This window comes from Cinclus cinclus, chromosome 1 (assembly GCF_963662255.1).
Source record: "Cinclus cinclus chromosome 1, bCinCin1.1, whole genome shotgun sequence".
In the NCBI taxonomy this organism is placed as follows: Eukaryota; Metazoa; Chordata; class Aves; order Passeriformes; family Cinclidae; genus Cinclus; species Cinclus cinclus.
The window spans coordinates 99,074,108-99,141,920 of NC_085046.1; the positions used below are offsets into that span (position 1 = coordinate 99,074,108).

General features: G+C 40.7%; 2 protein-coding genes across 10 annotated transcripts; one reads left to right on the forward strand and one right to left on the reverse strand.

Moving 5' to 3' along the window:
* Positions 1-13,791: 13,791 nt before the first annotated feature.
* Positions 13,792-30,636, reverse strand: RNMT (RNA guanine-7 methyltransferase). Of its 7 annotated transcripts, XM_062487688.1 has the most exons (11): positions 30,603-30,636; positions 28,980-29,243; positions 26,640-26,772; positions 25,018-25,140; positions 23,873-23,988; positions 22,092-22,273; positions 21,365-21,529; positions 20,119-20,236; positions 18,356-18,457; positions 16,871-16,904; positions 15,445-15,610 (listed from the first exon to the last, which is right to left on the reverse strand). In XM_062487688.1, exons 2-11 carry the CDS (start codon positions 29,211-29,213, stop codon positions 15,573-15,575), a joined length of 1,245 nt encoding a protein of 414 aa, XP_062343672.1. In that variant the 5' UTR covers positions 29,214-29,243; positions 30,603-30,636; the 3' UTR covers positions 15,445-15,572. The 7 variants fall into 7 exon arrangements, 4 of the variants coding, with proteins under 4 accessions (XP_062343644.1, XP_062343663.1, XP_062343653.1 ...); XM_062487660.1 differs by lacking the exons at positions 16,871-16,904; positions 30,603-30,636 and adding an exon at positions 30,202-30,345 and having other exon boundaries at positions 13,792-15,610; XM_062487679.1 differs by lacking the exons at positions 16,871-16,904; positions 30,603-30,636 and adding an exon at positions 30,019-30,038 and having other exon boundaries at positions 13,792-15,610.
* Positions 30,637-30,692: 56 nt separating this feature from the next.
* On the forward strand, positions 30,693-50,430 carry FAM210A (family with sequence similarity 210 member A). 3 transcript variants are annotated; one of them, XM_062487722.1, is made up of 5 exons: positions 30,693-30,717; positions 43,549-43,656; positions 44,863-45,335; positions 47,435-47,546; positions 48,588-50,430. In XM_062487722.1, the coding sequence occupies exons 3-5, from the start codon at positions 44,887-44,889 to the stop codon at positions 48,885-48,887; spliced, it is 861 nt and encodes a 286-aa protein (XP_062343706.1). In that variant the 5' UTR covers positions 30,693-30,717; positions 43,549-43,656; positions 44,863-44,886; the 3' UTR covers positions 48,888-50,430. The 3 variants fall into 3 exon arrangements, with proteins under 3 accessions (XP_062343706.1, XP_062343716.1, XP_062343697.1); XM_062487732.1 differs by lacking the exon at positions 30,693-30,717 and adding an exon at positions 31,307-31,363; XM_062487713.1 differs by lacking the exon at positions 30,693-30,717 and adding an exon at positions 41,802-43,041.
* The last annotated feature ends 17,383 nt before the right edge of the window (positions 50,431-67,813 follow it).

Consider the following 67,813-nt stretch of genomic DNA (forward strand, 5'->3'; position numbering starts at 1 on the left):
CTGATTATATCCCATCTGGGCAAAATCAACACCAAGGAACAAGTTGAACTGTGAACTAGCTTGGCAGAATAATTGTGCAGGCTGATAAAAAACCCACAGTTACAAACCACTTCCTTAGATTGCAAACCTCCCTCCTGAAGGAAGGTATAATGGCTCCACTAACAAGCTAAACACACTGAGAGTAGCAAAAATAGGCCACCTCCAGCACAAGAAGTCTTGATTGCATCAGTATTTCAAGAGTGTTTCTTTGGTAGCATCAGAAACTGGAAAGGGCAGTGACTCCTCCAAACATAGCATACAATGAGTCCAAATTGCCATCTATTCCTGCTTCCCAGAGGTCTGCAACAAAACTTTACTCTTTTTATAGTATTTTCCACCCCGGACCCTACTGAAAACAGTCAGAAGTTAAAATCCTAAAAGGAGTCTAGAAAGGCTAGGGATGAAAAAAATCACTATTTCTTTTGAACAAAGGGCAAACCCTAGCTCTCTGTAGTGTCCTTGGAAATTCCAGCCCCTGCTATTTTGGGAGCTGAAGAGAGGTGTTAAAGAAGACTGAGGGTTCTCCCATTAAAGAGTCTTTACACTATTACATTTAAAATTACTGTATTCACAATACAATAGAACAGGCATACACAGCCTAAATACTGGGTACTCACAGTGTTTCTGTTGCTATGAGAGGGAAAGGGAAAACTCCAAATGTGAGGCCCTGAAACCTTTTGAGTTAAATATCCTCCAGAACAGAGGCTATATGATACGTGGACCACCCTGGTGACTTATCCCCAAATAATTGTATCACCAAATTCAAATGGTTAATGCAAGAAACAGAATTGAAAGATATATTGAGCATGATTTTAAGGGCTGCAACAGCCACGTACACTAATAAAACCTACAACATGTTGTTATTGTCTCCTTCCAGTTACATCAGCGTTCTGATGTGATTAAGGAAATATCTGTTATTTTATGCTTGACTTATTTTCCTCTGTCAGACTGTAATTTGTCTGTGTCACTGATGGGTTTGTCTGTGAATTAGAGCTCCTGGCAAATTCTGCTTCTGAATTTGCCTGAAATTCCCACGTGATTTATGGAAACGCTTTTCCAGTGTTGAGGTATCATCTGGTTTCTCGCAATGGCAAAGAAAGTTTGTGCTGAAATCAACAAGGCAAGGAATCAATTGACTTCTAAAAGAAGACAGCTAACAATATAAAACAAACTTTCCAAAGTATATGTCTACAGTTTGGAATCGGGTACAACGCACCCAATGTGGATATATCCAGGTTCTCCCGCACAGCAAAACAGGAGCAAATTATAGAACATCACTGGAAAACTTCCTCTGACAGTGTAGGACAGACTGAAGCTAGGTCTTCATTTCATGTGGCTTTTCATCCCAATAGCATGTGCTAAACAAGGTCTTCATCAAGTGTGAAAGGACTCAAGCCTAAATGGGATCACAGACTTTGGAAAAAGTAAGTTGTTGACAGATGTAATACTTTCAGAATTGAAAACAAATGGACTTCTATATTGGCACAGATCTACTACCTACAGGCTTACACTCTGTAAAACTGTAGCCTGACCACAATTTTCCACTGTTCTGAGTACCAGGCACAACCGTGACACTGAGCACATTTATTTTGGCTTCACACAACTCTCATGGTTGTCACTACTTGGCATAGGAAGTGCTGCCTTCAAGCCCGAGACTCCAGGAAAAGTCACACACTAAATATCAAGGAAACACCATCTCCCCTCATTTCCATATGATCTTGCTACCTTCACTTCTGCCATTTGAAGATGTCTTGCCTAAATAAGGGATTTTCTTTCCAAGCACCAGAGAGCCTGCAGCCAGAGAAAATTGCCCTGCTGCAGTTACTTCACTTTTCAGTAACAAGCTGGAGATCTGCATATACGATTCAGCAGCAGACAAAATAGCTTGTGCTCCATGAAGCAGGTCTCCTGGATTTATTTTTTCCCAAGCAGAGTAAAAATTATAAATATCTTATGTTCTTCATTTAATAAAATGTTCATCAACTGAATAGATTAATCAATCATAATTCAAACCAAAATACCATTTAAAGTTTCTGATCATTTCCTCTTCTCAGGCCTCTGGGAACAAATGAAAAGAGGTAGAGGAGGATTGGAAATAAAATTTTGTGAAACTATGAAATCAATTTTTTGTAATTTCATTTTTCCCTTTCCCACTCTGCTCCTATTTCTGTCAACAGAGAACATGGTTTGCCAGCACTTTTTAATGCAAGGAAGACTCTGGTCAAAAGCTACATTTGGGCTGAAGAATGTCTCTCTTGGCCTGAATCTGTACAGGCACTGTCCAAAGAACTAAGTCAGAAACTGATGGCCTTAGGATAATGACAGCAAAGGCAGGCTGCAATTATATTCCATGGGGAACTGGATCTGAGAGAAACTCATTGTGTCAAAGAAGAGGAAATTTTAGAGAGATGCTATCAGATCAGCTCTGTATACAAATGCAATTGATACGTAGGAATAGGACAGCAAGACAAGAACCAATCTGGCCTTACCAATGAAATAATAACAGCTACAGGCAGAATAAAATGTTATGTTACAAAAATGTTTCCCACTTTTTGGTACAAGCAGAAAGAAATGAGATGTTATAGACATAAAAGCCAACAACCAGCAGTTACAGCTGAATCAAATGGTTTTTAAGGGATTCTCTGACAGTGCTAAAACACTACAGCATAGCCCTGCTGCTCCCTACAAATTCTTTTCTGGCTAAATCAGTCATTTTGACAGGAGAGCAGAAATATTTTTGTGTGCAACACCACACAAAGCCTTTGTTGAGTCACTTTTCTCTGTCTCTAGCAGCATACCAATTGATATCAGAATTCAATTACTTATTCATGTATTTGTACTAGCCCAGGATTTCCCAGACTCCTGAGCTCTTGCTGGTGGTCTGAATGTCCACCCTGCATTCATTCTGCTGCCTGCCACACATCATTTTACGAATTGGTATAATTGCCCATCAGAGCACTGCCTGGCACGTCTCATTAGCATTCTTTAATTACAGCTGGACTGAATGGCATGTCATTTACTTGTAAAAACTATTCAGCGTACAATACAAAAGTGATTATAAACTAACCTCTAAGCTCTGGCTTCAACTTGGACCTGACATTTTTCTAGATATCTATACCTCATTCTGATAGTTCATGACAACACATCCCCTGACAAAGCTGTTGCCTGTTAATAAGCAATTTGTTCTAATTCATTATCTCACACTTTATTAAGCGTAAGGTAAACAAGGGTCTGGGAAATTCTTTTATTGCTTATTTGACTAGTAAGTAAATGTTCATGCTAATTTGAACTAATCTCTTAGTTCCTACTTTCTGATTCCAGCGTCTAAAAGGAATTTTGTATTTCAGCTAGAGTTATGTAAGTTTTCTAGTACAAATATGAACATGAGTTCTGCCTGAGTGTTGGCCCCTTTATTCAAGCTCTCAAGCTGTCCCTTCTCCTTGCCAAAAATGATGGCAACAAAATAAGTCTGGGAAAATTTTTTTAAAAAGGTCTTTTCAACTATACTTACTCTGCTCAACGTAGTCTGAGTAAACCCCCTAGATCAGGGTTCTCAAGAAGTCAGACACAGAAGAGGCAAAATGTGGGGAAAACAAGAAATATGGAAGAGTTAAAAAAGAAGAAGGGTTTCTGTAAGAATTTGGAGTCTGTTGAGCAGCTGTGTGGGAATCAGAACTTCAAATCCAAATACTTAAAACTCCTCCACTGTCCAGTTTCAGAAGTCTAAAATGCCTGTATTACCAGGCATTTGTAGAATCCTGTGCCAAGCCAGCCCAATAACAGAACAGAGTTTCGCCTCAAAGCACAAGGCTAAGTTGCAAAAACTCTTATTGGTCTACAAGCGACCCTGTCATTGGTGTCTACATAAATGTTATCACCTTAGTTGATCAAAGAAAATTATTATTTTAGATTTAACATGCCTAAGTCTAAAAATAGTTTCAAGATGACAAAAGTTAAACAAGTATTTACTGTGTAAGTGCAAAGTCAAGATTAGCCAGGTTGTTTTGTTAATGAAAGAAAGAAAAATAACTACATCCTCTAGGGAATAAATGCTATTTTCCATCTAGGCTAAGGAGAAATGTGGTTAGCCCCACTAGCTGAGTACAGAAATCCAGACTGTTAGTTTTTTTTCACTACACTGAGCGCAGCCATCTTTATACTGGACGAAGTGGGCAATGTTAACACCCTCAATCAAACAGGATTTGGTTTCATCCCCACATAGGAAGTTCAGCACACCAAATGGCTCAAAGGTGACCTTGTGAAAGATTCATTTTTCTTTTTGTAAGCCATACTTTAGTGTATAACTGAGAGATTGCTTCTAGAAAGGGCAGCTGTTAGAACAAATAACATGATAAGCAAAACCTAATCCTGTCTGGAGAGAAATGCATCTTCAAGAAGGGAAGAAAGATAATATTCACCTTATTTAAGAGATTAAGTTTTAGAGGAAATTGCTACTCAAAGCTCAATGAGGTAATGTTCTCTGTGCCATTAACTGCCTCTGGCCTTGAATCTGAAAGCAGAATGTCATATTTTTCCCACTGTGGACAATTTATGGAAGATTCCTTGCCTGCTAGACCCAGAATGTTTACATTGCTTTGTCATGCATATTCCCAACAAAATTTTATTTGTACTGCAGGATCCATGGTATTTTCCCACATGAAATTGATTTGTTTCATACAACAGAAGTTGATTATTTAAGGCAATGACCAGCAAAGGCTGAAATTCATTTTGAGTAAAACAGAGAAATGGGCACTGGTTATTCTGCATTAAAATTTGAAGGAACTACTGCAAAGCTGGAAAATTCATTTTATTAATAAATGTTTTTCTCCCCAAAATATTCTCACAATTTCAAACTCACAATTTCACCAGGACAAAAGGAAACTTTAAAAAATTATTTCAGCATAGAATCTTATAGAAAAATAAGGAACAATGACTCAAAAGGAAACACAAAAAATAATTTTTTTTTTCTTCTCTTCTGTTTATTGTAAAGTGCATTGCCCCATCCTGCACAAACCATTTCTAAGGCAAAACCTAATGAAATTAGTTGTTGAGACTGAAAAATTCTACGGGAGGCTCCAGCTGTGACTCATGCACAGGTGCACAGACACTGCACATGTTCTTTATCAGTGCACCTACAGCATCTTTGAAGTTAGAACAAATTAACATCAGAAATGATGGCAAAAATTTAAAATTGCACTACAAATTAATGTTAGAATAGAAGAAAGTCGTTTAAGACACTGACTCTTCTGTCAGGCTGGCTGTAGGTGAAAGTCAGCTAAGAAACCAACATTTTGGACAGTCTTTTAAAAATGACATCACTATAAAGCTCCATTGTTTTGTCTTGAGATTCCTGAATAATGCCACAAGAATGACAAGTTACAATGCTGTAGAATTAAAGGACTTCTACCAGCAGGACATTCTTCCCTCTCTTCCCTTCCCTCCTTGGAAAAGAGGGGCACAACTTTGCTTGGTGTATGAAAATACTGAAGACAGTGGCCAAATTACACACTTCATTCCCTTTTATCTCAGGAGCTGACAGAGACCTTTGAGAAGAAAAAACATAAAACTTGCTGGTTTTGCCTTTCTTTTTCCTAATATGTTGCTAGTGATTAGTAAAGCAGCAACCAAATCTTCATCATGAGAATAATTTCATAAAGCAATAGTAATTTTATAATATGTATTTCCATATATCCCTATTCCCCTTCCCCCTGTACTGCTGGATGGGAGGAGATAGAGAATTCAGAAGTGAAGCTGAACCCAGGAAGAAGAAAGGGGGGGAAGTTATTTAAAGATTTAGTTTTTCTCATTATCTGACTCTGATTTTTCATTGATAATAAGTCCAATTAACTTCTTTAAGTCAAGTCTGGTTTGCTCATGACAGTAACTGGTGACTGATCTCTCCCTGCTCTTATCTTGACCACAAGCCTTTCACTGTATTTTCTCTCCCTGCCCAGCTGCTTGGTGGGCATCTGGCATCCACTCAGGATCAACTCACCACAAATATATAATAAAATATTGCTGCTTTGCTTGAAATCTTTTAGCCTGGAGAAGAGAAGGCTCCAGGTCTTCCAATATTTAAAGAGGGCTTATAAAATAGGTGAAATTAGGGGTTTTTTAATCAGGGCCTGTAGCAAAAGGACAAAGTGTAACAGCTTTTAACTAAAAGACAGTAGATTTGAGCTAGGTATAAGGAAGAAATTTTTCACTGTGGCAGTGGTGAGGCACTGAAAAAAGTTGTCCAGAGAATTTGTGGATTTCACATCTCTGGGAGTATTCAAAATCTGTGTGGATGGAGTTTTAAGCAACCTGGTCAAGTGAAGTTGTCCCTGCCCACAGCAGGGGGGCTGGACTAGGTGGTTTTTATTGGTCCCTTCTAACATGAACCAATCTATGTATCTATGAAATAGCCAAAATTTTCTCACAGAATTAAAATAAAACATAAGTTCATCTTTATTGGGGTACAAAATCATAGTACCAGTGAAGGCAACGTCCATCCATGGAGGGCAATATAGAAAACCATTGCCTTCTGATTTAAGGACTGGTCTTCAGGGAATAATCTGTTCTTGCACCTGTCTGAGCAGCATCAAACATGCAAGTGTTATCTCATCACAAGCTAGTGATACAACCCACAAGCAAAAAAAAAACAAACCAAACAAACAATTTAATCGTTGAGGCATATCTCTGGGGCACCTTAGGGAATGCCTGATCAATTTGTGCTACATTTTATATAAAATTTACCTTAAATGGGAAAAATCAGCCTCTCGATCCCCACAGTTGGGATGCCATGGTTTTGCCTAAAAGCCTCCTGTGGGCTTAGACTCTCGCTAGCCAGCCCAGATCCCCCAGTTTCTGAGGGAGATACAGCAGTACACCATTATAATGCAGGTGCAAGGTGCCCTGCACACTCCACAGAAGCCCATTTCTTCCTTGACGCTGTTGTTAAGAGGAAGCAGTGGTTTGCTTCTAACTGAAGAAATACTTAATTAAGTCTTTTATAAATTATACAAAGAAGACAAAACTTTCCAACCCTGTAATTATTGTTATTTGTTCAGCTCACAGCTCTTTTATAAAGAAGCAGTCTTCAGTTCCAGCTGTCTGTTGCAGAGATGTACGCTGCAGGTGTCAAAGTGAACTAAAGGAAGAAAAGGACTACTTGAACCAAAGAATTCAGAATAATTCTGCTACCAGAAAATTACTGCTCCACGGAGAAGTGTCCTTGGACTATAAAATTTCGAGACTTAAAAGCTGCATTTTATATATAAACCAAGGCTTTCTTTGTGCTTATTATTTCATGTAGTTTTTTGTCATTTAAAACCCACAGAGACTAGCCATTAAGTCAGAATAATTCCATCACTGTCCAGTTGGAAGTGAGTGCAAACTGAGAAAGAAGCTATTACTAGTTGGGAGCTAGGAAGTCACCAGCTGAGTAGTCTTATTCCAAGACTGTGAGCAAGTCATAAAAGTTAAGAACCAAGTGAGACAGTATGACACCAGCAATGTCAACATTGTTACTCTAAATCCCATGGTTTATGCCACTGCTAAGAGCAGTAAATTTCTAGTTTAATCACAATTAGTGATTAAATCAGACTTTCAGAAACAGTTTCATTGAATTCATACAGTACTGTGAGATGCAGAGGGACAGAGCTGCTCCTTGAAACAACATGGCCTATGAACTAAAAGGAGTACTTTCCTCGGTCTTAAATTAATAACAGCAACAGCTTAGTCAGACTTTAAATGTTCCAACACCTTATCCTGCAAATGGACCTCAGTTGCTGGGAGACACATTAATCCAAATAAAAAGACAGCAATGTTGAGAAGCAGCTTTAATAAAATGAAGAAAGGATGACAGTTTCCACTAAAATGGCATTTGAAAACCTTTGATTTAGCAAAACCTAATTGATCAAGTTAGGTTTATTTCCCCCCTTACATCTGTTCTCTAAGTAACAGAAACATTCAAGGCAGTACACAAATCTACAATGGGGTACGCTGTAAGAGAGGTTAAGGGAAAGCCGTTTCACCAGGACTAGTACATCCATGTAAAATGAAGCTGCAAAAAACTTAACTATAGCGACAGTTGTTAGTTCAGTACGCAGCATTCATCAGTACAAGGATTTCAGACATTTTCTTTAAATCTCAGATGAGGTTTATTTTTCAAAAACCACTCAAATGTTTGTCTCCATGCCTTTTGGCACTCCATTTCCTCACTTCCATACAAACAGAGGTTCTAGTTTATGGCATACAAGGAACACCAGGAACTGAGATTACAAGATTACTGTTAATCCTGCTTGATATTAGACTCTGCTTCCTCCAGAAGCATTATTACTCTGGCAGTAAGTGGATTGCAAAAGTGGATTTATTATTAGCCCCTTGATTATCCTGCAGATGTTCTAAACTTGTTGCTCTTCAGCCAAATGTTCCTCAAATTAACGTTTTTAATGTCTTTAAAAACAGTTTAGCAATTAGGATACAGCATATAATTACTCTTTTTCATAAAAATAGATATTATACAAGAGAGTGCCTTATTAAATAGACTATGACTCAGAAGGAAAACATTCATAGTCAAAGGACTGAGATGTTCATTATGTCAATTAAACCATTCAAGTGTTGTAACAGGAGAATGTGTAAGATTAGCAGCACACCTGAAGGATCAGATGCTATTGAGAGGAATCTGGACAAGTCTGAGAAGTGGGCTCATGAGAATCTCTTGAGGGTCAAGTCCCAGGGCAAAGTCCTGCCTCTGGGTCAGAATAACCCCCAATATCAATACAGACTGGGAGATGAACAAATTGAGAGCAGCCATGCCAAGAACTTGGAGATTCTGCTGGATGAGAGGCTGGGCATGAGCCAGCAATGTGTGTTAAGAGCCCAAAAGCCAGTAGAATCCTGGGCTGCATCCAAGCCAGTGTGGCCAGCAGGGAGGGGATTCTGCCCCTCTGCTCAGCTCTGGTGAGACCCCACCTGCAGTGCTGCATCCAGTTCTGGGGTCCCCAGCACAGGAAGGACATGGACCATGGATTTATTGGTGTGAGTGCAGGGGAGGGCCACCAAGTTGACCACAGGGATGGAGCACCTCTCCTGTGAGGAAAGGCTGAGAGAATTGGGATTGTTCAGTCTAGAAAAGAGCCTTTGGTGTGACCTTCCAGTACCCAAAAGGAGCCTACAAGAAAGATGGAAAGGGACTTTTTGCAAGGGCATGTAGTGACAGAGAAAGGGGAAATGCCTTCAAACTGAGAGTAGATTTGAACTAGGTATTAGGAAGATATTCTTCACTTTGAGGGTGATCTGACACTGAAAAGGCTGCCCAAAGCATTTGTGGGTGCCTCATCCCTGGAAGTGCTCAAGGCCAGGTTGAATGGAGATCTGCACAACCTGTTGTAGTGAAAGGTGCTCCTGGCCACAGCAGGGAGGGTAGAACTAGATGATTTTTAAGGTCACTTCCAACCAAAACCATTCTCAAAGTCTGTCTCCTTAAGTCAATCAAATACATTCCACCAGGCAACACAGTTGCTTAAGCATTTGCTTGAAACTTAAGCATGAAACACAGCACGTGCTCAAGTGTTTTGCAGCAATTTCTACCACTCTAGTGTGTAAGCCACAAAAGCAAACTTCTACAATATAGTACTGATATCACACATTTCCTCCACAAATGCAGTATCTAATTTAATTGGTTTTGCTATAAGGTTTCAGAGCATCTAAACAAGGAACAATTGCCTCTTCTTTACTACAGGGGTTTTCATACATACACTTTCATGGAAAACTGAGGTGTTTCCTGCAGCAGGGAATGTACTTAACCTAAGCACAAAACAGCTTCTCAGCTCTGCTGGCCCTCCCCAGCAACTACATGCTGAACCACTGGGTTCCAGCACAGTTCTTAACTGTTTGCCATTAGAAAAGAAACTAGAGGAAAAGATTACATGTTTTCTAGCTCCTGTTCCCAGCTCATACATTTCACCACCTAGTTGAGGGAAGACAAAATGACCTACTATGCTGGTTTTACCTTGGAAGCATCTGAGGGGAGGGTACACTAGGAAGTTTTTCTCCATGAGCACTTCTTCTGTGGATTGATGGGACCAATTGGAGGTTGGTTTAGTTGTTGACAGCCTGAGAAACCAATTGGAGAAGTCGGTTCGCTCCGTGAATCACATTTGAAGCAAGTAAACCGCGGGAAAGCTCTCTTGAATTTCCAGCCTCTCACAAGGTAACACAGACCTGGCCCGGGCCAGGCAGAGGGCCAAACTCCAGAGGCTGCCGGGCCCCATTTCCAACCAGGGGCCCCAGTGGCCAAGGGGAGGAGAGCCCATTGCTGGGATTCTCCCTTTTCCCGGTGTGTCCGTGGCTCGGGGGGCCCTGCCCTGCCCTGCCCCGGCTCGGAGCAGCCCTGGGGTGGCCGAGCCCGCCCGGCCGCCCTCACGGGCTGGGGGGAGGCAGCCGGGCCCGGTTCGGGAGAGCCCCCAGGGCTTTGTGTGCTGGGCAGGGCAGAGGGAGAACCCCCGGGCTGCGGCTGGAGCTGGGGGCGGGCAGCGCCGGGGGAAAGCCATGGACACACGGCCTTGGCACCCATTTCTCCTCTGCGTGGACTCTGCGGTTCTCGTCCTGCCCCTCCAGCGTGGCCTGGGCACCCTGAGATCCTGACACAGCTCCGGCATGGCCTGGCACAGCCCCTGCAACTTCTGGGGGAGATTTTAACTTTTCCAATGCTCAGATAAAACTTACAGACTTTCCATCCTTCCTTGGGTGAGAGGGAGAAGAACAGAAAGGATACACCAAAGTCAGTGAAGTAAAAGCTAAGTTTCTAAAGGGAAGGGGAATGAGGAGACGCCGTGAAGGTTGGCTGAAATATATTTTTGTAAGTTATAGGGGTGGACTGTACTACATGAAAAAAAAATCCTTTAAACCATGAAAAAGAAGAGACATGGGGGCGATGGAGTAAGGTGTAAAGTGTTTGAAGCATCCTTTGCCCCAAGGGAAAAAGGGGAATCTCTGTTCCTGGGAATTAAGTATGAACAGAGAGAAGTTAGCTGAAGAGAACTTTTGCCTTGAAGTAGCTCATCCTTAAAAGTAACACCCCATGACTTTTTGACATGGCCCACAACTCAGTTCTGAAAAGATTGTGAAGTAGGAGGAGATTCATGATAGCAGATCCCGGGCAGCTGTTAATCATGAAAAAGTGGAGTCAGGAGAGAACTGGTTATCTCCTTTCTTAATAAAAAATCCTTATAGCTAAGCAAAAAGAAACTCCTCTCACTAAAGTGAACTGAAACAGATTATTTAAGCAAGGAAATTGACTGAAGTGTTTCTATATGTTGTTAAAGTGTGAAGAAAGGAAAGAGGGAGTAGTCTGAAAATCTATTCTGAAATTATTATTATTTTCCTTTGTGTTGTTAACAAAGTTTTTCTTTATCCCCTGTGAAGCTTTGAACCTGCTTTGCTTTTAGTCCTAATTCTATTTCACAACAAAAAGTAAATATATTTAAAATTGGCAAACCCAAATTACGACACCTTCAAAGTTCAGTTACCATTTCTGATTTCCTTTATTGTATAAAGTCAATTTGAAAATGAAACCATTTAATTGGTGCAGCAGCAGGTATCACTCCTCCAACTTCTTCATTCAGGAGATTACCAGAATTCTGTCCGTTGCAAAAATTCATCCAGCTCAGATAACTTTAGCACTTCCCCATCTTCAATGTCTCATCAGCAGTCCCGAGTACCTAAATGCTCTGCTCACCTTTAATTGCTTCTCTAAAGTCATACGGTACCCCTGGGAAGACACATACTTATCAGGAAATGTTGCAGGGCTATGACCTTGCTGGAATCATGGGGAAAGTGTGAGATGACCTGTATGACTGGATCCCTGCAATGAAGAGATTTTTTTCACAGGGTGAGGACTAAAGAGATGACAAATAGAGGTGATGCTACAAGACATCTGTACAGAGAGAAGTGGATGAGGTTATCTATGGCTGGAAGCAACTTCACATCTACAACCCTGGTCTTCAACAGCTACAGGAGGGATAACACAGCAAGACTAAAGCAATTAAGAAGGTTCCTGAAGAGCATCAATGACTTCCTGACCCAAGTGATAGATGAACCAGAGATGCTCTGTGGGACCTCATACCACCAACAGGGAGCTTGTTGAGGATATGAAGGTCAAAGGCAACCTTGGCTGCAGTCAGCATGAGATACTGGACTTCAGGATCCTGAGATGCATTAGCAGAGCAAAAACCAAGCACAACATCAGTCCTCAGAAGAGCAAATGTTTGCCTCTTCAAAGGTCTGCATTGTAGAATCTGATGGGATAATGTCCTGGAGGAAAGGGGTTTAATAAAGCTGATTATTGTTCAAAGATCACCTCCTCCAAGATCAAGAGAGGTCTATCCCCATGAATTGGAAGTCAGGCAAAAATGCCAGGAGACCTGTGTGAATAAACAAGGAGCCCCTGATTAAATTCAGACACAAGAGGAAAGCATACAGGGGTTGGAAAGACAGACAGGTAACCTACTAGGAATATGCAGTTAGGAGAGCCAAAAGCTCACCTGGAATTAAATCAGGCCAGACATTTCCAAGGCAACAGGGGTTCTATAAGTGTATGGACAAAAAAAAAGGAAGACTGGGAAAAATGTGAAGAATGGGGCTTGGGCACTTGCCCCACAAAGCATGGAAAAGGCAGAGGTCCCAAATGCTTTCATCACCTCTGTCTTTAGAAGGAAAAATGGCCTTTCAGGAATCTCAGTCCCAGAGACCAGAACCAAAGGCTGGAACAAGGAAGATGTGTCCTCAGCTGAAAAGGATCAGATCAGGAAACACTCAAGCAAGTTAGACATGTATAAGTTCATGGATCCTGAGGGGATACACCCACAAGAATGGAGGGAGACAATAGGTATCAATATGAGGCCACTCTGGAGGATCTTTGAATACTCATAGGAGAAGTGCGCACAGACTGGAAAAAAGCAAATGCTGCTCTTATCGTCAAGAAAGTCAAGGAAAATCATCCAGGGAACTACAGTAAACCATTCTCACCTCAGTGAGGTGATTAACAACAGATACTGGAAATAATTTCTAGGCACATGAAAGACAAGAAAATCATCAGGAATAGTCAGCATGGATTCACCAAAGGGAAGTCATGCTTAACCGACAGTACAAACCTCTATGAGAAAAGAAATGTCTGGCTTGATGATGGATGGACAGTGAGGGGGGATTGCAAGCTGTCTGAGTAGCCAGTTCCAGAAAGTGGTGATCAGTGAAACAAAGTTCAGTTGGAGATCACCAACAGTGTATGCCAGGAGTTGATACTGGGTCTAATCACATTTAAAATCCTGGAACATCTCTCATACAAGGAAAGGCTGGGAGATCTGGAGCCAGGAGAAGGCTCAGGGCAGTAATCTTATCAATGCATTCAAATACTCAAAGAGAGCTTGCAAAGATGGGTCCAGGGCCTTTTCCATGCCCAGTGAAGGGGCAGGAGGCAGTGGGCACAAACTGAAACACAGGAAGTTCCCTCTGAACACCAGGAAACTTTTACTGTGAGAGTGACCTGAGCACTGGTGCAGGCTGCCCAATGAGGTTGTGGAGTCCTCACCATTGGAGCTGTTCAAAAGCTGTTCGGACAAGGTCCTGGATGATCAGCTCTGGGTGAACATGCTTGGGCAAGGGTGGGGGTTCGACCAAATGACCTTCAGAGGTCCCTCCATACTCAATCATTATGTGATTATGTGACTAATGTGTTAAGAATCACCTAAAAGAGGAAAGACACACCACCATATTCCCTCTGTTTTTATTATTCTTATTTCTTCCAAAAATAGCATAACAATGTATTTTCAAAGAAAATTTGATACAAGAAATCCAACAAAACTAGCTTTGACGCACACAAATTTCAAAGAAACATTTCAGCACTTCTAAAGTGCCATCATTTTTAGCTACTTTCATGAGTACTAATTCTAGCAGACAAGAACATCTTGTCTTAATTTCAGCAGAACTGACAGATTCTACTGCTTCAGTGAAGGTTACAGGTGTTCCAGACAATAAAAAAGTAGAAGCCATGGAGGAAAGTACAATGTAATTACAGGGGGAAAGCAAAACAACCAACTAAAAACTTATAATTTGACCATTTAAGTCTAAATAGAAATTTAACATTTAAGTCTTAACAGAAAAGTTCTAGGTATGCTATAGCTTTTTGAAATACTCATGTACCATCATCATCTCATCTCTATGTTAAATCTATTAGCCAACAGCAGCCATCAGCTACTGTTAGCCCAAAATTGGAGGGAAAAAATATGAAGTATTCAGGCCTTCTCAGTAATAGGTGGCTACAAGCACATGGAAAGTCGAGCAAACACTGCACAGAAATCCTTAAGACAGCTCTAAGAGACTAACAAGCAGTTATGATGGTAGTTAGGCACAGTTCTGCCTACTGCTATCATTTGATTACATTCGCAAACAAAATATGTGGCTCTAATTTGGGGATTGTTACCCATAGGTACCAGAGTGTGTATGCACATACACAACCCTCCCCTCCAGAGAGAACTGCTAGTATCCTCAAATATTACACAGGCTCCCCTTTTGGTTCATGATCCATGACATGAGCATGTTTTTAATGCCTTAAGACTGCAATGAAGTCCCCATCACCACCAACAGCTCATCCTATTACCAACCCCATTCGAAATTTTATGAAACAAGAAAGAAATACATCCTAAGATCTGTCTAGTAAGTTTCAAGAAACACTAAAACTATTGAAAAGTCAGGAGAGTCTTTAATACAATAAAAAATGTTCAGTAATCCAACTTAAGCAGCTGTTACTGATTACCACATAGCCATATTTGGAAAACAAAGCAAAGATTTAAAACGTTAGAAATTGAGTACTTTCAGAGCAGTTTTGTACAGAACAAACTCCTTTAATCTTAAAAGCACCATGAAGTGACACTACATATCAGCAAGCAGGAAAAACAGAACATCATGGGATTTTACCATGTAAACTACACCATGAATACCACTAAGGTAGATTTACAATGCAGGCTTGAGCACAGCACAGAGGTTCTCAAACTGACTCAGGTAATTTTTTTGTTCTGCATGCAATGTAGACATACCCTCTATGCTGAACAGGTCTCATTACGAATTACCTCATCTCTGCAGAACAGTGTTCAGGCCCTCATTCTGCATTATCGAAGTCAACATTCTTCCATCCATCAACTTCAGAAAGTGCAGGGTCAGGCTCATAATCACAAACATACTTCTACAAACAAAACATTTGTTTCTAACAAAGTTATGTGAGTCCAAATGCAGGTTTGGAGAGTATGTACATTGCTTACAAATGCTTAAAAAGACTGGTTCAGAATCTTATATACACACACACAAGTCCATCTGTCACAGACAGGCAATGTAACTCTGAATCACGAGCTTGCTCTAGTTTTTGGTAGTGTCCTGCACACGTCTGTCAATTAAAAAATAAAAAATAAAAAAATAGTTGCCACAATGGATTTCTGATCATTCCAACTTGCACACATGGATATGATCTCTTCTTGCTGCATCTGGTATGTGAAGTTTCACAGTTGCTTCTCAAATGCAAATACCAAGTAAATACCTAAAAAAGAATATGGGAGTATATAAAGTTTCAGGTTTCTTGGTGACTCAGCTAAGTTTAAAAAATGTAACCAGGTTGGTATTATGCCCAAACAACCTCTTTGCAGATTACTGAAATTAAAAAAGATCTTATGATTTTCCAGTAATTCTAGCATTCCACTCTAGCACAGTTTTACGTGTTTTCAGAAATGTGAATGAAATTCATAAACTGCTGTGCCATTTACATATAATGAACATTCACTAGCACATAAAAAGTCATATCCAAGTTAAGTTTAAAGACTCCTTCATACATGCAGGAATCAACAGTCAATTGAAATTATTAACTTCATTTTTTAATTGAAAAGTGAATTAATGAATGATACGTATTATCAATTTTGCTCTTTTAAATTTTGATGGACAAAGATAAAATTATAGCATTTTTTTAAAGCCCAAAACAGTATGATTCTATTAATGGATACTCATACAGTCCACACCAGCATCCTTGGAAAACTCTTAGTAGGCATATAATCAATGCCAGCTACGCCAGATGCTCCTGTGCTCCATAGCAGACAGATAAGTTAAACCAGTTACTTGAGACCACAGGTCTAATTAAACATTTATAGATTTCCACTTGAATTCAACTTTTATTTTAATGAATGAGGTGCCATAGCTACTTGCAAATCTTTCAAGACAAGCTTCTCAGCCATTCCTCAGCAACAATGCAAAGTTCCATGAAAGGAACAAGGTATGCTTATACTCTCATCAGAAGCTCAATACTCCAAAGGTTTCTGGAAAAATAGACTACTTAGGAAACACAGTAATCACTGAACTTTTAAAGGTATAAATCTTTCTTTTAGGTATGAAAAGGTATAAAATTAAATTGAAGATCCCTCTCAGATAATTGAGATAATACATCTAGATTGCTGGAATTTATGTCTACCTTGTAATTCATAGATTCAAAAATTTGATGATAATTTAAGAATGCAGAGTGAAGATTTTTCTCACCTGTGAAGTAAATAGCATTTTTTGTTTTTAAACTACTAACACAACCAGTATAATGGCATGCAAAAATGCAAATCCTGGTTGGATGCACTTACACATTTCCCTCCCAATTTCTTGATATGTGCACACTACATAATCTATATACAAACATTTTGAATTACACAAATAACAACATCTTATTATATTTAAAATCCAGATTGTTTTCCATGACTAACAGGCTATTTTACACACTTTTCAAAGCAGTCATTCAGTCAGTATTGTTTTCAAAACCATAACTTACTTGTTGCTTCCCATTCAGACTTACTCAAGGTTCCCTAAAAGGGGACAAAAAACCATACAGTTTCAACAAAAAAATAAGGAGACAATAAAACACTGATTTAACTCCATCTTTCACTGACCAATGTCTAACCACCCACACTGAAAGGCTATTTAGGGGCAAGAAAAACATTACTGTAGACCACAGATATTTATCACTCAATTAACTATGATGGTCTGGAACTGGAAGACTCAGATAATGGAACACACCTAAATTAAACAGGTACAGGAGAATGGGCCAAGTCTGTTGGTCTGGATGCCTCTGCAATACAGAGCATGCCTGTGTGCCTTACCACACACCAGGACACACAGTGTGACCTGACCTGACTCCAGCTGCTGTTCAGACCAAGATGCCCAGTACTTGTGCAGAAGTCAGGAAAAGACCCCATAGTAAAGAAAAGGCCCTACACCACAGTGCTGCCACCTTCCTCCACCAAATAGCACCCCACAGCACACAGAAAGGCTATTTGCAAGAAACTAATTCTCACCCTCACTCACACATTCTGGAAAAACAGCCTGCCTTCCAGCCTAGGAAACTCCCAGCTCAGCTGATCAGATGAAAGCAGGGCAAGCCACAAATAAAAAGCTGCTGCCATTTACCCCACCACTTAAGAAACATAAGGTAACAACAAGAAGGTGATTTTCTGCTCTGCCCACTCCATCCCCATCCAAGGAGTCCTCACCAGGGCCATAATTTAGCCCATGTGCTACCCACTGACCAAATCTGACCAAATAGTTCACCTTTTAAAACAGCACCTGGCAACAGACATCTTTGGTCTGACTTGGCCTTTCTGATGTTCTTAAGCTTATTTCTTAAAACAAGCATTTTTCTTTTCAAAAAGTTTTTAATTTCAAATGTGGAGAGCAGGTTTCTTTTCTCTCTTGATGCAGGATTTTTATATGTGCAGTAGGATGACTACATCTTCAAGAATTCAGAATGTGAACATCAGATGAATCAATGACTTAAAAAAAAAACCCAAACAACAAAACCAAGTGGAAGAACTTTAAGCTGATCACCCTCATGCTGTATTGATGAAAATGGAAAGAATTATTTGAAATATACACAGTGTTATGAAGAAGGCTTTGAAAAATCCCATCAGAGGATTGGCGCTAATGCTTTAAATCAGTATTGTGAAGATCCAGAAATGCAAGAAGAGTCCTCAAATTAGGAATAGTTAGAAAGAACAGCTGTCAAGACGGAAAAAACATCCTTTCCCTACTGCATTATTACAACTTTCTTAACAGCTACCAAATTAAATGAATTTGAGTATTTGAGTATGGGATATAGATTAGATGAATGCCTCAGCCCTGCAGCTCTACAAATTTTCACATGCAAAGAGACACGGATATCTACTTCACTAAGCTGAAATTAAAAAGGCACCACAGTTTGAAAGATCAGGACCTCAATTTTAAGACACCGTTATCTCTAGTGAAGTATAAAGGAACTTACCAATGGTAACTTTGCCTTGCCATCTTTGATAAATTCTTTTGCATGCTCATAATCATCAGGTTTATCAGAAACAAGCCTGGAATCACCAAGTGTAGAATATGGCTGGAGAACACAGAACAAAACACTGAGTACTGAGATACATTAACCACATCAAATAAAGGGTTCATCATAACACAGTCCATGACAGAGGTCAGAAGGTCTTAAAAATATTTTAAATTTAGGTCTCTCCTTTACAGCATCCTCAGGAACAGGTCTGATGTTCCCTACTTACAAGAAAATCTGACAGCCAAGAATTACAAATTTTTATCCTTATATCTCTGAAGCAGGGGAAACAGAGTAACTTTAAACACTCTCCTTCATGTACAGTTCATTATGAGCATTACCCAGATACACCTTCTTTTAGAAGAGCAACTATACCAGCATCTCTTCAGCAGAAATACTAAGAAACGGCCAACTATAATTTCAAGCAGAACAATTAAAATACTTCAATAACACAAAAGCTGTAAAACAAGTATACAACAGGTTCTTCAAAACTAAGATGTATTTATTAAGGATCCCAGTTACTAGTGAGCTGTATAAATAAATCTGCTTGCAAAAATTCAGCCCTCAGTTCTAAGAAGCCACAACCTTAAGACAACTCTCACTTTCCTAAGAAGGAAGATGGCAAGTCAAAAGCTGTGTCTCTGCCGGTGTGAGCCCATACACAGCAACAGCACTTTCTGTCAATAAGTGCAGTCAAGTTGCAGTTCGTGACTCAACTTAGTCACTAATTACTTGATTTGAGAGCTTTCTGCTGAAGAAGTCTACTGTTTGAGGGAGGAGGGAAGCACAGAGAACTGCAAGTAAAACCAAAGCCTCAGAGGTGGCCTGGAAAAGCTTTTCTGAAGCTTCTGAAGTTATCCAGGGTAAGAGCTTGAGGATCAAAAAAATGCAAAAACACTGGGCAAAACCATATGCTCAGTTACAGTTAAGTACCATTTTCTTATATGAACACAGACTGTCCTTCTATTCCTACAAAGATTTCTTTCACTCTTTTTAGTCAATATTCCTTACACAAAGATCCAGCTTTCAGTCTCTCTGCTGAGGAAGAAATGGGTTACAGTCACCACTAGTCTGACACTTGGCGTGATTCTTTGGCATCTGTTTTGTACTTCACAAGATCAGAAACTTGCCCCAGTATTGAAATATTATCTCCAAAACTTGAATCATTCATTAGGTTGGACCTATGCTGGGCCAAGAGAAGAGTGTGAGGAGACAAAGAGTTATGAACAGACCACAATCCCCCTTCCCCCCCAGAGGAAGGGAGAGGAGGTAGAAAGGCCAGGAGTGAACAAATGAAGCCGAGCCTGGGAACAAGCAGTGGGTGGGACAAAGGTGTTTGTTTTCAGGCTTTCGTGTTTCTCACCTTTCTACTTTTTTTTTTGCAATGAATTAAATTAGCCTTCCCCAAGTTCAGTCTGTTTTGTCTCTGACAGTAATTGCTGAGCAATATCCTTGAATTTATCTTGACCCACAGGATTTTTTTTTCTTCTTTCTCCCCCCATGCTGCTGGGAATAGGGAACAAGTGTGCAGGTCAGTGGGTGTCTGGCAGCCAGTCAAGGTCAACAACCGGAGTCAAACTTTCAGCGCCAGGAACTAAATGCTTTCTATTGGTAGCCCTTAATTAACTGCAAGATGTTCACATAGGGAATTGCAATTATTGCACAAAAATTAACATGATATAAAATGCTATTAAAATCAAACAAATCAACTCTAAATTTACCTCCAAGGCCTGCATTCTCCTTAACAGCATTTTATGCTCCTCATTCTTGATTTTTTCTTCATAGAATTCCCGAAATGTCATTTTGTAGATTAATTTCATACCATGCTTCTTTGCCATTCTGTCAAAATAATCAGCTTTATTAGGGAAGCTGCAAAATTATGGCAGCTTTATTTCTAAAAGAACAATTTTAAGCCACAGTGACATCTTATGGTATTCACTAGGATTACACTTTTTACAACTTTTCTCTTAGTAAAGACAATTAGATGAAAATAGCTGCAGTATCACCACAAACTGTACTTCTTTTTTTTTTTTTAATTAGGACAACAAAAATCTACACAGAAGTAATTTACAAACATTTTAATAGAAAAGGTCTCTTCTCCTAAAACACAGAAGTTCCATGTGGACTTCCAAAAAGGAAATTCCATATGGACACTTTTCCCTGCATTCATGTCAGGTATTATAAATATATTTAGAGAACTTATTTCTATTGTATTTAGTGGCTTACATCTCAATTATATGTAGACACCATGGACATGCAACACTGAAGTTATATCTGTCAGTGACAGAAGCTGCTATTTTTCACAGACAACTACAAACTAAGTTGTTGAAAAGGCTTGAAAGGAAAGCTTAACACTGTTTAACCATACTGAACTTCAATGGCAGGAAAAAACCCAGTATGGAAAGATTTGTCAGTACCTCAGGATACAGCTGGCAAAACCAAATATGAGATCACAAAGAGGTAACAGCAAAATATGTGCTAAAGATGAAGACCATTTAGAGGAAGAAAAAAATTCATCATAGCAAAAATCCTATGAATATCTTAGGAAAGGTGGAGAAGACAAGAAAGGGGACCCATACACCAGAAAGCTTACTGAAAGACTAAAAAAGGGGTAGAAAGAAACCCCTCAAGAAGTTACAATTAAAGAAGAAAAAGCTGACAATTCTAAAGGTTTCCTGACAGATCCAGTATATCAGATCAGATGTTCCCTCGTGAGACAGAGTTTAAGTCCTCACAGCTTCTGACGAGAGCACCCTCAACAGAGTTCAATGGACAGTTTACAATTGTGGGTGGAAATGCAAGAAACCTCTGTATTTGAAGCAACAACAAAAAATTAAGAAGTAAAAAATATTGTAAGAAAGCCAAACCATAATTTTCTGCAAGCATTATGCAATGACGCATAAACTAAACAAATATTTATTATGTTCCACAGCTTTTATTAAATGATGAATTTAAAACTTAACTTACTCTTCCAGTAAGGGAAAGTATACCAAAAACTCAGGGACATCAACCACTTCTTCCAAGTGAAAATCATACTTGCAGCCAAATAAGGGGTAGTCTCCCTTCTTTTCAAATTTTACATTGTATACATCATTCCCAAATGAATTTGTTTCTGAAGCTTCGAGTCTCTTTCTATAGAATGAGATATAAACAAACATTTATTGACCATTAACAGGCAGAGACAACCACACATAGGAAGCCTGAAAGTGTTTCTCCCAGTAAGATTCAGTGATCTCTCTAGTTTCCCACTTCCCTTTCTCATAAGGCAATGAAGCAGCATACTGGGTTTTAACAGGTTATCATTCCTACACAACATAACAAGGATGGACCTAGAAGATGAACCTTTAGCCTGGTCACACGGACAATCTATATGGACAAGACAGGCTTCTGCAAACAACCACAAAACCCTGACAGTTTTTCCTCAGGCTGTGGCCATTTTGACACTATTAAAATCATGACAGAGGGATGAAGTGTAAGAAGACCTATACTCTCTATCCATGAGGACAAGAGACAAGGGTTAGTATTGCTTTACCTGTCTGAGTCAAGTTCATGAGTGAGATTATTTTTTTGTTAGAATCCAAAATTGTTGCAAAAAAATGCTTTTGTTTGCACAAACATATTGGAGCACTGCAAGAACACATCACTTAATGCTTCACAGAGTTTTGGAAGACTAACAGAACATAAGAGTACTTACACAAGTTCAAAGCTATTTGGAGTTGTGCCAATGAAATAACCTCCAGGAGAGAGGTTCCCACAAGCATTTTTAAGCATCATGTCAGCCTGCTCATATGTCTCAAATGAATAGTGGTAAACAAATTGACAACTGCAAATGTCAAAGCGCATATCTGGATCACTGTACTTAGAAGACAAGAGATCCTGCAACAGATAAAAAAAGAAAAAACCTACAGAAACAAGCATGATTCATTTAAATAGTCTAACAAAAGTACTACTTCCATAATTCTTTGAATTCTCTGAAGTTTCTCCTTTCAGCTCCCATTCCATTCCAAGTTCAACAAAGACAAGATGAAAAAGAGGAAGAAACAGAACACAGAAAACCATACACAACATTTAGAAACAACAAGAATACACACACATTTCAAAGTTATAATGTCCTCAGTATTTTTTTTGTGTTGTCAAGTAACACTGCTACACCTGAAAGACCAAAACCCAAGGTTAGTTAATTTACAGTTTCCAGAAGTACTTTATTGCTGAGGTTTTACAACTGGCCACCATTTGGCTTGAAAAAAAAAATCTGTAATAAAATGAATTTCATTTGCCAAGTCTCTGTAATGACAACTGACCCATTAAACATGCACTTGAGAGGAGAAGGGGTTGTTTCAAATATGGTAGTTTACCCTACCCAACGAGTTGTACTTGTCTGTATTCTCACCCATGTCCATCACCAACATACTCCTCCCCATCCCAGACCAAGTAACTAAAATCTGAAGAACCTGGAGCCCTTGGAATTTGTCAGGTTAAAACTTGCTTTGACCCTGTACTCAGAAGACAGAAAGACACAGGAAAATGCAAAAAAAGAGGTGGGCAGAATTAGATTTTGCAGCATATACAACATTCATGATAGAGACCCAAAGTCAGGGAAATTAACTTTTGTGTGCAAGGACAGAGAGAACAAAGCATGCAACAGAAAACACATATGCATCTCAGACTGAGCTGTAATAGCAACATGAAACTATCCCTTTCCTTCCTGGAAAAGTTTTTCTTCTCTCTTCCCCAAGTCAAGACAGATGACATGAACCTGCAAAAGACTATTTCTCAGAAGAAGGAAAGGCAACCAAGAATTCAAGCAAACAACCCTTTATGCAAACCTGAGAACAGCTTCAGCTTTTCCACAGGTATACTGGAAACAGGTAGGTTTTGTCCCTCCACCTCCATCACTAAGTTACTCTCAGCCTGCACTTCTAGGAAGCAAAAGCAGTTACAAGACTGTCTCCTAAGCCTCAGTCATGCATTCACCACTGCCTCCAGACAGTCTAAGAAACCTGCTCTACCAGACAAGTTTTAAATATACCTATTATAGTAACCTATTATATAGCATATCTATTATAGTATAAAAACGCCACTAGAAAGAAAAAATTCTAAGTGTACAAGTCAAATCAGAAAAGGCTCTTTATTTATTCCAGCATTCGCCAAAATAGTTTCCAACATCTCATGCTGTCTCTCAGAACTCCAAAGCTAAACAGTCATTCTGTTCCCCTTGTTAAGTAAAAGATAGTGAAAGCACCAGATTTACTGTCTGGAAAAGACACTCGGGCTTCAGGAATGTTACACTATACAACAGCAGTAAAATGCATCTAAAAACATCTTAAGCAACCTTCCAGCAACCCCCCCATGGCTGATTCTCCAAGAAGTACAATAATCCAACCTTATATATATATATACATATATCCAAAATGTTACAGCACTACCATAAAGAATATTAAATCTCCAAAATATTACAAAGCACATGAACTGTACCTTGGTACTATCTGCTTGTATGAATTCTGCATCAAAAATATGCTCATTATACCGACATCGGGATTTCATTTCTTCATAGCGGTGCTTGCACTGCTGCACAGAAATGTCAGCAATGTCTATATATGGAAAGATAATAAATACAATAAATTAATTTTTTAAAAGTGTGTAAACTGGAATGATTACTGGAACACCGAAGGTACAATATAGCAGGATAAAATAAATCATCTTCAGTTCCATTAAAACAGCTCAGCTCCCGGGGATTCTTAATATTCTTAAAAATATAAAAGATGTTGAAATGCAATTATTTCTGATATGTCACATCATGGGAATTTTTTTAAAATTCTAAGACTGCTTCTTCCTCAGTCATTGAGTTTCTGACAATATACAATAAAATTTACCTAAGAACTTATTAAGTAAATTGATTAAGTGTATTTGAATACTGCCCACTGAATAATGCAATAAAGAATTGCAAAATGTGAAGTACCCAAAATAATTCCCACTGAAAGAGTTTTAGGGAATTCCAGTACCTAATTAAATTTGGAGTTAAATAATACTTCCTCTAATTATCCTTGGGATATTTTTGAGAAAAGGGAAGATGGTATAATTCTTCCAGTATTTCAGCCAATTATTCAAACAGGAAATTTTTTTAATCAGCTTTCAGCTCTTCTCTGTTTCTGAGTCTGAAAATCTTTAGTTGATTGTAACACCAAAGACCATTTTTTCCTTACAACATTGTGGGGTTTATTTGGTTTTTTAAATGCAACTCTCCTGTATGTGACTCAGAGCAATTAAAAATATGACGAGAGACTAGATGTGGGGAAAAAAGACATAAAATAGAAAATGTCAGTCTTTTCCCCAGGCCCCCTTTTTGCCCAAGGCAACTGGTGGCAATGGTGTTTTTCTTTAGTGATACCAGTTTTTATTTAGGAGTTGAACTGAAAGGTAAATATTGATGATTCTTACATTTCTGCTGGCAATCAAGTAATACCTTCAGATTAAAAGACAAAATACAACTTTTTGCACAAAAGGTGTTCATTACATTCTTTGATTGACTGGAAAAAAAGAAATAATGAAATACTGGGAATGTACTTGGTTTCCTATAAAACCTGATGTATCTTCCCTAGAAAGTTATCATGTCTTCTTACCAGTACAGACGAGTTTTTTAATTCTGCCTTTTTTCCATTTCAGTAAATCTCCACCTTTCCCACATCCCAGATCCAAAACAGTTATATCACTCTTCTTCTGTCGTACACTGTCTATAAATTCACCTAGAAAAATAAAAACCACATTCATATAAACACATTTCTGCACATAATCTCTGCACTTGTATTGCACCTGAAAGACTAAAAAACCAAAAGGGGTTGAGAATTTTAAAACACCTTAGACTTTACTTTGCCTATCAATCTTCTTAATATTTCAAACTTAAATCTCTTTTTCCTTTGAGAAGGATGAAAGGAACCACAAACTTTTAAAACTGTGGGGATTAATATTTTCTGTGCTTAGTGTGCTCTGCATGCAACTTGACTGAGGCTCTGAATTGCTTCCCTGCCTAAGGCAAAATTGCACATGGCTAAACAACCACCCTGTATATGATGAGGGAAACAGGGTTCCCTTTCATTAGCATTATAATGAGGGCAGACATTATTTTAAAGTATGGGAAAGCCTTTTGCAAATAGTAAAAGCCAATTAAATGCATCAGCCACAACATCTCCTCCCAGACACCTTACAAAAATGCATCATGTTTTTCACTCACTCTCCCAGGCCTTGCAATGACAGTAGCTACTCCTTTGCTGTCTTTCTACCCTACATACACCAGTTACATTTTTTCTTCTCTCCCCAGGCTGTCTAGATTGTCTCTGCTCTGACTGATGTTGGCATATTATGTAAAATGTATCAGCATGCTAGCAACTTTTGTTCACAGTAGGATACATGAAATATGTTTTGATACAACTGCTATAAAGCCACACTGCTGAAATTCTTTATGACAGAAAGGCTTCAACACAGGCATCAGGAACAGCTTTATAGAAACCTAAATATTGCTTGTAACTGCTCTGATACAACACAACAAAAAGCAGCACGCTAAGACAAATGGTGCCAACATCTCCTGGCACAGATCCCTCTTCATGAACCTGTGGTGCCGTGTTGATGAATCTTTTCTTTGTTGGCAGATAGCTGACGGCTTAGTTTCCTCAATTTGGAATTAATTTGTGGAATAGCAGACTTTGCCTCAAAATAAAAACCCACTGATTCTTAAAGAACTACATCCTTTAGCTTTCCATCTTTTCAACCACTGACTATGGGTAATATAAAAAATATTTATGTGTTCAAGCTTCTGGCAGAACTGCTTCAGCAGGATCTGACCAGAGACTGCTTTGGGAAAATGCCTCAGAAATTATTAGATAGATTGAGCTGTTCTTGTTTGAATCTAAGACACTACACTTACATTATTTATGATTTAAATCTGTACTTTTCTCTTTAAAAAAGTCATGGAGAAGAACAGTTTCCAGAATGAACTTTTTAAGTCAGTTGACTTTTAAAACTTAAGCATATGCTTGGCACTCCAACAATACAAAACACTATCACAGAGATTCAAAAGAAATATAAATAGAGACATTTTACCGCAGCTGAAAAACTCACTATGTATTACTTGTAATACATGACACTCCAAAGTGTCATACTCAACATCAGAAAACATAAAAAGTTACATTTTGATGGAAAGTTTAGTTACATTTTCATCATGTCTGAGCAAACAGTTAAGGAAGCTTACCAATGAGGACACTCTTTGTCCAATTATTAAAGTTTCGGAGGTAGAATATGCGAGACTGGCTGCGTTTTTCCAATCCAACTTCTTGAAGCTCGTTATAATGTGCAGCCACAGCTTGCCCATGGCCAATCACACGCTGCAGAAAGGAAATCACATCACAGAAGGATCAGATTCAAGCAGTGAATTATTTTTATTACTTTGTCATTTAATCAAAAGACACGTGTTCAAGGATTTAAGAAGGCAAACAAGCAATATTATGAAGAGCACCATCATTATAAAGGGATTTCCCATATCTGTCCTGGTATTGATGACAATACTTCAATAATCACAGTAATAGTCCCAAATTTAATCCCATTTTCAGTTCATTCAAGCAATTTCTGGATGATAGATATTACCCAGCATCTTTCCTTCACAGAAATACTTTCTTTCAGTTTCTCTAACACTCTCAACCACTCTCAAAGAACACGCTTCATTCTTCTTAAGTCTGGGACAGAAGAAGCTGTTCCTTCTCAAGGAACTTTAAGCCTCTTCAAAGAACCTGTTTCAGAAATCCAGTGTTTTCATGTGACAGAAGTGTATAAACTGCCAGTTTAACCAAAATGCCAACTGGCTGATGTCACCTTGCAGTACAAGTGGATGACCCCACTGACAGAGCTTTAAACACATCATGACAAAGGAATGAGAGGAATCATTTGGCAAAATATTCCATCTAATGCTTAAGAGTTAGCTGTAGAAATGTCTCTGACTTAGCCTTAACTCAAAATACTCCAAGAGATTTCTGTCCATCCTCAGTTTTAAGTACTACAAGACACTTCTCTTCCCTGTTATGCAGAGAAACAGTCTACATCCAGATATTATGCTCCCAACATTTCTTCACCTTGAAAATAATCTTCAACTAGATACATTAAGTGAAAATAATTATAAATCAAATCCAAAGTAACGGAACAGACACAACCATATGGACTATGCGAGGTACAAAAGCATTTGGAAAAACAGTACAAACCAGAATGAAGCCATTAAAAGCATTCCTAACAGTTCACTATGGAAGTCAAAATCCCTGCATCTTACTATTCAAATAGTAATTCCTCAAGGGAAAAGAAGGTTTGGCTGATAATTGTGAGTATGTGAATTCTTCAGCGTTTCAATTACTTTTGGTAACATTCAGAATGAACTTGAACAAGCCTTACTTGTCTGAAATCTCTATAACCTCATCATCTGTTTATCACTACACTGGGCTGACTGATACTAACATATTCTGACAACTTCTATCCTTTTTGTGGGGTAAGCACAGATGGCTCCCTGAATGGCCACTGAAGGTGACAGAATCTAGAACAGATGACTCAGACAAGTGTGGGGGACATACTCATACAAACCATTAACACATCTCAGCTGCAAACAGCTATCAGCAACAACATCTAGATGGTGGCAGCTATGTTCAGTCATCTCTCTACACCCTTAGGCTACACAAACCCAATGTAGTTCTTCTCCATCTAAGTCTTATTCCCCCTTATTAAAAGGATGAAAGGGTTAATAACGTTTCTACCACAACAAAGGGCACCCTTTATTTTGCCAGACTGCTAAGCCATATATTAACATCCTGGGAAAACTCTGGGTAAAGAAACAAAACATTAGATCAGACATTTTCGAATTATATTTAAATAGCCCAAAAGGATGAAATAGACTGGATGTTAAATCATCAGCTTCTACAAGCTAATACATAATAAAGGACAGCATCACGTGAAATATTACCCTTTTCACCCTTTCAGGTAGACATATAAAAGGACATATATTTTCTGCAGCTTTTGTAGTCTTAAAACATAAAGAAGCACCTGTAAGTCTTTCACTGCTTCACTTTGCCAACAAATCATCCTGAAATTATATCACAGAGGATGCAGTCTGTAGAGTTTTGCAAACTAAAGAGCACCTTACCAAGGAAATAAAAGGACAAAATGACCTTATGGAAGAACTTCCCAAGCACGGGTAACTATACTAACACACAAATAAACAACGTACATGAGATCTGCGTTCAAGATGTGGAACTTGGACTAATGCCAGTAAACCCTACACTACACTACCAAATTGCTACCACACAGATAATGGAACAGTCTTAGACTAATCAGACTAATTGAAGTATGTGCTGAAATTATAATTCTAATTGCCAGCACTCTTTCTCCTCTGTGAAGCGCAACACCACTCGTGCACCTGTTACTTCCCTAGGAAACATTTCCATACTTTGTGTTTCGTGCTGGCTCACACATGTCTAACATAAATATTTTCAATCTTTTCTTGAGCTAAGGCTTCAAAACAAGGCTTTGAAAACAGCTCAAAACAAATGGTACTCACTACTTTCTTAGCAGGTTCATCTTCAGAGTCTAAATTCTTCCTCTTTGCTCTGCCATCTCGACCACCGCTATCAACTTGCTTCTCCTTTTCAGTGGACTGATCTGTACCTGAAGCAGAACTATTGCCTTCACACCTGACACCCGAAGCTGACTCTAAAGCATGAGGTGTTTTCTCCACTTGTTCATCCGAACTCTTCTCTACTTGCTGTTCTTCTGTCTTGGTTACTTCAGCCATTTTGACTGGTCCACTGATCAGAAGGGAAATCTAGAGGGACAAGAAACAAAGCATCAAGAATTTTCAGTGCTGAATTTCACTTACTCGTGGTTACAATTGTGACTTTCAAATGTAACATTAGCATTTCACCCTAGGCAACATACAGACTTCAATTTGACCAGTTATTTAATAAAGACAGCTCAGTAAAATATATGGAACTTAAAAGTACTCATTAACTAAGTTTTAATTAAGATAAATTATTACTTTTCATTTTAGAGTCATTCTTACATATCTTCATTGATTCAACTGCCAAATGTTATTGGTTTTTTTTCTTTCCCTTCCCATAAAAGGTACAAATCAATTTGTGTTTAGAAACACTGACAGGTTCTCTCAAAGTAGTGAGTTTGTTATTTGAACTTATATGCTTTGAAATGGATATCTTCAAATAAAAGGTCGAGATGGGTTTTTATGAGCAAATTTTCTTACCAACTGTGGATTTTCCAGTTTGCCAAGAATATCCACTATGCTCTGAGCTTAACTAATATGTGGAATATTCAGCTGCACCTGCATTTCCATATCACCACCTCACAAATACCCACACAGGCTGCAGGACTGCAAACAACTGCCATAAAGCTCATTTGGTCTCCAGTAACATCTCAGACTTCTTTACACCACTGCTGGGAAGCAGAGCACCTACTTTTTAACAAGGCATGGGAGAGGGCAATTTGGCAACTCCTTTTCTGAAACAGCAGCCTAAATCAGCCCCCCCCCAAAAAAAAATTAAAACTACAAAAATTATATTCAAATCCACCGCATCCAAGCTCACCTCCTAACGAGGGCCAGAACACACCCACTGAGTGGGCCACTACAAAGAGGCACCAGAGCAGCTTTCCTCAAAAACAAATGGCCTCAAAGTACGACTTAAAAAATAATTCTTCCACTACTACTGCAGCACCTGACTTGGTTTGCGAAGCAGCAGCAGCTGCAGCAGACCCTTCCTTATTCTCACCCGGCTGTTCCAAGCAGATGTTTTTAAGGCCTAAACCGTGAAACGATTCAAGTTTCACAACTAGCAATGGCAACCAAGTGCCCAGAGGAAACAGCAGGTCCTTCAGCCGGAGAGCTCAGAAGGCCAGGAGCGATGTGGGAACGGTCCCGCCGGCCTCGGGACGCTCCCGCTCCCTCCCTTCTTCCTTCCCTCCTTTCCTTCCCCCGTGACGCGGCTGGGAGGCCTCAGGGCCTCCGCTCCCGTTAACCGGGCGGCGGCGCCCGTCGCTCCTTTGCGGCCTCCCCGGTCCCGCCGTCCGGGGACGCCGAGGGCCCCGAGCCCCCCGTTCCCGCCGCCGGCCGCTCGGGGCCAGGGAAGGCGGCAGGGAGGGCGGCCCTGCGCTGACCCGGCCCGGCACTCACCCGGCTCAGCGCTCCGCCATCCCTGTTTGCGGAAGTGACGAACCCCCACGGCGGGCGTCACGTCCTGGGATGGACCGCCGGGAAAGGGAAGGAGGAAAGTACGGCGGCGTGCGTGGTGTGTTGTGAGGAGCGGCTGGGGGACTGGGGTTGTTTAGCCCGCAGAACAGGAGGCTCGCGGGGAGCCGCATCGCTTTCTACAACTGCGTCACAGGAGGCTGTAGTGAGCTGGGGCCGGTTTCTTCCACCGCACCTGCACTGAGTGGACCGGAGGAAATTGCCTTAACCTGGGAGAGGGGAGATTCTGATTAGATACTGGAACAACTTTTTTACTGTTAGGATGCTCAGGCGTTGGAATAGGTTGCCCAGTGCGGTGGTGAAGTCATCCTCCCTGGAGGCGTTTAGGAGAACGTCTGGATCTGGCGTTGGGCGATTTGGGTTAGGGGGTCACTGTAGCAGTGACGATTGGACAGGGTGGTCTTAAAGGTCACTTCCAACGCTGGTTCTGTGGAAGGTGGCGGAGTCCGAGCCGCGGCAGAGGGACTACGAGTCCCAGGGGGCCATGCGGGAAGGGGGCGGTGCTCGCGCCTGCGCAGCGGGAGAGCGCCGCCGGGCCTGAAGGTGATGGTGGGGACGGGCGCCGCCGCACGTTGCGCGGGGCGGGGGGGAGAGCGGGGGGGTTGTGACGAGAGCGGCCGTTGGTGACACCGGCGCGTGCCCGAGGCTCGCGGGGCCCCTGAGGAGTGGCGCGGGCCCGGCACGAGGTACCCGCGCGGCGGGGGCGGGAGCGGCGGGACCCGCGGGATCGGGACGGATCCCCCACCGTCCCGGCTTGTGGGGGGGATTGGGCTGCTCGCGCCTTCCTCCCGGCTACCTTCCCCCTGACGAGTCCGCCTTGTCCGGCGTTGAAGCATGTCCGCCGCGACACAAGAAAGTGGGGTGGGAGGTTTGTTTCTTGGTAGGGAGATGACGCTGGATGGGCCTGGTTGCTCCGTGGTGAGCTGCTGCTGCTGCAGCATCTGGGTGGAAAGGAAGGGATTTGGGGATGGGATCTCAGGCTGCGACTTCCTCACGAAGGGCAGCGCCGTTCCCGGCTCCCTTGTGCCTAGTGACGGGGCCCAAGGGAACGGCACCAAATTGTGTCAGAGGAGGTTTGGGCTGGATATTAGGCAAAGGTTCTTCACCCAGAGGATGGCTGGGCACTGGAGCAGGCTCCCCAGGGAAGTGGTCACAGCAGCAAGCCTGACGGAGTTCAAGAAGCATTTGGCAATAGTCTCAATCACAAGGTGTGATTCTTGCAATGGGCCAGGAGTTGATGGTCCATGGACTTGATGATCCTGATGGATCCCTTCTGAGGATGTTCCGTGGTTCTGTGTTACCACTGAAGGACCGTGGGTGGCTTAGGCCCCTTAAGAGGGTTCTCTTCCTAGACCTGCCTATGTCTTGTCTTTTCAGAAGCCTTGTAGTGGCTGTACAAATGTTTTATTGTCCAATGTTATGTTTTTCATTAGTAATCCGCTCCTGTTAAGTAAGGATATCCAGGGAGTCAGACAGAGAAAGCATGAGAATTTTTGTTAAGGCTGTTAAGTGAAATGTGGATCTATGTCAGCTATTGCAAACTTCAGCCTCACTAATGTCTATTTCCTCTACAAACTGTCCTGAAAGAGAAAACATTCCTTTGGACAGTAGTACATGAAGTGTCCTGGAATCCCTTCCCAAAACCAGTTCTTAAACTGAAAATGTTCCTCAGTTTACCCCAAGATGTCATTGCTATTACAAGTAGTAGAAGCATAAAACAGTTTGCCAATGTTTGCCAACGGGAAGAGATAGGGTGCAGGTTCCTCATTTGGAATGTGCTTTGCTGCTTATGCTTATATGACTTGCAGCTGCTTCAGTGTGGGAATTGCATGCACAGATGTCCCCACCATCCATCTCCTATGGGGGCAACAGCAGGTGTTTATCTCCTTTTCTGTTCAGTGGCTGTTCGAGGTAAAAAGGGTATGACTGACCCTCGTGGCAGCATTACTGAATTGCACTCACTGCCTAAGAGGCACTTCCATCAGGGAATGGAAAAAAAAATCATTTGATGATTTGGGTAGGTGGATATCAGGTGGCTTGCACATGGCAAAAACTGAGGAGGTAAATTCAGACTGTTAAGGAGTATGTAAGAAATACAAGAAGTTACATTCCTTGTCTGGTGTGACTGTCTGCAGATTGGCTTCACAGGCTGTAGCAGCTGTACGAAAAGTTTTGATCTGGTTTGGTTTTTAAAAGATTCTGTGCAGTTCTGCTGTAGATGGTCTTTCCTGCAGGTAAACTGGCCCAGCTCTGTGTGTATGCTCTTAGGTATCACTTAGAAACTGAAGTCTATTTTTGCATGACAGGGAGTTCTTGATGTCCCCTAATGTCAGATAAGAGCCCTCAGTTTGTGTCTTGGCACATTTCTGATCTCTAGGGAGTTTTGTCTAGTCTTGAAGACGAGGGCGTGAGAAATTAAGAAGAGAGGAAGAACACCAATTTTTAAAAATGTAAATGCTAATGGAATCTCAGCAAATTCCTTGTTATCAGTTTAGTCCTGCAGATTGGAAAGACAATCCAACGTAGTTCTTTTTGGTGTTAAATCAAGTAGTTGAAAGTGAACTTATTTTCAAAATTAGATGCTGAAGCAAAATCATCACTATTTCAGTAGCAGGAATGGAATGAAATCACTGAAAGGACCGAGACCTTGGCCCAAAACCTGATAGAAATCTTCCTGGACAGGCAGGTGTCATCAAAATAGATCATAAGGATTTTACCTTGATATAGGTAGCTGTGTAGTTCCATCACTTTAGATCAAGGATCAAACTCGGGGTCAGAGATTCTTAATGACTATTATGTGCCCCGGTAGATTTTTTGACTTGAGACGAATGGATTGTGCAGTGTGACAATAACAACAGCAATAAGGAGTGCTGTTCAAGTTACAGAACTTTTTCTTAATTTTTGAGTCTTGAATCATGACACCTCTGAAAAATACACATCATTCTTCATGTCCCTATTGCTACAATAAAATTCCAATGAGAGTAAAACATTATTATTCCGTTAAAAAAGTCCTTATGATCTATTGTGATTCTACTTTCCTAAACTTAATTGAGTTTTGAAGGTACCAGTACAGGTGTGTTAAGCCTGACACACTTTGTCCATATTAAATTTTGTCCAGAAAATTATGATTCAAGCAGGTGCTGACAGGCCAGAGCAATGTGCCTACTTAGTACTTTTTGTCTGATATGGACCAAAGCCACATCTTCTTTTAGGCTTTACTCTCATCAGAACTTTGTGCTTCCTCTAAAAATCTCCAACCCTTTGTAGTCCAGTGCCTTCCATCACTCAGTTTTCCTCTCATCCTGTTCACACGAGCTACATGTTTTGTTATGTTTCCAGACATGACCCTGCCCCTTCTAAGCAGATCCATCTGAATGGTAAAGCTCTGTTTGTGCACATCAGAAAATGAAAGTGACACTTAGCTGGGCTATAATTTTTAATTCCCTGCATCTACTATTTTATCTTGTCCCAAGAATTGACCTTGGCCCTGTGTAACAATTCTTGTGTAAGCAAAACAAGAAGTTGTGTGGCTGTGACTGGAGCTTTGTAGAATGTTGTAGCACTTGATCCCCTGCAGCTCTTTAGGACTTGCTGACTTTGTCCTTGAGGAGGGGGATAGGGGAAGAGTGATGGTTAATACTGTCAGGTGCTCATAAACAAATTATAAATCAGTAGCTTTTTTTCCAATTGATGAATTTTGTTGGTTGGAAATAAAAACACATGAGTGTCTTCACAGGAATTCAGTCTCTTCCAGAAGTGGCTGGTGGAAGATTTTAGTAAAACATATCAGCACTTACCTTTAACTGCAGTGGTAGTGCTTAGCCCCATTGTGTACCAGGGAGTTAACTATTCACTCCTAATATTTTGTGGACTTAAAAACTGGCTTTGCCAATGTTAAAATTAGATGTCATTCTTTGCTTCGTGCTATCTCAGGCCATAGGATAGTACTTTCTGATGAGGGATGTTTCCATGCTGAAGCACAAGCCTTGGGCCGTGTTGGTGACAACTGGCAGAAAGCAGTGTGCTTGCAAAGGTTGCAGTGTTGCAATCTCAGGATTCCTTTCTCAATCTGAATACAGTAGTGTTGTAATGCTGATGCTTCAGACTGTGAATAGGAATGTTATTAGGGTTCTATACTGAAGTCTCATTGGAGCTCCTTCTGGTATAAAGAAGCAGCTCTCTGAATCTGATGCACTTTCAGACACTTGTAGATGGTGTCATTTCATTATTTGCATGTCCTCTGTGCAAGAAATTGTGTGTAAGGCAGTAAATTGAATAGTGGGCAAGAAGGTTTAGCCACTCAGGTATCAAGACCTTAACAAAAATAATATTTCTTTCATAAGAACTGTTCACATTCATTTGTAGAGATGTTGGGAATAGCATTTACTGAAAATCAGATGAAGACTCTGGTTTTGAGTGTGTGTGTGTTCTGTAAATGTTATGATCAGCCTCTTCACACATAATTTTTCAAGATATTCTGATTGATACTGCACATATTTCCCCATATGGAGAAATTTGAATTCACAACAGAGAATTCAACACTTACTTTGAGTATTTAGAAAAGATTTATAGTGGAAGTGAATGTCTGCCAACAGTAATTCTGCTGAAAGATGAATTCTGTATTTTTTGCAGGGAAAAATGACAGCTTTTCAGTGTTTGAAAGTGTGAAATAAATGTGGTGAGAGAATAAAAGAAAAAATCTCGAACCCAATGCTTCCACTGTGAATTTTGTTTTTACTGAAGCTGGGTTGTTTTTTTTTTTCCCAGTGGTTTCACACTGGTTTACTTTTATTCCTACTTTGTTTCTAATTGTAAGGCTTCAGAGTTCTTCCTTGAGAATGTTTTTGGACATCCTTAGAAGCATTTGGGGTGAATTTGATGAGTAAAAGACTTGGTACTTCAAGGCTGTTTCAAGTGTCTTATACAATTATTACATAATGTAATTTGCACTTAATGTGTTATTACAGATGGTACTGTTGCTTGCTGTTGGATTATGGAAAGAAGAAACACAACAATGAGGCAAGACCTGTAAAAATGGCATTTATCAAGGCTAGAAAGGAAACAGGTTTGGTAGTCACTGTGGAAAGTGAGGCAGAAGGCTGTACAAAGCTGATTCTAAGATCTAAGTTCAAGCATATTCCTAATAAATGCCTTTTATAATTAATGAAGATAAAGTATTTGAATACCTAAGGTTGTGTTCTGTGGTTTGGTGTGGTGGTTTGACTCTGGCTGGATGTCAGGTGCCCACCAAAGCTGCTTTATCCCTCCCCTCCTCAGCTAGGTGGGGAAAAGAAAATACTATGAAAGGCTCTTGAGTGAGATAAGGGTAGGGAGAGATCAGGCATTGCTTGCTGTCATGGACAAAACAGACTCAATGTGTGTAAATTAATTGAATTTGTTACCAATCAAATCAGAGTATGGAAATGAGAGGTAAAACAAATCCTAAAAATTTCTTCCTGACAATCCTCCTTTCTTACCAGGCTTAACTGTACTCCCAGTTCTCTCTCTACTCTTCCTCTTGATGGCACAGGACAGGGAATGGGGGTTAAAATCAATTCATCACACGTCTCTGCCACTGCTTCCTCCACAGGGGGACGACTCCTTCCCCTGCTCCAGCAGACAGTCCTCCTATGGCAGACAGTCTTCCACAAACTTCTCTGACATGAATCCTTCCCGTGAGCTGCAGTTCTTCATGAACTGCTCCAATGGGTTGTTTTCCACTGGGTGCAGTCCTCCAGGAGCAGCCTGTTCCAGCAGGGAGCAGGGGATTCCCCATGGAATCACAAGTCATCCCAGCAAACCTGCTGTAGCACATCCTCCTCTTGCCCCAGGTCCTTACAGGACCTTCTCTAGTGTGAGTTTCCTACAGGGTCACAGCCTCCTCCTGGCATCCACCTGCTCTGGCATGGGGTCCTCCACAGGCTGCAGGTGCATCTCTGTTCCTCTCTGGACCTCCATGGGCTGCAAGGACACAGCTCCCTCAGCATGATCTGCCTTACAGGCTGTGGCTTGCCTCAGCTCTTGTGCCTGGAGCACCTCTCCCTCTATCTTCACTGACCTTGATGTCTGCAGGGCTGTTCCTCTCACATGTTCTCACTCTGCTCTTCCCTGACCTCAATTACAGCTGTGCAACTACTTTTTTTTTCATTCTTGGCCATGTTGTCCCAGAGGTTCTGCCACCATCACCAATGGTCTCAGCCTTGGCCAGTGGTGAATCTCTCTTGGAGCTGGCTGGCATTTGCTCTCTTAAATGTGAGGGAAGCTTTTGGCAGCTTCTCAAAGAAACCACCCCTATAGCCCACCCTCCACCAGAACCTTGCTGCACAAACCCAGCAGATCTGGGCAAAAAGGCTGAATTTTATTTGTGTTAGCACCATCTGTTTTAGTAAAAGTCACTGTATCTGCAGTGTGTCTAATTATTTCATTACATTTTTCATGAATAAATATTTAATTACAATTTCAGAGGCTTTAAAAATTAATTATTCTAATCCACATTATCTATATTAGTGAAGTGCTGAGTGACAAGAAAAACCATGAATTAAAAAGCAAGCTTGGCTGCTAGAATCCAAGTCGCGAGTAGCAGGAGTTCTTGGGGAAGAGTTCAGTTTTCGGCAGCAACCTTTTGACTTTTATTGATGACTCTACTAGTGAAAAGAGATGTGCACTGTAGCTCTGAATGTCATCATAAAATAAATATCTGAGCTCTGAACATAGAACAATTAACTATATTTCCAATGTGTTTCAGCATATGTTAAAGTGTAGAGTCAGAACACTTGAGATGCTCAGTGGCAGTTGAAGGAGGTGAGGAATTTGTCAAATAAAATACAATGCACTATTAAGAGGGAGGATTCTAAGAGATTCTCAGTGTTTTGATGAAGTGTAGAAAACTGATCTCTGTATTTGTCTGTTACGTTTTAGCATCTAACCCATCATAAGTTTGGTTGTGGGATGGTTTTTCTTTCTGAGGGAGTTCAGAGTCATATGTGGGAAACTGCAGACCTGAGGCTTGCTTATGTGAAGTCCCTTTCAAACCCGTTAGTTATCCAGGAGAAGCTGTCCACTGCTTTTTAAACCAAACCACTACACACATACCCCTACATCCCCCACACCTGCATGTCAAGGGCCCTGTGGCTGAAAGCCACAAGTGTTTTAGAAGGAATGAACTAATGACACCCTGGGAGATAAAAGGACAGAAGAAGCTGTTAGGATTCAGAAAGTTATTACCTAAGTGGAATAGAAAGAGAATCTGATCTTATTTTGATCATTAGCCTAAGGTGGAAGGTAGTGTGAAGAAGCAGATGAATACAGCCCTGCTTTGAACTAACACAAGGCATTTTGACCTTTTTTTGCATAGATCTATAATATGCCTATTTTTAAGCTTAGTTAAAATCTACAGGCATAACTTCTCTACCTTGCTTATTGCAGACATGTCAGTAGAGTGACAAATGGACAAATAATCAATCCAGATTGCACTTTAAAAGCCAAATTTTTCCTTGGCATGTGCCTATTATCTGAGAGGGTCTGGAACTATATCCAGCAACACTTGTTGGACAGAATCATAGAGAGCAGGAACCTTTTGTAGTACTAGTATGGATTGTACTTATGTAAAAATTCAGTAGAGGGCAGAACGAAACTTGGGAAAGAAGGAGCCAGTGCTAACAGATGGAATAGCACCAGTTATTAAAAACAGTTCTGAAGAGCAGAAAGCACTACAGCTGATTGTGATCCTTTCTTTTAGAAGCATTTTAGAGAGAACATTCACATTTTCATGTAATGGTCGGATACATGCAATCTTAAGACCCTGTACTTTCCATCACAGAGGAAAATGGAGTTACCATGGACATACTGACTGTGCAGATCAGCTGTTAAGGCTCCTGCTTAGCATTCCAGATGTATAATTCAACACACAGGCATTCAGTTACGTTCTCCTGCTGTGTCTTATGAATCCAGTGTGCAAACTTAATACATGTCTGTCTCTTATTCTTCCTAAAACTACTTTTCATGTCTTTTTTAATATTAGAATGTTAGAAGATTGTAGCAGTGAAGATTACTCGGTGTGTAAGGACTGTGGAAAAGTTTATTTTACTTTTTTGACTTTGTTTAGGGTGTTTTAGCAAGAAGAGTAGTTTAGGTAGAATAAGGGTAACAAAGTTGTTGGCTTATCTCCACTTAGCAGTATTGAATTTCTATAATATGATCAATTAAAAAAAATTTAGCATAGCATTTACTAAGTGAAAATAGTATAAAGGTAGGGTGGGGCTAATGCTTTAGGGTCATTTGTCTGCAAGGTTTAGTCTTTTATTTGTTTTAACATGCTTTTACCAAGTTTTAAATAAATTCTACTGTGATTAATTTTGTATTACTTCCTTTAACCTAAAACGTGGTGTTATATTTTTAGACAGTTCTGAATGGTAGACAAAACTACACAGCTAATGATGCCCAAACTTCAAAGTATAAGCAAGTTTCTTAGTTTAGAATGAGTAACAGATAGTTTGAGTGACACTGCAAAAGTAGTAAAGGTTGAAATAGGAATTCTACATGTTCATTCATGCACTCAAGGTATTAATACAAAGCATAAAACATCCCTATGCACTGCCACTTTCCCATCTGTGGTTAGTGATTCCATGCTGTGCTGACCCTTTGCAGTTATCAAGAGATTTATAGTTTTATTTTACACTGAATTTAAGCAAAACAATGCTTTGCATGTATTGCACTAGTCTGACAATGATTTTAAAATATGTTCCCAGATTTTTAGGACACCCATATATGTTTTCAGTTCAGTTGTGGTTTTCTTGTTTTCTTATTTTGGTTTATGAGCTCGGCAAAATCCAAACTTTGGGGTTGTTTTATTATGTTTAAAAATGTAAGCAGTATGGTGGTGGTGTTGATTAAATTTAGCTGCTTGGATGAGATCTCTGTATTTGCTTTTTATGCAATCTGAAAGATGAGTGGAAAAGTATTTCTGAAAACTTGGTTTGTTTCCTTTCAAAATTCTACTCGGTCTGCCACACACAGTCCTCAAAGTTTTCTAGATTTTACACTAAATCTGACAAGAATGTAAATTAATTCTCTGTTTCCATAGAAAGGTGCCTTGGGACTGGAAAAACCTCATGGATTTTCATTGGGAACTCTCCCATGGTATAATTAATGTTCTTTTTTTAAACAGTAGTAGGACAAGTGAAAATGCTTTAAAGTCATCCATATTTACATATTGTGTCCAGAGTGTTTCTGGTATAACTGAGAAAATAATTCAGTGTTCTCTACATATACCATACCCTCAATTCCCTCAGATGCTTTCTGACCTCTTTTACAAAAGAACTTAACACTAAAGTTTTTACCATTATTTTAGTACTAAAGTTTTTGCCATCTTTTATGCACCCCTCCTTCTCATATTTTAATTTTCCTGATAACTCAGAAAACATTAATTGTAAGAGGGTAACCATTTTTATACAAATTATCCTGATGAAAGTTTCCACAGCAGCCTTTGCCATACCTATATTGGCCAGGCTTGTTACTCCTGTGTTTGCCAAAGATCCCCTGGAGTTTTTTTGGCTTAGAATGTTAACGCACATCCAAAGCCAATGACTTTGTGACAGTCACATAAACCAGCACTGTGGCATTTAAAATTCCTGAACTTTTGCTTCCCTTGGGAACAAAAAGCAAATCTGATACCTACTTCCTAATTATCACTGGAAAGTAGAGTAAATGCAAGAGCTAGGATGCTCCTGCAGTATATCGGATTTATGCCAAAACTGACCTGAATTATAACAAAGTGCAGAAGTTTCCTAAACAAAACCTCCACCACTGCAATGAGAAGCTAATCTATACTGTTCCTTAAGAGGTCCCTAGAGCACTCCCTTTGCCAGAGGCCTTGTTAACAGTTCACCGTGAGACAGGGGTGCCTTCAGGAATTAAATGGATGTCCAAGAATCCCAGCCAAGACTTTGTCTTGAACAGCCAAGGTCTCTACAGCTCATTTTACAGTCTGCTGGAGATCCTACTAAAGAGTTAGCTGGGATGTGACAGTGCTGAAGAGGAGACTGTATCACAAGTGTTTCTATAGCATTTCCTGGTTTCTGTAGCTAATATCTATTCTGTCACTGACCACATGGGATTCTTGGAGCAGAGAACTTGGAATTGTAATTGTGTTTAGACAGAATTACTTTTTCTTTGTGGCATTTTAAAGAGAAAACTAATAAAGAAATCTGAGACGCTTTAAAACGCTTTTCCCCCTGCCCCAACCCCACACGCAAGTGCTTTCCCACCTTGGTATCTGGAGCCTGTACCTTCTTGTCCTTTTCTATACCTTTGCAGCATGATGTAACAGCAGGAAAAATGTTAAGCACACTAAAATGAAGAAGCAGCTTTTCAAAAGTCACTATGTGCAATTATGGGTAACATTTGGGTTACTGTCCTGACTTGCTTAGAATCTGAGTGATTTTAACAACCTAAAGTTAGAGGGGCAATTGTATAGCTTGTATAGCTCCAGTAATTTCTTTGAGAAATATTATGCTTAGAGAAGAAATTTGTGTCTCAGATCCATAGGCTGACACACTTCCTGCTGCCTGTTGAGTGCACAGGGTATTAGTACCTTACTTTCACTGATTGCCTTAAGGGACAAGTTTCTCTGTATTCATCTCATGTTTTAGAGGGATGAAACAGCTAGTTTCATACTTACTTGGACCTCCAACCATAATTAATTGTGCAGTTCATCTGTCCTGTTAAAGATTTGTTGCATTGTTGAGCCAAGTAACTAAAGTATAATAATTGAGCAGCTGCATCCATCAGCCCTTTAAAAATGTTTGTTTCTTTAAAATGAATTTGCCAAGTATATGCTGTATTAATCTGTTACTTTATTCCTGTGCCTTTCCTACACCATGCTATTAATAACCATTATAATTCTTCCTTCATCCCAGTGCTTCTGCATAGCAGTGTAATATTCAATGTACCAACACTTCAAAGGGTCTCTCCTTTTTTCACTTAAATAAGCAAAGCGCATACCTGTGAAACTCAGTAAAGTCATTAGGAAAGTGTTGAGCTTATTTCAAAAAACATGTTTTCTTTTATCCTCTCAAACATAAGCACTATCATATCCTAGCCTTTCCTTATCTATCGAGCTATTGTGCTTCTCCACATTTTAAAGTGGAGGAATAAGCAGTAAGCAGTTGTGCCGAATATCAGCTAGAACCATACTGTCTGCTTACAAGGTGCAAGACCTTTTCAGGGTCTACTGTAGATGTTTAGATAACATTCCTTTTGACCTGCCAGGTCATGCCTCCTGGAGAATAAAGCCTTTAATTACTGACTTTCAAGTCCATCTGAGAATATAGGAACAAAAAGTGGCATGGAAAGTCTTGTAATAGCCCCGGAACGTTCTCTGCTCTAAAGCAACTGGTGACATTCTATTTTTAAGTCTTACATGGTATGTGTAACTCGGTGAGCAAAGGCCTTGAAACTCATTTACTGATCACAGCAGTGTTGTGTGCTGCCTGAGGAGCATTGGACACAGTGGTGATCCACACTCAGGAGAATGGAGTCATTTCCTGTCCCAGTGTTCTTCAGCCGCTGTAGTGGGTCAGAGGTGTTTGGGCAGTGCTGGCATGCAAAGCCTAGAAACGGTGCTCTGAGAAGTGCTACTGTAAATACAAGGAATGGAAAAATTCAGAAATGCTTGTTCAGCTTCTTACTCCTGTGCTGAAGAATGATCTCTTTCCAGGGCTGCTGGAATGCAGTGTCCTGTTAATAATATAAATGACTCAAAATTATGGTTTCCCCCATGCTGTATGGTGGCAACTTGCAAAGCTTGTTTGGAACAGGTATTTTTCAGTAGGGTACTGGTGAACAGTAGAAGTCTTGAGTCAAGAGCCCCCCGCTTCCCATAGATGGATGCCTTTTGCTGAGTCTCTTGGCTGGACATTGAGAAACTCTACTTGGGGCATATGCTTAGTGCTGTGTACTATTAGTGAGAGGGGAAAACAGTTCTCTGTGGAGAATGTTATCCCTCAGGAAAGAATTGTAAGTGGCAATAGGCAAGGAATGCAGTTGTCGTGTTCCAAGTTTGTTGTCACAATTTCCGTAAATCAGTTAAGTAGTTGGCATATGACAGAGTGCCACCTGAACACTTGAGTTTTGCTGAGTGTTTTCACTGCTTCTTATTTTGAGAAGGAATTGCATTTGGATTTCAGAAGTAAGCAAGAATCTCTGCTTCTTGTAAAACAAGAGATATTACAAGCCGTTGCTGCTTCCAGTGAAGTCTTACAGAAAACTGAGTCGTGGAGGGCCAGTACCTGTAGCTGATTTACTGCTCCACGAGCAGCAGCAGCACTTCTTGACTCCCACTGAGTTCGTAACTCAACAGGAAAGGGTAACTGCTTCCATATACAGAGACACAAGTTCCTTTTTCCCTGTTGATGCAGTACCTCCTCTTAGTAGGAGTTCAACAAAAGTGTGTGTCTGTGTGTCACAAACGGTGCAGAGGTTCCCAGGGAGTTTGAAACCTGGGAATTCCTCTTTTCCCCACATCAAACACTGTAATTCTAGTATTCTAGAATTGTAATGTAATAGTAATGTAATTCTGCCATTAATTGAAGTACAACAGTAGCATAAAACTACCTAGAAAACATATAGATAGGAATGTTCCAACAGATGCATTTGGATTATGAAACTTTCTTGGAAGAGAACAGTAATTCGCAGTTGAAGAACATCTAAAATTACACAGAAAAAAATCTCCCATTAGCATGTCAGTATTCAAAAGGGAATTTACACCAATAACTTCTTCAGTTTCAAGGTTTCAGGCTAATCAGAAATAAATCTTCATAGGATTAATTTGCTGTTGTTGCTATTTCTGTAAATGTGCCCTTTTTCACTTTAGCAGGGGCATCAATGTGTTCAAGACATATATTTGAAAGTTGGGGAACTAGTGAAAGAGTTGCAACTTTTTGAAGATACAAACCTTACCACATCTAGAAAGTAATACAGGGTATGTATGGTTTCAGTTTTGTTTTTTTTTTTAACTTCCTGTGTTAGGAAGTATTGATAATTTTCTGCAGCCTAGAAAAATTCACTACTAAAGCACCTGGCATATATCTAAGGCTACAGGTGAAGGGAAAGCAGTTATGATGTTTCAATTATGTTTGAATGATTTCTAGTTTGGACAAAGACTTGTGACAATCAAAAATGGAAAAGTTTAGTAATATACAAAATTTATAACGTAACTAAAGTGGCACTTGTTACATCAAATAGCATCAGGTTTTTTTTTTTTGAGGGAAAAAATGTTAGTTCTGTGACGTGCAACCATTAAATAAAGGAAAGGAGAGAGTATTTAATACTTTCAAAGCATACATTTGGGGGGGTAATATTATTTCTTGACATCTATGCATGCAAAGCTAAAAACCCTTTCTTTGTGGGGAAGCTCTCAACAGTTATTTTAAACTTTCAGGTGTAACTGGTAGGCATTAAAAATCATAAAGTTAACTGGGTTATTCCACCATTTTAAAATATTCTTTGCATTGCAGCATTTGGAAAATTGCACTTCAGTTTTGCTCATGTTAATTAATGACATTAACAGTACCTTCCCCGATCCTGACAGGTGTTACTGGCAGACTGCTAAGTTACATTTGTTACTATTTAGGCTATTATGTGATTATTAATAATCATTTCTGTTGGATTTTTTTCAATTTTATGAACTTCTACTGAAAATAGTATAGAACATGAAAAATTTTACCAAAATTAAGAATGCACTGACACAAAAAATAAATTTTAATTGCACTTACTTCAGTGGATTTATAATGCATTTATGTATGCTCAAAGTATCACTTAAGTTATCAGATGCTACTAAAAGTGAAGTTTAAGGGCAACTTTCCAATGTCTGTGCCAGGTTACGTAGATAAAAGCAGCGGATAGTACTAAGCTCCTACGAATGTTTTTTTGGGATAGAGTGATCATTTTAGCAGTGAGGAGCAGAGTATGTTAAGTGAAGGGGCTATTTTTGTTCAGAATGCTGAAGAAATTAGAAAATTATTTCCTTAATTCTGGGAGGTAACCACTTCTGCAAAGAAAGATAAGGCAAACCTTTTTAAAGTAGAATAGAAAGCCATTTACAATTTGAGAATTTAAAGTGGCATTGGAGCAGGTAGAAATCACAGCATTGACATGCAGTTTGTTTACTCTTGTTTCTTCTTCATAGAAACTTCATCCACACTTCATCAAAATGCAGCGGAGTCTCTTACATTCTGCATCTCAGCTGGCACATGGGACGTGTTGGTTCTTCCCTCGCACCAGTGTCTTTCAGTGCTTAAAAGGACAGTCTGTGTTGTCTAATGTGGGGTGCAAAGTGATTCTGGCACTGGACCCTCCTAAACGATGTCTTCATGCGGGTGCAGCTCACTTTGCCTCAAAGAAAACTGCTTTTTCATCACAGCCAGCAGACGCTTCTCACAAAGTATCAGAAGAGAGAAATCCTTTGCTTTCGGCCACTGATGCACCCAAGCAGAGTCCTGCAGAGTCAGATTCTTCAGAACCCGACCCATTACAAGATAAATCAATTAGTCTTGTTCAGAGATTCAAGAAAACTTTTAAGCAGTATGGGAAAGTCATGATTCCAGTGCACCTTCTGACTTCCACTGTGTGGTTTGGATCCTTTTACTATGCAGCCATGAAGTAAGTTGATATTTTGTTGCAGTGCCCAGTAGGGTGGTTGAATTGAGATCTACTGTTGAAAGGAAACATAAATTATTATTGCATGTTAGAAAGTGCATTTATATTTAAAAGAGAAATGTGGCTACATTTTTGACTAAAGCGTAAGATTAATATTGAAACTATATAGGATTCATAAGAGTGTCATGTACATACTATTGCCATACAGTTATTGTGTAGCAGGTACGTTGCTAACATTTAAAGGAATGCTTGTCTCTCCAAAATAATGCATGGATGTAAATGGCATTGAAATTATTAGAAACCTCTCAAAAGGTAAAGATAGGGATTTGGAATCCTGATTATGAATCGCTAGTTGAGGTCTTTATAGGCCTTTTTTTTGCCCTTGGACTTCAGGGTATTTTACCACTTCCTCCCTGCTTCATCCCCAGTCCTTCCTCATAACTGGATTTTCCCTTCATAGATTTACCTCACTTAGCTGTTCACAACCTATGCATATTCCTTTTGTTTCTGTTTCTTGTCTTTCCTGGCAGCCACTGGAAAAATCGCTACTGTAGTCCATACTTTTTAATTGCAAATTAAATATCTGTGTGGTTAAAAAAAAATTGTATTAACTAATATTCTAATTTTAGTTTCTTTTAGTCACAGTATGTGGTAGATGCCTTTCTGGAAAATGGCTTTTATCAGAAAAAGCTACTACATCAATCATGAGCTGCTGGTGTGCTAGTTCACATGGAAGGGGTTTTATTTATCTGGAAATAGTTTGCTAAATATGAGCAAATGTTTGTCTCTGGACTGCTGGTGTTGTATATTTAATAATAGAAAGCATGAAACAACAACGGTTTGTGGTGGCAAGGATGGAACTCTGACATCAGAATGCCTTACTGCACAAGTGTTTGTTTTAGTTACTCTAACCAGCTGGCATAATTGCCCTTTCTGGGAGCTATAGATCCAAATGTCATTCTAAATTTAGCTCATGTCAGAGGAATAAAAGTCTTGAGCTATAAAAATATTTTGCTTTGGATGAATTCAGGTTAATGCTTACATCCAGACATTTCAGATTGAGTGAAGATGACTTTTCTTGAAACTCTAAAGCCTGCTGCTAAAGTAGGTATTTGGCAGATGAAAACAACTGAAATACGCAACTAGAAACTAATTAAACTAATTATAAAAAAGTTTCAGTTATGCCACAGAAGCAGCACCCTCTTGAATTGGAAAAATAACTTTCAGAATGACTGGTCATACAAGACTAAATAGCAGTGGTGTATGAAATGGCACAGTTAGTGCTGTCTTTCAGCTCCTACTAGGTCTCCATTTCCTACTCTGGGAATAGGCCTTCAAGACTGCAGGTTCTAGTAACTATTGGTAAATTAATGCCTGCTGCTGTTCCTGATGCTAAAGTGATTGCATGCTCAGAAAAATGCTTAAAGTATTAAATAGAAATGGACAATCCAAAATCTCTAAATATTGGAAACTTGGGTCTTCTATAATGGTGTGTAGCTTTCTTCTGTAATATAAAGATGAGCATTCTTTTCTCCTTTGGTGTTTGCCTGGATTTCAAGTAGAAAGCAATTGTGATGGGAGCTCCCTCCACCCATCTTGATGCCTTATATTGACACAGTAGAACAACTGAGCACAAAGCCCCTGAAGTCTTGTCCATGTAACGTTGCTTCCTTTTCTTTTGCCACATTCCATGCTTGATATATTTAGAAGTGAATGGGAGAGCATTGTCTGAAATTTTAAAAGAAAAAAAAAAAGGTAATTTTAGGCAAAAGAGAGCATGACATTGAACATGCACAGCTGGAGCCTGAGTTGATGTTTTTACCACCATTGCATCTACTTACCTCCAAACATAAACTGGGATACAGGTAAGTTAGGAACTATTCAACCAAACAGGGATAATATAAATGGGTCACCTTTTGAAATGCTGAAAATAAAATTAATTTTCCTCTGGTCAGAAACATAAATCCTGTAAGTATACTGCTTAGATAAAAAAACCATTTTGTTCTTAAATTACAAAGTTTGTGTAATAAAGAAAAGTACTCAAAATTACTGTTCAGGTTTCAAGTTCTCATTCAAGTTGCCAATGTTTTTTTCTTTTATAGTGGAGTGAATGTTGTTCCATTCCTAGAGTTGATTGGCTTACCAGACAGCGTAGTAGACATCCTGAAAAATTCCCAGAGTGGAAATGCACTAACTGCATATGCATTGTATAAAGTAAGTATAATTATAGTTTGTAAGTAAGCTCTAAGTCTTGCCTGGTGAATTAAGCAGGGTTTACTTATTTACAGCAGAAAGAATTAATTCGCTTTCTTCAATAGTTATATGTACTTAAGCATTCATTTTGTGGTAAAAATAGTCCCATGCAATGGAACTGTATGTGTTCTGTGTTCCTTCACAGAGTCTACCTGTATTTCTAAAATAACTTCTTTGCCGCAGAACTATTGCAGCCCTTTGAGGTGACAGTTAAGTTATTAAGTTGTTCTTCTGTATCCCTGACATAATTAGCAGGGACAAAGAGTTAAAGTCTAAACACCTCATTGAATTCCAGATAAGTACAGTTATTTTTATCCTCAATGAATTTTTGTCTTCCCCTGAGTTGTCCATCACTCTCAAGTATTTTCATTGTCCGTTTAAATCAATTACTTACATTCAGGTTTGGGTTTCTTTTTATTGCTTTATATGTGCAAAGCCTTTGTTAGGGAAACTTGAAGCATGTCAGACCATTCAAAAACAAGGTACAGTATTTGCTGTACATGCCACTCATTTGTTTTGTTTCCAAAAGTGATGTGCTGCTTGCCTTTTTTTTGAAGGGGTTGCTTCTCCAAATAAAATGTGGAAGTATGACTTTTCAGTTTTTCCTGTGCCTAAAAGAGACCAGTAAATAAATATGGTTAAAGATGTTATAGCTGGGAGATTGGGCAGTTTTGGAAGAAACTCAGTGTTCACAAGCAGTCTGTTCTGAATTGCATCAAGATGCCGAATGCTTGTCCTACAAGCTGCCCAGGGAGGGTTTCTGTGTTCATCAGTTTTTTCAAGGGAAGTCCAATGCCGTTGCTGGTTCTGACAAAATTATACTTTAAGTAAAAGGTATGCATTGCTAGGGGATGCACTGTATGCTGGGTTATTTCCTTATAAATTGAAGGTATTTTTGGAATCTGACACTGATCAAAATAAATTTTCAACATGAAAAAATGCATTTTGTTGGATATTATTTTCCTCTTTTATCTATGTGGTATGTTCTCTGGTTTCTTTAAGATTGCAACTCCTGCCAGATACACTGTGACTTTGGGAGGAACATCCGTCACTGTTAAATACCTACGTAAGCAGGGCTACATGTCCACACCACCACCAGTAAAGGAATATCTACAAGACAGGATGGAGGAAACAAAGGACAAAATTACGGAGAAGATGGGGGAAACAAAGGACAAAATTACGGAGAAGATGGGGGAAACAAAGGATAAAATTACAGAGAAGATGGGAGAAACAAAGGATAAAATTACAGAGAAGATACAAGAAACCAAAGATAAAGTTTCATTTAAAAAAATAAAGGAGTAGGAGAGATGCTTAATTTTTGGATATAGCAAACTTAGCACTTTAACCGTTTGTGAGGCAGGATATGCAAAGTACACTTCTGAGCTTTTTTTTTTTTTTGCCTTTTTTTTTCTTTCCCCTTTCTCTAGAGACTACAATTGCTGCATGGATTTAAAGGTTAAAGTTCCTTGGGGAAGAGGTTGTGACAAAGTTTCAATTTACAGAAGGAAAAGTGAATCTCAGAAGTTAACATGTCCCTTGGTAATGATGTTAACAATTACTCTTCCCTCTGTTTCTTTCCACATGCCCTTCCTCAGAATGAAGGCGATTTCTGCCAAAAGCCACTACTCTGCTCTTCTCCCATCACAGTGCACAGCCATGGTTCCACTAGCTTCCATTAAATGAGAATGAAGATTTCTCTGGTGGGAAGAGCAGCATGTTTAGGTTTTTAGAGTATGTGGACCCAAGCCTCTTCAATCGTGATCATCTCTCAGTGTGGAGGAGACCATTGTCACTGATACTGCACATGAAGGAAGTGGTGGATCAGCTACTCAGCAGGAATTAATTTACAATGGCTTCCTTGGCTTCCACCAGGCTGCAGTGGTTTGCAAGTTGAGACTATGAATCTTTCTTGGACAGTGCATCTCTTCAGAAATCTCAACTGAAAGCTATAGGAAGAGGAGTTAATCACAGCCATACTGTCAAGTATACTTTGTTTCCTGAAGTTGATATACAGTACAAACTCATTAAATGAAATTAATCAATAACTGTATATTAAACACTAGGATTTGTTCATTGTGTTAAAGTTTACAAACCTGCTCTGTTTCATTTTTGAAACAAAAAATTTTTGAAAGAGAAGTTTATTTGAGAAATTGCTATAGTAAGGGGCTTTTTAAACACATGGAAAGTTAGAGTTAAACCCCAAAGTATTTCCTCCTCCCTCAGACCTCAGTAAAACAATTTGACTAAAATAAGCATGATTTCTGAGACAGTGATCACAGTCTTTCAAACTTTTTTCCCCCTAGATTAAGTCAAGCAAACACTTATTCATACCTGAAGGCTGAAATGCTGTCTCAGATGTCATAAAGGACTAAAGTTGAAACTGTTCTATTTGGCTGGGCAGGCAAACTTCTCTCAGTTTTATTCATATGTAGGCTAAATTGAAGTGTATTTTTTCTACAGATCTCACTTTGGAGCAACTCAGCATGTGTAAGTTGTTTAACAAAGGTGCTTTTTGCAGGGGTATATGGGGAAGCAACAGAGTTGGACCCTGAGCATTGCAATTGATTGGAGTGAAAAAATAAAAAACTGATGAAGTATCAGCTCTGCCCCACTGTCCCGTTTTCATTCAAGTCACTGAGGGCTTCTCCATGTTTAAGTGAGTTGAACTTCATTAACTTAATTGTGCAGGATTGATTACATACTTCTCTGCCTCCGCCCATATGTAAAATAGTAACTGCAATCTAATGCCTACCTCACAGGGATGTTGTGAGGAATAATCATTGTCTATTCAGTGACCTGAAGATGTAAAAGTGCCATGTTTCTGATAAATATTATTTTAAAAAGACATGTCTGTGAACTGTTATATTGCTAAATACTACTGTAGGACTAAGATAAGAGATGCTATTTTGTTTTTCTATTTCATTGTGCTTTTCCTTCTCCCCACGTACATACTGTCCTGATGTTAGCATTTGTTCTAATTTCCCACTTTTGGGGGCAGTATTACCCATGTCCTGCTGGATCCTGCAATGCCCAAAGTGTGCCCCTGTAATTTTGCATGGTCACTCTCTGTCTGGGGCCATATATGGGACACTTTCAGTGCAACTCACAGGATCCATCTCTTTAACGGATAGCAGGGATTGTATGGGGACACCTTGATGTTCTAGAATGAGTTTTTAGCCCTTAGACATGTTAGAATTTGTTCATTACACCACCTCTTCTTGCCCTTCCCCTTGTCCATCTGGCCTGTGACCACTCCCATGTTTATATTCATCTCTAATAATGCTAAGTACAAAAGCTGATTGACTGGGAGTAGACTGTCCTGTGTGATCATTTCTGCAGATGCAGAAACAGCCCACAATGACTCTTGCAGAGTGCCTCCTCTGTATAGGCGGCCAATTTTGCAGCGTGGAGAAGCTTGAGGAGTTTCTGGGACAGCCACATCCTCCACCTAGCATGTCAATTAACAAAGCAGAGAGTTATGTGGATTCATTTCTACAGTGAGACAAGAAATCTTCAAGGCTTTGGAAGTCTAATCTGGAGAGCATTTGTGACATTTAGTCACGTGCTTGGTTGTACTGGTAACCTTTTCTCAAATTTATATTATGGAACCACTGCCTCATTAGTGCAGAGAGCACCCAGGGAGTTTCCTGGGCCACCCAAGGGAAGAATGCAAGGCCACTTGGTGCCCAGCAGGTACCCAGCTACACGGCAGTTTTAACTAGGCTAAAGTTGACTTTCATCCTGTATCTCACTTATAAATTATCTTGCCGTGATACTAAAGTGCAGTTCTTGTTAGTGACAGTCATCTTTAGCACAAGCCTGCATGGCTGGAGGCCTGGGGCCACCACCCTCTGGAGAGGCAGTGTGCCCACACTGTGCAGGCAGGCTGAGGCAAGCAAGGGGCACCTGGGGACAGCACCGGGTCTCCTTCTGGTGGTACCCAAGCCAGCACACTCATGTGGCAGTGGTGTCCCTTAAGGTGGAGCAGGATTAGTGAGTGCCTTCAGCAGCAGAGAAGGAATGAGTGCCATGACCTGGGAAAGCAATTTGGCTTTCCACCAAGAGGCCCTAAGGCAGTCCACAAGTGACCCAAGCAAGGGAGTGGCCAGCGGGTGCCAGGAGTCCTTGGTGAGGTGAAAAGCCCAGACAGAAGCCCAGCAGCACTTTTCATTGCCTGCAGGACCATTTAGTCAGGGCTAACGGGGCTTGCTTGCCTTTTTACCTCTCGTATCTCAGTGCTTGCCTTTCTACCTCTCGCATCTCAGCATCCTCGTGGGAAAAGGGCTGTGCTTTCAAGCTCTAGAGGTAGGGTGGGGGTGTGGGTCCTTCCACCTCTGCAAAGCTTCAGAAATCTGGTGAGACCAGGATTAAGACATTAGTCACTACATGCACAGCAGAGAAATGGCTCCTTTGGCAACCTTCCCCACTGCTGTCACCTCCCTGCCTCACACGTAACCACACCACTGCACAGCATCCCCAAGTCACAACCTGCAATGGGGCTGGACTTGAAACCTGAGCAGGCTGGGCCCACAGCTGGGCATCCCAGGATGAGTTCAGAGTACATGCTGCGATCAAAGCAAGGAATCTGTGTCAAAACCGGGGCCCCAGGACAGAAGTGAAGTAGATGTTAAAGTCCAAGCATGGGGCAGACCTGAAATCATGTCCCAAGATGGGAGTGGAGTTGAAGTTGCAAACCAATGCAAAGCCAGAGCCAACATTACAGTTTACTGCTTGGCTAGAGCCTAAGCTGTGGCTCAAGATAAGGAAGAGACAAAATCAAAGCCCAATCACTATCTAAAGCCAAAATTGCAGCTAAATGTGGGCCTGGAGTCAAGTTAACATCCCTACCGGGACTGGAACAAAAATCATGGCCCAGTATCAGGACAAAACAGCAGTCACCACCTGAGGTACTGCCAGAGCCAAAAAATTCATAACCCAAGATGGGCTGGAACCAAAGCCAGATGGGGGCCAGAGCCTACACTGCTGCCCAGACTGCTGTGGCACTCAGTGACTGAGCATGGACCAGAGCCAAATCTGAGTTGGTGGCAAAGATAGGGCTGGAACTGAAGCTGATGCCTTAAGTTTTAGCTCTCATATTTTTCAGATTCTGTACTGCTTTAGTATATAACACTGAACTTCATATAGAGTGTTAGCAAGTTCTCTTCACAGTTTAGTTAGACAAAACAATCCTTTTCCAGCCTGTGAACCAAGGTCACCATAGCAGCTTCAGGCCCCACTTTTGTATAAACAAAAGTGAATGGGGAGGGGGGGGAAGCAATCTGTGAGGATGGGGCTTCATTACCTGAAGCTGTCATTGGACAATTAACCCCAATATTCAAATGGACCAAACCTTTAAAAATGTGAAAACTCATGACCCATCATCCATCTTAGGTGTAGCCTTGGCTAGGTTCTTGTACGGCCCAAGGTGTATCCTTTGAAGGCCTTTTAATAAATACCTACTTTATTTCTCTTACCCTGTCTAGCTTCTGTTCCAGGTAACCTCTCCTGTCATCAAAGTCACAGCCAAATATTGGGCCAGAGCTGAAATCATGCCCAGAAATGCCACTGAGATGAAGCCACAGACCAACATGGGGCTACAACCACAGTCACAACCTGCTCTCCAGCCCTAGCCACAGTCACAGACCAAACAGGTACTGAAGCTGAAGTAGCAACCTGGTATTAGGCCAGACCTATCTCAGAGGCCCAAGATTTATCTAGAACTGAAATCATGGCCTGAAATTGCAATGGAGCCAAAGTCATATCTAGAGATGGGGCCAAAGATGAAGCCATGGCCCAAGATTTCCTCTAGAGGCAACGTAACAGCCCAAGAAATGTCAAGGAACAAATTAACAACCCAAATAGGGGCCAAAGCCACAGACATGGTCTGAGATTGAGCAAGAGCCAAAGATACAGCAAAAATGGCACTACCACTGATGTTACAGCTCAGGATGGGGTTGGAGCTAAAATCATAGTCTCGTATAGGGCTGGAACCAGACTCGTGCCTTGAAGTGGGGCCAGAGCAAAGTCACAGCTCAATACGGGACTGGAGCAGAAGCCATGATCCTCACAGGGGCTGGCGGAGGGACCAGAGTTGAAGCCCTAATCCAAAAACTGAGCCAAACTCATAGCCTCACAGTAGAGAGGAGCTGAAGACATGGCCCAAAAATAGCCACCAGTCATTGAACTGGGAACAGGGCTGAAATCACTACCCAAGAAACAAAAGTTGCAGCCTGAAATGGGCCAAAGCAGAAGTCATGAACAGAGCAGGGACCACTGCCAAAGTTGCAACTGAGTATCAAAGCAGAGACAAAGATGTGGATGGTGAGGTGGCCAGAGTCAAAGTCACAGCTTGACACAGGACTGAAGCTCAAGTAGCAGCCCAAATAAAAGCTGTAATAGCCTCCCAGTCAGGGACAAAGCCAAAGCTGTGATCTTCCATCAAGCTGTTGGCAAAGCATCTGGCCAATATCAGGCCAGAGATTAAGTCACAGCCCAATACCAATCCAGAACTAAAACTACAATCAGAGATCAGGTTGGAGGCAAAGCAGGACCCCAAGATGGAAATTAAGCCAAATTTGTGGCCTGAGCCTATAGCTTAAGCCAAAGTTGCAGATGAAGATGTGGCTGGAGACAAAGTCACAAGCCAAGACAGGGCCAGAGCCAAAGCCATGACCCAAACAGCAGCCAAGTCACAGCAGCCTCCTGAGAAGAGGTCAGACCCAAAGCCTGGGCAGACCCAAAGAAGCCACCAGAACAGTGGCCAGAGCCAAAGTTATGGCCAAAGATGGGGCTGAAGCAAAAATCTCAACCCAGTGTTGAGCCAGAGCTGCGGTAGCAGCCTGAGGTGAGCCAGAGCTCAAATTGCTACCATAGGTGGGAGGAGAAAGTCTCACTCCAGTATCTCTAGAAAGCTGAGGTTAACAGCTCAGTTTGGCACCAGTCACAGCCCAAACAGGGACCAGAGCCAAAGTTGCTGCCTGATATCAGTCAAGACCCAAAGCGACAAACAGAGAAGGGCAGAGCAGAGTCAAGGACCAAGCAGGGGCAGAGTAGACATGGGAGTCAGAGCCCTGTATCAGGCTGGGAACAAGCTCATGACCCAAGATTGGACCAGAATCAAAGCGGTGGCTCAGGATGGGTCCTGGAGCTGTGACCACTGCCAAAGATGGGGCTGGAGACATGACAGAGGCCCAGGATGGCTCCTGATCTCTACTCACAACCTGAACAGAGGTCAGACCTGCAGTCACAGCCTGATGGGACCAGAACCAAAATGACAGCCCAGCCAGGAGCCAGAGCTGAAACCTGATACCAAGTTGGAGATGAAGAGACAAGGCCAAGGAGAAGGAGCTGGAGCCCATCTCAAAGAGTGATATACAGCCAGAGCCAAACCAATGCTGGACTGGCACCCAAGTATTGGGTCTGAAACAGGCAGGAGAAAAAATTGCAGACCAAGACAGAGCTGAGTGGAAATGGCAGCTCAATATTGGGCCAAAGCTGAGTTTACATCCTGAGCGGGACCCAGAGTCCAAATCATGGCCCAAGTCAGGCCCAAAACCAAAGTCAGAGCCTGACAGGAGAACAGTTGTAGTCTCAGCCCAAGAGGAGCTAAAATCTTGGCCTAAGCAATGGTTGGAGCTGAAGCAATAGTGAAAATGGGGCCATTCAAAATAATGGCCTGAACAAGGGCCAGAGCCAGTCATAGCAGAAATTGGTGCCCAAGCTGAAGGTGCAGCTGAGCCTTTTAAGCAGGGTTGGAGCCAAAGCTGTGACCTGGTAACAGGCCACAGCAAAAATAGTGACTCAAGATGGTGCTGGAGCCAAACTTGAAACAAATTCCTTTGACCCTTTGGGGTGTCAGCTTAGGCCATTGCATCACATTCATCCTTGTTCACCACTTACCATCAGCAACAATAATAATTAGAGAATTGTAATTATCCCCTGGCAATTAGCTGCCTATTTTCATGATCTTCTTAAGCAGAAAGAATATATCTTGATTTCAAAAGCCTGCAGGGTAACATGTAGTGTTAAGTTTGGGCTTGAGTTTGATGAGTTGATTGGACAATCGCAGAGGAGGGAACACAGGGGAGGATATTCAGGCTTGTTCAGGAATAATGCCCAAACACGCTACAGTTCTCAAGTCAATTCCACTGCCAGACAAGTATCAAATAGTCTCTGTCCTCCTCCCAAACTCGTGCTGAATCAATCTTATGTACTCTTGCAATCAGAATAAAGTCATAAAATTGATGTAATTTCTACTTGAAAGGCTATGCCAAGTCCACCAGAAATGCAGTTGGGATCCAACACTTAATATTAATCAAAACTGTATTGCTGGGAGGCTGGTAGTGGAACAGATCCAGCACTGGTAATTTCAATGGGCTGCCCTTAATGACCTAGAGCAGGCACAGAGAGACAGCACAAGCTCCTTGTGAACACTGCCTTGACCTGGCCCTTGTGCTCACTGATGACCTCACATCTGGGGTCACAAAGCAGGTGGAGACAAAATCCAGCTTCACCAGTAGGTTCTAAATACACAAGCTGCAAGTTTACCACACATTTTTTTTTTTAAATAATTTCATATGGATTTGTTCATAGGTGCACAAAGAGTTGCCGGGCCTTGTAAGGATGTGGATCTGAGAGAACATGAGAAGGCAGAGATGAGCAGTGATGCTGTACTTCCCCTTCACCTCAATAGACTCTGCAGCAAATGGTGCTGAGTACCCTCAGCTGGCACTGTCAAGCACTTCCACCAGCACATTTGCACCAACTCTTCATCCAGGTAGTGCCTGAGAGCAGCTTTGGAGCACCTTTCCCCCTAAAACACGTGCCTGCACACAGATGTGGCAGCTGTGTTTTAATGCAGAAGGAGACCTTTGGATGAATTGTAGTGGAGAACGGGAAATTTCTCAGCCTTGGCTAACTGATGATTAATGATATGGTTAGCCAAATACCTGAATTTAGTTTTTATCCTGGATTAGATTAGAAATGCCATGAAAATTAAGAGAACACACTGTCATTTTATACAAGGAGTACTCAAAGTTCTGCCTAATGTACTAACAGTGTATTTTCTACTGCTGGATTGCTGTGTACTAGCCCTCACACCTCTGCACAGCATGTACCCACATACAGGCAACCTCCTTCAAGAAAAATAAGTGCCAGTGCACAAGCAGCACTCAAGCTACAGCTGCACGCTTTACTCTCAAGTACAGTTTGACTGCAGACAGGCACTTTACTTCTGTGTCACTGTCAGATGGTGATTTTAGTGCACCTGATGCCATTTCCCTGACAGAGCACAATTTTATAGCAAAGTGCCTGTTTGCCCTAGAGTATGGCAAGAGATAGCATGCATATTATCTATAGGTATAATATACTGTAGAAGGTGAGAGGGCTGGCGTGCTGAGTAGTTAATGCAGTTATCACTCAGCCACAGGGCTTTTCATGTTTGCCAATGCACCTCTCACTGAAAAGCTGTGACACCCAGTACTGCACCTCTTAACTTCCCAAAACAAGTACAGTCAGCCACTATCAGCACCTTTGATCTGCAGATGGGGGGGGGGGGGGGGGGGTCAAAGAAACCAGACTGACTCGGCAGTCCCTCAGTCAAGCCTTACCTGTCAGGCTTTTCCTGACAGTAGTTACCAGCTCATCAACTTCTCTCCCAAGAGATAGAAAGTTTGCAGCATAAGCAAATTTTATAGCATTTACAATCCTAAACCCAGTGCCAGGAAAGAACTAGCTCCTATCCCCTTTCCTGTTGCCATAAACCCTGCTGAACAGCTATGAAAGCACACTTGTGCTTTTACATTTACTTACATGTCTTCTTCACCAAGTAAAGCCAACCAGGGCAAACTTGGCTCAGCTCATGAAATATTCACAGCACTGTAACACAATTACACGTGTATGCATATACACAGGGACATGTAATAAGTGGGAATGTTCTCACTGCTTTGAGATGAAAACGACTTTTCTTCTTTTCCCCTTAGAATTTCTTGCTGCCCAGGGTTAAATGTAGGTCAAGCTGTCTGAGCCCATGTCTGTGGCACACAGAGCAGGATTAAACTGGAATTTTCCACTCAACTCAACTGTCAATCACTATAATGTCTGCAAATGTTAAATTAAGCTGGAATGATCTGGTGTTGGCACTGATGGGGGCTCAAGGGTGGCATTTTGGCCTCCATGAAAAAGATGCCCTCTTTCTCTGAACAAGGGGTGGCTATGTCCTGGCTGCTTGCTCAAAGCCCTGCCAAACACAAAATAGCTCTGTACAAGACAGTGGGATGTGTTGGAAGTGAGCAGAGGGAAACTATACCTCACAAGTGGAGGGACTGGGAATGGTGGTGAGGAAAAGGTTATTCCCAGCATTGCCATAGGCTGCGCTGAGACTTGGCATGTACTTCTTCATGTGTGTTTCCTCATCTTCTAAAATACTTATAGCACCTTTCTGCTGCTGTTCTGCAACACACCTCAGAGCAGAAACCATAAAAGGATACAAAATACTTTATCTGATTTACAGATCAGCCCCTTTTGTAACGGAGCCAGCCTTCAAACGTCCCCCTCTAGCCATAGCAGAGCATCCACTGGCTTAGCATGTGGAGGGTATCCCTGGGATAGATCATGCAGTCCTGCCAACATAAATAATGTATTTAAAGAGGCAACTTGGAACACCTAAGGCAAGCAGAAATTTGTAGTTAAATAGTAACAATTGCAGCATATAGCTTCCCTCTCATGTTTTGGAACATCCTGGGGGTCAAGCAGGGTTACTGACTATACAGGACACTGAGAAACTCAGCTCATCAACTTTACCACAATTCAGTTTTTCAGCCCTAATTCCCCTTCTCAGGCTCTCAGAAGCAATCATTTGGCAGCCAGTCTGGAAAAAAAATGTGGAAAATGAGCAAAAAAAAAAAAATGCAAGTTTTTAGTTTTCTTAGTCAATGCTAGAATTCTGCAAAAGCAGCACAATGCAAACTGCACAAAAAGCAGGGCACTGCCACAGTAGAAGCGAGCTATTAGAAGAGGATTCAGCAGTAAGGGTTTTAAAATGTGCATTTTTAATTAGAACTCACTTAAAGCACAACCGATCAAAACAGTGATAATGAGAGAAGCCTAATTAATTTTTGTCTAAGTAACGAAGTCTCATTATGGAGGGGTCTTTGGAAGAAAAGGGTTTGCAATGTTAAAAACAGGGTGTTTGTAATGAGACACAATACTGCTGGGAGCCTGGAAGCCAGACCTAGAGGTTTCACAGGACTGCAGCAGCCACTATATTAATCTTTCAGCAGAAAAAAGTAACCCTACTGAGATGAGACATCCCATTTACAGCTGAGTTGCAACCATTGGCAGGGATATTAAAACACAATCAAACAGAATGGCATATTATAAACCAAATATAAATACAATTAAAACCAGATTAAGTAAAAGATCAAAGCAGGCTCAAAAGATGCAGTTTCCAGGGAGTTCAGGGTTCAGACAGTAGAGGAGGAGCAGAAGCTTGGAGATAAGGACTAAGGAATTAGCAATTTTCTAAATACTAAAGAGGAATTAAAATGCTGTAGATAGAGGAGAACAAACTCAGGGGAGTTATAGGAAAAAAAAATAGTTACTTTTGACCCAAAAATAACTGTACTGCAACATTTCAAGGACTAAGGCCTTTGAAAAGAACAGAAGCAAGGGGAACCCCCCTGGTTCCTCTCTGAGTGGAATGCAAAGGCAGCTCCAGAGCAGAGTGTCAGAAGTGGGGTGGACCATGGCTCCCACAGCAGACCTCTTCCTGGAAAAGACCTGCAAGAAATCGCCAGGTTTGAAGTATCAAACTCAGCATCACATTGCAGCAACACAGACATCAAACCCCAGCAAGCACAGGTACAAAATACAAACCAACATAACTATGTTATTAATAATCATGCTAATTAAAGCATTATTTTACACACTTACAAACAGAAATTACCTGCTCTCTCCCAGTTTTGTTAGGCTTTAGTATGGCAAAGTGGCAGGTGCCAGCCAGGGGTAATTTGATCCACCTTGGAAAGATCTGTATCACCAAAGACAAGTCTTGAGTGTTTCACAGGACCCTTTCATCTGGTTTCTTACTAACAGTGACATCCCTCTCTTTACCCCATTGTTGGACCACAACTGCTCTTGTTTTAAGCGCTGGCCAAAGCATGTCCCAGCTTTCCTGAAACAGGTTATGAATCTCCCTCCCACAGGTCATATTTTGCATCTTCATTTCTTAAAGAAATTTTTAACTCAATGCTTTGTAGGCATTGCTTACCCCACTGATGGTCAGTCAGCACTGCTGCGCCAGAGGCCATCACCAACAGCAGGGCTTTAAATGAGATTGAGGTGGGGTTGTGGTCTTAAAGGAATTCAAATCACAAGCTGGCTTAGATTAAATGCCTAGACTTAACTCCAGCGTGTGACAGGCTGTCTCCTGCTCCAGCCCATCCTATGGCAGAGGCAGGGCAGAAGCACCTGGAACCCTCCCAGCATTAATCACCAGAGTGTGAGGGTCAGAACGCTGATCTTAAAACCCCCACCAGACACCCATTTCCCGAGGCCCTCACATAATGCTTCCAGGACTGAGTCCTCTCAGATGCCTTAAAGATCTGCTACCTGGTTGCCAGCAGCAAAACAGCAAGGGAAAAAGACAAGTACTTATTTTACCAAGGCCGCTCTAGTGTTCCATGCTCTTTTGTTTTTCTCACTTCAAAGGGAAAATAAATCCAACAGGAGACAAATGCATTTAATAATTTTTAATAATTTTGTGCCATGGTTTAACCACAGCATATTAAGAACAAGCATAAAATCTGTATTTAAAACTAACAACAGCACTTAGAGCAACATCTTCCTTTAAAAGTATTGCAATAAACAGACCTTAGGTCTAAAAACTAGGACATCACCATTTGCTCAATTAAAAGAGTCAGATACACAACAGTTGAAATCTTTTTCTGTATATAACTGGGAGTTACGGTGGAAAATAAGCAACAAATTAATTGTGTTAAACAGAAGATAAAATTTTAAAAAATAAAAAATAAAGCAAGCCAGGTTTGTCATAGCATCACATGAACAGCTATTGAGAAACTCCAATACAGTTGTAAAAAGACCTACTGTTTTTAATAGCATTGTTTTACAACAATAAATTTTAAAAGAAAGATTAAATATTGTTGATAGTGCTGTACATATTTCAGAATAGCTTGAAAGAAGATGGACAAAAATAAGAGATGTGTTGAAAATGTGATCTTGAAAGTCACGATGCTGAAAATACAAAAAAAAATTAAAATCCATACAACAATAAAGTATTTTACACTGTAAATTAACTAGCAAGAAACAAGAAAGAAAGGGTAACACTCTAAAAACAGGCATTCAATGGTTAATTTAGAGTGTAACAGCCTGACTGATGTACATACCATCATGAAATGCTCTGAGCACAGCAGCATTGGGCAGCTGAGAGTTATACAAAGATAAAACCCCTGTCAACGCTTATGTAGTCTTTATATTATGAGTAGAAAAGCTTTGTTAAAGAATAGTAAAGTGATTTTTTAAAAATTACTATTATTATTTTTGCTGTCCAGGTCTATGATGCCTGAGGCTCTCTTAACTTCTGCTCATAGTCTTTTAAAATCTTGGCTGCCTGCTGTGCTTTGTGGTAAATGGAAAAGCATGAACACAGTTGTGAATACACTTAATAGATAGTCTGCTCTTTCCACTGCAGCTTCAAAGCAAATTAGTGCCTCTAAAAGGAGACATACTCATGTTTGGTCCACTCAATATGCATGTTTTGTTATGATAAATCCTACTCTAGAATCCTCCAGCTGGAGATTTACTCTCAAAGTCTTCCTAGTGAAGGCCCAGGGTTTTTCTGCTTTTCTTCCTCCATGCACAAAGTGGTACTGCAGTGCAAACAGAAATGTGAAGGTGGCCAGGCAAGGCACACTTCCATAACAATTACTCCACACCCTGACAAACAATGAATGAATTAACAAGTGACAATCATGAAAATATGTGTATTTGCCTATGGTACATGCCTACTGACAGAACAGCTCAACATATAGAAGAATGTGATGATACAAGCTACCTGTAAGGGCAGGATGATGCAGAACTGGCCATAAAAAATTTAACACACTTCTTAAAAAAAAAAAAATATCCCAACAACCATGATCAACATTCAGATACAGGACTCCTGTGAGGGCTTTTAAAAAGATATTTACAGACAAAGGTGTAGATGCTTCAGGTTGACAGAGAAGCAGTGAAGGACTGTGCCCCAAGGCACCATCCCCCAGCATGACGGACCAGGTTGAAAGCCCACTCAAACCAGAGGAAGCCCCACCACTGACTTCACTGGCCCCGGGTAAGGCCCCCTGAGTTTTAGCACAGCACTTTGCTAATCATCTGAAAAACCAAACCAAAATGCTATCTCAAACATCTCCCAACACCTTGCTACCTTACATCTGTGGTTAAAGCCTGGCAAGTATAAAAAAGCTACATACAGACAGGAGTATCTATGAAAGATTAGTTGGTATCCATCTGGGAGAGGACGAGTCTGTCTCGGACTGATAAACTTTTATATCACCTACTGTCCTGGGATAGTTAGAACAAACAGTTTAGAAAAATAAGTACAGCATCTGCAAGTCCCTACACTAGAACTTCATGTTGAGTTTTCCTGAGGTATTTGCTTTACCAAAGAGCGTGCAGGAGCACAGGAATGGAGCACCAAACACGGGGAGATGCCAGGGGAGAACCAAATTGCCAAGGGAGCCTGGCAGGAAGCTGAAGTGTCAAATTACTTCCCACACTACTTCCCAGGTTGGGTTTGAACAGGTCTAAGCATTTCTCTGTAATCTTAAATATGAACCTGGGTTAAGCCATTGCTGTCAGAAGCCAACACAGCAGCAAGAGCTGCCAACTCAAAGCTCCTGCTGAAACCCTGCATTCAGCTTGCTGCCAACTGCAGCCGTTCTCATCCACCCTGCAAGAGCACAGGTCACCAGTGAGCCACCCTGCAAGAGCACAGGTCACCAGTGAGTCCATCCACACCCCAAGCCCAAGGACAGTCTGCAGTGGCAGCATGGCGCACCAGTCGTGGGCACAGAGCAAGGATTGGCTGTTGTCACAGAACTCTCACTGGCCTAGTTTTGACTTTGCAGGGATGGTTTGGGTCAGTTCCCACTTGTCTGAGCTTCACTTCAAATCTAGGACATGAATAAAAAGGTTTGAAAAGTTTTAGCCCATTTCTAAGTTTAAAGGGAAAAAAAGGTAATCAAGGAGAATAATAAATAATGTATTTGCTGGAAAAGTAGTAACTAATACTGGTCCAACTCAGCAACAGCAAAGCAACAACCAAAACAAGAAGCATCTAGTTGCAAGGTTAAAGCTGTGGAGGTTTTGTTTGTTTTGTGGTTTTTTCCTTTTTTTTTTAAAGTGACACATTTAAAAAAAAAAAAATCTTCACAGCAAAGATGCATCAGACTAATTGCTATACACAGGCTTGTCAAAAAGGATTTGTTTAACCTTCTTCCCTTATGATATTATATTGATATTTAATAGGAAAATAAAATACATAGACTTTCTGTCATTTGTATGCATTAATTTGCAAACTTTTTTACAAAAAAAAGGACCAAGCACAGATTGGCATTTACAAAGCCTATGCCATTTTTTTTGTGTTAAAATTGGTATAATCTGTACACTATCTTACAGTATTAACAACATCTATTTGATTTTGTATGTTTGTTTGTTCTACCCATTGGGTAGGATATATGCATAATATATTCAAGTTATACACAGCACCATACAAAGAAAAAAGAAAAAAACAAACCAGAAAAAAAGACAGACAACTGAAAAAGCACCATTTTAAGTGAGGCACAACAAAGGTGGGAGTGCAAGGCCTGATGCAAAGCCCCCTGAAGTTGGCAAGAGTCTTCCTACCAACTTCAGCAGGCTTTGGATCAGGCCCTCTTGAGTGCAAGGGGATTCCTATCTGCTCAGACCTGAACATGAGGCACCTTAGTTGCTTACAAACTACAGACATGCAAACCTCCTCAAAATTATATCTAATAAGGACATATTTAATTTATTAGTAAACCTACCACAGCAGACAGACAAGCACAAACCAAGGAGAGAAAGGAAGAAGAAAAGAGACAGCTTTGTCACCCACAAGATCCTACACACACCATGTTGTTTCAGAAAGCTCACACATCAAACCACTTAAAACAGCAGCAACAGCAGCAGCAATATAGCAAAGAAAACAGCATTATCTCTGGCAGTAAATCACATGACTGTCAGAGGGAAGGGAAAATATATCTGTGTTACAGTTTCGGTTTTTTTATAATTAATTAACAAAAAAGGTAAGCTCTTTTATAGCTAGAATGCAATGCTAGCAATACCCAGGTTGCTTGTGTTCAGCCTAAAAAGAGAAGAGACACCAGCAAGGCAGCAGTAAGAGCCAGGATATTTTGTGACACAAAATGGTCCTTGATTTCCCTTTCAAAAAGCAGGGTAATTGTACTGGGTTACAAAAAACAGCATTAGAACCCCTGAAATACATTTAATGCCAATGACAATTTCAAGGAACCATCAGTAGGCCCATCCACTGCATGTCTGTGGTACTAAATAGTGCAGCAAAGCACTTCATCAAAACACCTACACTTCAATTTATTGGGAAGAGGCAATGCAGGTCTCATATTGGTTTTGGAGAATGAACTTAGTGGCATAGCTTCTGTTTACTCCCCAGAGCTGTACCAAGAAAACTACTCCTTTTTTTTTGCTGGTGCAATTGTGCCCAACGGGGCTTTTTCCAGCCCAACAATGCAATCAGAGGGGGCTCAAAAGGCAATTTACACCCCTGATTACTGAGGACAGGCTGGCAAACAAGATATTCATGATAAAGAAAAAATTTCTACCAACATTTTCAGTCAGCATACTCTCAAAAACTTAAATTCAAATTTCCTAACAAAACATACAGAACAGTTTTTGGGTGGGAAACCTTTCTAAGTTCAACACATCCTCACAAGGGACTTTTCCATGTTCTAAAAGGCCTCAGACAACTCAGTAAAACTGCCTCTTTCCAGGGACTGAAATGATTGACACATTCGGGGCTATTGTAGGAGAAAAGTTGTAATTGTACTGGTTGGCAAGCAGGCAACACAGTGCAGGGAAAGACCAGGTATGTTCAATAGCCTCTATCTAAAAGGCAAGGATGTAATCAAAAGCCAAACTTCATCTGAACCCACTGCACAGAAGGTTCACTTGGCTCTCATCATCAGCTAGACTGAAAAAAACATGCTTATGAGATTTAGGGTACACTAACTATATTTCCTTCCTGTACAGCAATAAATGAGGTCTGCATTGGGGTTATCCCAAAGCACCAAGATTTTTCAAAGCTCACCCAAAAGGAGAGAGAGCTGTTGGATGGAAGATGCACCAGCACACCAGGTGACAGGCAAGAATCGGTGCAGCAAGAAAGCCCCCTACTGATAAGAACATAGGTCATGACATTTACAGGACTGAAAAGCAAATACTCCTCATGCTTCCTGCTGTTTGACAAATGACCTGCCATCGTTCCTGAGAGCACAACACAGAGCCATTTAGCACTTCTGGAAGGTGATCATGGAAGAGCAACTAGTACAGAGATAATCAAGGGGACAACTTTGCATGCAGGTCTGTATACACATGGACATGACTCAACAGTAATGACCAGAGAGAACCTGTGAAAAATCCTAAATACTTTCAAATGTGCCAGCAAGCCTTTTATCCTTAGGGGAAAAAAAATGAAAAAAAAAATTGATGTACATCTATTTTTCACCAACTTAAATCTTTTGCTTTTCTTCACCTACAAAATCAGGTTACCTTAGCTACCACGAGCATTCAGGGACAGAGTCAGAGAAAGGTTAGCAATCAATCTTCTCCAAAGCATTCAAACATTCCTTATAGATTAGAGTGTCAGTTTTAAGGTCTAGTATCTCACTACCTGGCAGGGTTAGAAACTACCACCTCAGACAGCACTGTTAACGACATCATCCACACAGGGTTCTTCAGCAGGACAAGGATTTCTTCTCTATTGCAAAGTGCATTCCTTAATATACAATGCAATTCTGCTCCTTACCCATCCCTGCTCCCCATTCACTGAAGAAAAAAAGAACTCTCAATGACACTTTTTTAAAAAAATGTATCTGCAACAAGAACATTCAGAGATTTGGTATAACAGAATCAGCTACCAGCTGGACCAAACTGGTGGAAGAAGTGGCAAGCAGTTATAAAAAGCCAAATGAAGCACAGTTTAACCCATGGTTCCTGCAGATTCCATGAGTGCAGGAATGCAAACATTTTCCTCACTAGCCATGAGGAGCTTGTACATGAGGTGTATGCTTGAGCTTTCATGCTTCCAAGGGAAAAACATGCTGTAATAAAGTCCCATCAGCCCGAGACTGGTCCAAGTGCAGAGTTCATCTGTTACAAGACCAGGAGTAGCATAATTAAATCCTCTCTGATGAAAACATCCTATTATGCAAAGTCCTGTGAATTCTGCATGTGCCACACAAGCCAGGAAAGGGATCTCAACACTACACTGTTGGCTGGGTGCCCCTCTTCCTATCTTTCGCTCACATTTTTTAAGCAGCATCACACTCAGTCTGCTTGTCCAGCACTGAGAGGAGACCAACCACAACTGTGCTAGACATAGGTACAGAATGAGAGCTAAGTGCCACGTGCTCCGCTGGTAAACTGCGTGAGAAACTGTTTTTTTCTTTTGCTAAACCCCCTGCCTTTTCTAGCCCTGAAAGATCATACAAAAACACCAAAGATGGGGCATATTTAGCATCAAGAAGAAAGCCATGCCAACACACGTAAGGAAAAAATTAGTCTTTGCAGTAGGACAGAGGTCACACAACTTTATTCCATAAAGGTGCATTTAGAAGAAAAAATAATCTTTTAACCTGAAAATTACTAACGGAATCACTATACTGAATTTTGGGATCATGAGTTACTGGGCAAAGTCGGAGGATGCAACCAGAATTCAAGCAAATATGATCCATCACATAGAAAACACCACACCTTTATTATGTGGGTTTTGTGCATGAGACACGTAAACTAGAGCATCAGTATGGAGGAAAAATCTAGACAATTAATGCTACAGTGTTTGCAGAAATCTTTTGCAATTTATACAAAGTTTCATTGAGTGGCTCTGGAATAGTCTATGAATTTTGGATATTTTCAAAGCTTGTCTTCCATAAATGCTTTGTAGAATTACCTGTCTTCAGAGGTCACCAATTTCTAAGCTTACAAAGAGTGACAGTGCTGTCTAACTCTGGTATTTCTTTTACCATTCTGTTCTGTTACCAAGAGCAGATTCTCTACCATGCCAACAGAAGAAAAGAACAAAAAAAACAAAAAACAAAGTGTTTCAACAATGTTACACTGTTGACTACCTTCCCATTGGAGAGCACTAATATCCATCAGAAAACAGCCTACTTACTGCTAAAAGAAGCCCCAAAACAGGAGACTGCAAGCTTATCTATACCAAATGAGCTACTCGCTACACCCCCAGAGCTGAGAGGTAGTCAGCATATTACATCTGGGGAAACAGAGCATGACATTAAGCCACTAGAGAGTGTCCAAAGGAGGGCAGTGAGGATGATGAAGAGTCCCGAGGGGAAGCCGTATGAGGAGTGGCTGAGGTTACTTTCTTTGTTCAGCCTGGAAGAGACTGAGAGGAGACCTCAATGCAGTCACAACTTCCTTATGGGGGAAAGAGGAGGGACAAGCACTCATCTCCTCACCTCTGTTGACTGGTGACAGGATCCAAGGAAATGGCTGGGAGCTGTGCCAGGGGCAGTTTAGGTTGGGTATTAGGAAAAGATTCTTCCCTCAGAGGGTGCCTGGTCACTGGAACAGGCTCCCCAGAGAACAGATCACAGCACCAGCCTGCCAGAGCTCAAGAAGCGTTTGGACAATGCTCTCAGGCACAGGATGTGACTCTTGGGGATGGCTCTGTGCCGGGCCAGGAGTTGGATTCAATGATCCTGATGGGTCCCTTCCAACTCAGCATATTCTGTGATTCCAGGACAAGAAGACAAAGAGGCAAGAGGAGATGCAACTATTAGGTGAGCAAATACCCAGTTATTCTTAAACAAATATTTTCTAAGAAAATGGAAAAGGCTACATTTTCCATGCAGAAAATTTTTTTCAGCCAAGAAAAATTAAGAGACAGCATACTGGACAATGTTAATGGGAAGTGCATA

Excerpts from the sequence above, each read along its gene's own strand:
- FAM210A (XM_062487722.1), top strand. The coding sequence starts at position 44,887 with ATGCAGCGGAGTCTCTTACATTCTGCATCTCAGCTGGCACATGGGACG. Across the intron at positions 45,336-47,434 it reads TTTTACTATGCAGCCATGAA|TGGAGTGAATGTTGTTCCAT; the intron begins GTAAGTTGATAT and ends TTTCTTTTATAG. Across the intron at positions 47,547-48,587 it reads CTGCATATGCATTGTATAAA|ATTGCAACTCCTGCCAGATA; the intron begins GTAAGTATAATT and ends GGTTTCTTTAAG.
- RNMT (XM_062487660.1), bottom strand. The coding sequence starts at position 29,213 with ATGGCTGAAGTAACCAAGACAGAAGAACAGCAAGTAGAGAAGAGTTCG. Across the intron at positions 25,141-26,639 it reads GACAAAGAGTGTCCTCATTG|GTGAATTTATAGACAGTGTA; the intron begins GTAAGCTTCCTT and ends TTATTTTTCTAG. Across the intron at positions 20,237-21,364 it reads TACTTTCCCTTACTGGAAGA|AATGGCAAAGAAGCATGGTA; the intron begins GTAAGTTAAGTT and ends TTATTTTGACAG.